The following is a 72,089-nucleotide window of genomic DNA, read 5'->3' as shown; positions in this document are numbered from 1 at the left end:
ACACGTGCAAACCAAAAACCTCATCCAAAATAACTTAAAATAAAACTACGTGTCATGTAGTGGACAGTGGTGACGTGGCTGTGCCATTACCAAAATCTCCAAAAACTTAACGCCGTCCAAAATTAGGAACTAACCGTACCTGTTTCCATACTACGAGGACTAAATGCTATCAAAGTTTCATGCAAGGACTAAACCCAAAAATCAGTGAAACTTCAGGGACTAAAAGCATATTTAACCCAAAATTTAATGTAAAAATCTTATATTATATTCTATTTTTTAAATCTTTATTTTATTCCAATAACTACAACCGTTTCTACTTCTCTATTTCATTTTCATCATTTAACCTTTTATTATTTTAACTATTTATTTAACTTTCTATTATTGTTATCATTTATTTAACCTTTTTCCCAATAAATATCAAGTCAATTTTTTAACTAATAAATGGTCCAATTAGTAATTATTTTTATAACCATTTTTTTAATGTTGACTCGTGTTCTCACCTTGAACTTTATTAGTAATTTGGTATTTTATCCTCTATTTTTTTTTTATTGTAAACGATCACCCTCTAATGTTTATCATGTATCTTAAAATACACTAACGAGAAAGTAATTTGAATAGTTTCTAATTTGAAGTATTATTAAATTGTTTTTTAATATTTGATTTGTGTTAAATTCGTGGTTCATGAAAGATAAAAAAATTATGAATTATATGTTTTTTAATATCTTGTGTTTTTTTTTTCTCTCATAAATATCTTTATACATTATAACTAACTCCAAATGAATTTAGATTTATATGTGACTGTTAAACTTATTGCAAGGGCTAAGAAAAATATACATTTAATCAAAGTTACTATTATAAGAAGTCAAAATAATTGAATTTAGGTTTCACACCATGGAAAACAAAATTTGATATTTAAATTTAATAGTGCCAGATTAATTAACTCACCAGCTAAAAATTTAAAGAGTGTTATTGAAAAGAATTAATTTATCTAATGCTTAAATAGTACGATGAATGACTTTCGATTTTTATTTCAATAACATTTTTTATATCTAAAATTAAAAATAAATAATTTAATTAATTATTTATATAATAAATTATAAGTCAAAGCAACGCATAATGATTATATCAATATCACATCTCAAAAAAATCTCAACATTTGTAATAGAAATGTTATTTATTTATCTTAGATAATTAATAAACATCATAATTTTGAATATATATTATGCACTGATGTTAAAATTCACACATTTTAAAGGTAAAAAAAAATTATATTATAGAAGGTAAAACTTCCTAATTTCTTACGAGAGCTAAAAAAATATTTAAATTTATAAAATCTTGTATGATTCTTTACCATTTGTTCTAACATATATAATTTTTTTAAACAAAATATTAATTTTTCTTAAAGAAATTATCTACATAAGTGTTTCAATATTTATGATCATATATATTAAGATGCATTTGAATTCAAGTGAATCATAACATAAATAAGGAATGAAAAGAAAATCCTAGAAAGCAATGTCAGTACAAACAAAGTCTCACATCAGATAAAATAAGAAATGAACATGAGTTTATATACACATAAAATACTTTCATTGAAAAAAAATCTTTTGGAGTGATACCAAAAACAAATTTGTGAGGACTTAACCTAAAACGGACAATATCTTACCAATGTGTGTTGACCTGAGCTTGATTGAAGGAAAGTGTTGGTGATAGTTGTAAGAATTGAAAAAGGAAAAAAATGCGAGGATGATGGAAAGTGTTTGAGAAAAAAAGCAGTTCATGAACCTGCAATGATGTTTGATGTGTGTATGTATCCCCACCAACGTTAACATCCCTTTGAATTTGAACCACAATGTTTGATACCCAACTTGGGACGCAGCCAACTCCTTTTATGCGTTACCACGAGACAAACAGACAAACCCAACCCACCAACACAAACATCATTCATTTCAATCAAACTCATTTTCCAAATTATTCATCCAAGTTCATACCCTCTCTCTCTCTCTCTTCTTCCTTCAACTCTTTTCAAAACTATGTATCCCTATTTAGGTCAAAACAAGATTCATCTCACAATCATAACAATATTTAGTGCTTTCTCTTCACAACTTCAAACATCTATTGGACAATTTTTTTCTCATAACTATAACTTCTAAAACATATACAAATAAGGTGAAATAACTTTATACATAATTTCAAATCAATATTGTAGTCAAATTATAATTTTTACATTGTTTAGTTCCTTGATTCAACGTATCAAGAACAATTCATATCTGATTTCAGATTTGTAGATCTAATATGTCTCAAATCTTAATATCCCTTTTAACTCAAAACTTCAGTAAATTTATGGATCTTTATATATTATTCATTTTTCTCACATCTCTACTTAATTTAAAACTTCTAAGTCTACGTTTGAGTTCTCTAAAAACATATTAATAAAAGCTTACAATTTACTTTTTATAAACTAATTTTGATTTATGATTTTTTTTTTCCAATTTGAATATCTCTTAAATATCCGTATTTTCATTAAAGTTGTTGATTAATATGTAAATAAGAAAAAATGACATATAAAAGGTTAAAAATTAAGGTAATAGAAAAAAATGTTATCACTTCTGTAATATTAGAAATCTTCTTTGCCTATTTATTATTAAATCATTTAATCTTATTTTATTAGAATTAAAATATGTTGTTCGACAATAGAATTAAAATATAAGTAGCTTAAATAAAGAGGTTAGCGGCTTAATTTAATATTGATTATATATGTTTACTCTTTTTTTTTTTTTTATGTAACTCATCCTTAACTTAATCACCAAAAATAACTTAGTAAATATCTTCCAGGATGTTATATGCAAAGATGAAGACATGGAGCTAGTGTTCATTGTAAGTAGTGTGGTAATGATATTTTTATTGGTTCAATATTATAGTTCTAAACTTTCAAAATAAATTGCTTTCAGTCTCTTATCAAAATTTTAATCAATGATCGTCTCTGAATTATTTTTTCTTGAAAAGTTTAGTTCTTTTTATCCACATATTAACATTAAATGAGTTTTATTGATAAATTTTAAAAAAAATAATTATCATTTAATATATCTGTCATAATACATATTTCATTTATTAATAAAAAATTCATCGATAAAAAATCAACAAATTTCCTACCAACTCTTTCTCTCTTCTCACAAATTACACGTTACTTTTTTTTCTTTTTCTCTCTTTTAAGGAATATTTCTTATCTTGTTTTACATCCTCAAACATTACTTTTCTTCTATTTTCAAAACTCATTCATCTTTTTTTCTTTCCCTTGAGGACAGCCCCACATCTCTTCCAATTTTGCCATCTAAGCTTAGATTACTATAGCTTCAGGCCCCTTTGTGAAGGACCTTATGAGTATTGAACATTCTTCATTTTAAGAGTGATGGAAATATGATTACGTATATTGTAAACTGCAAGAGTCGGATGGAAAGAACTCTTGGTACCCGTCTGACAGTGAGAAAAAGAAAAGAAAAATAGATGACGGGGAACCAAAAAAAAGCATAATTGTCCTAAAAATCTGATTATGTAACAAATGATATATTTAGGAAATTAATTATAAACTAAATATATGCTTATTTAAAATACAATCATTAGTGCAGAAACGCTGTTTAACGTCGGTTAATTTGGGCTTTTAACGTCACTTACACAACAGACGTCTATAAGGATGACATCCATGGGACGTCGGAAATCTTCTTAACCGACGTCAATATAAACGTCGGTTAACGATATCCACCGACGTCCATATAGACGTCTACTTATACCCACACCGACGTCTAATTTCTCTATATAGACGTCAACCTATGCATAAAACCGACGTTTACATGAATACATAGAGGTTTAAAATGACACTAACCGACGTCTAACAAAGGCGTTGTGTTTTAGTGCAGTTTTGATCTAGACTTTCGATAGCATAGTGCAACACTCTCCTCTCGCTAGTTTTCCCACAAAAAAAGCTTGCGTCTTTTGAATCTTCTATGACATTTCACCCCAAAATTGAACTTGGGTCCATGACTACTTCCCATTATTCAACCGCAAAAGAAAAAAATTACGGTGACACGAGAACTAGACAAGGACCCAAGTTCCATTTTGGGTCAAAAAGCCATAAAAAAATCAAAAGATCGCCACTCTTCTTGTGAGGAAACCAACAAAGGGAGAATGTTGTACTATGTTACCCAAAGAGAGGATCAAAATTGCACTAAAACACAACACAAAGAAAGCAAATTTTAATCAGTTCAACCACAAGATAATAGATGAAAGACTAAATAAAGTTTAAACTGTAAGCATAAAAAAAAATCACACACCTGGGATGCAAGAGAGAAAAAGGAGAGGAGGAAGACGAGAAACAACAATAGAATGCCGAAAAGAGAGAAAAAGAAGAGGTGTGGCAAGAGAAAAAGGAGAAGAGGAAGACGATCAATATCAGAAACTGAATGTCGCGAAGAGTTGCGTTGTATTTAAAATGGAATTGGGCGTCAGTTATTCTCCAGAAACCGACGTCTATAGACGTCGGTTATCCTACTAATGTGACATCCAAGTGAACATTTAAAACTGACTTTTTGAATACCCATTAGACGTCGGTTTCTGTCAGGGGGAACCAACGTCTAGGAAGCTGAACCGATTGACGTTTGATATCCTGTCAGGGATGTTCACGACTGTTGGTATGGGCCACCGACGTCTATAATAACATACACGTCGGGGCCCTAAATAGCCGACGTCTCAAGCCCTCGAGTTTTGTAAACATAATTATTATAGGTATAATAGACGTCGCGTAGCCCGAAACGCCGACGTCAATATTAAAGACTTTTTTGGCTTTCCCGCCTTCCAGACATGCCCTAGACGTCGGATTTGGACTACATGACGTCTAAGCGCCTGAGAATTAGGTGAAAAGTATTAAATGCAGCCCAGTAGACATTGGGGTGCTACAATGCTGACGTCTTGAAATTAATAGACGTCTGATTTTGGATAAAATCGACGTCTAGTTTACCAAGCTATTTACGATAATGCCACCATCCGCTCCTATACGTCGGATTACACGCAAACCAACGTCTTATGGATGACGTTAAACAACGTCTTTACACTAGTGAATAACAAAATATATTTATATATATCATGTTAATATGATAATGTAATTAAACTCTTTGAAGTAATACCACAAATATTATAGAGTTTCTAAACTATATGAAATAGGTTATAAAATAAAAAATAATAAAAACCTATCATATTTATTTAATCAGATTAATAATATATTTTGTTGATATAAAATATAAAAAGATATTTGATATCATTATATCGTATAATAAAATTATTTAATTTTAATTTTATTATCTACTAATATATGGTATGATAATTGAGTTAATAAATATATCTGTTAATATTATTTAATCCATAATAATTCAGATCACGTTCTTTGATATATTATTACTTATAACAATTTATACTTTGAGAAAAATAAATTACTTTATCATCCTATTTTTAAATTAAAATTATACCAATATTGAAGTTTCCAAAAATTCTAATTAGACCCTTTATTTGTTTTTAAAATATTTACATTGTCATTTATTTTTACATTATAAATAAACTCCATTGAGTTAAAAACTATTTTTTGAGTTATTTAATATTTTCATAAATGGTAATTTCGATATAATTTATATATCATATTATAATTAATCCGTATTTGATATTTTGTAAAATTTATGTCGTATCACATACATCTAAACTATATCAATTATTCTTTTTTATATTCAAAATTCCTTGTCGGGAACGTAAAGTTGCACATAAACATGTGTGAGGTGGCACAAAGCTAAAGCCAGAGTGATTTAACTGGAGTACTGAACAGTATCCACTTGTTTTGTTTTTTTCATTTGGTTCAAGTTTCAATAATGAATCATGCATTAACACAAACTAATATAATTATTGTTGTTTTTAAATAATTTTAAGAAATTATAATAAGGAAAATAAAATTTTAACATCATTTTTTAACACTATTTTGACACTGTACACGTGTCAAAATGTGGTTGGACGATTTCAAATTAAAAAAACAAACTTTGATTTTTCTCTTCCAAATATACCCCTGCTTCAACTTTTTTAATTTGAAATCGTCCAATCACATCTTGACACGTATGCAGAGTCAAAACAGTATCAAAAAATGGTGTTAAAATATCATTGTCCTTATAATAAACTGAATACACAATGAGTAAAAGTAATATATTTATATAATGTGTTAATTTGAAAAGGGAAGTTATCTAGTACACAATATACAATTAAATTAAATTACACCTTCTTTATTCTTCTTACACTAAAATTATTAAATAATAACTAAATTTAGAAATAAAAAATAATTATTTATTATATTAACTAAATTAGATGTTAATTTGTGTTTCTATGAATTTCCCACAATTTTAAATCTATGATAACTAAAAATAGAGTCTAATTCATAATTAATAATAGTAATTAGCTAAAACTTTGATAAATAATGTAGAGACCAATTTAGACTCTATTAATTCACATACCGATCATAATTTTTTACTAATAATAGACAATATTTTAAATATCAATTAGTTTATGAAATTATGCGTAACTTAAGTTAATATAATGACTAATTACCTTGATATTTGAATTTAATTTTTATTTAATGATTTTATATGTTAAAATATATAATGTATTTCGTTTTATTGTCTTTAGAAATTTACAATTCACTTTTGCAAAACATACATTTCATAATACCTTTCTATATTAGAAACATACATTTCATATATAATGATAAAAAATATAATGGCAAATTTATATTCTGGTCGCATATACTAACTGCTTTAGAAAATTACAATGAATATTAATTCAAATTTAAATATGTGAATACCTATTTTATATGGTAAAAGTAATGTAAACAAATGTTTAAACTATAAATACAATTCATGTACCTAATCTTTTTTTATGTTCTCTTTTTTTGTAAGGAGCTTTCTTCTAATCCTCTTCTTCACAAACAAAGTATTTTTTTTTTCTATCATAATTATCCACTTGTTCTTCTTGTTGTCAAATTGGTTTTATTATTTGTTGTTCTTTGAATTATTATTGAAATCTCGGGTTTGAATTTGTCATCAACATTTGTTTCATTGTTGTCATATTACACACCAATATTAGTAAACTCTTATTTTGTTAGTTGGATTGGGTTTCCCTAAAAAATATGTTTATGTTTGCAAATGGTAAATACTATTTTGAAATAAAAAATATCATTCTCTCACTCAAAAACTCACAAGAATGCATTTTGCTATACTTACAATTTTGAGGAATGTTTTGTTCTGTTAGCTACATCAAATTCTAAAAGCATGAGATACATAATTTTATCACAACTTGAGTGATGGTATCAATACTTGAACATCAACACATAATTACATGGTCATGTTCCAAAAACTCATGCACCATCACTAAAATTTAATGTTTGAACAATCATATTGTCACTTAAGCATTATGTTATAAGAGAATATAGAGTTATCTCAAACCCTCTCCTGCTTAATGATAGAGAGCTATCTCCCAATATAATATAATCCATGAAGTTTGGAATTCAAAGGACATGAACATCATAGTTTGGAGCACCATTATAGAATAGTTTTATGTAATTAAAATTATTTATAATTTTATTTAAACTTTAACCATTTGTAATTGTCACTGGGTGATTGAATTCATTGGGCGACAAGTCTAAGTCTGTTTTTGAATTTTCAAGTTATTTTGGGATTGATGTTTTTGGACTTTCTTTTAGGGTTTCTTACGTTGCTTCAACATTTGTGTCTATGTATAGAGGTACTAAATACATTTGTAGACACCTTGGACGATCATTATATTAAAATTGGTTTTTCATTGAGAGAAGACTATCTTGATTCTTGGATTAGAACTCTTATTCTTATCAAAGATAACAATCTTTGTTGCAAATTTGTATTGACTTATCAATATGCCAGATTGTGGCATCTTAATATTTGTCTTATTTTATGTTTTTCTCTGATTTATTTTTTGTCTGTGTCTCTTGAGGATTCAAATTCAAAATGATCGTACTCTTTCTTGGATAAGATCATATCATCTGACACCAACGTGTATCATTTTACAATAGAGCTTATAATCTATATCCAAATTGTTTCATCAGGGATCTAGAGTAAGGTTTCTGGTTTGATTTCCTCTTTTATCTTATTTTTCTACCAGATAAAGAAAACCCAAAAATAAAAAATTAATGTCAGTGATTTATACCTTGTTTTGAAATTTTGTTTGGTTCATTATTCATAAAATTTTGTAAGGAGTAAAACCTTAGGGATTTTATCCAATTTCGTTGATTTTTTAATTGTTATGTTCTTCGTTCATAATTGTGTGCTTCTACATTTGGTCAGTAGAAATTATTTGTTTTTTTTTTATTACTTGCAGTTTCAATTAATGATTTACTTTGATTTTGCATGAGCTTTGGTGTTTGAAATGAGATCTGTTTAATTTTTTTTGTTTGTGTTAGACTGCAAAATTGAAAAGAAAAGAAAGCATAATGGATCCAAGTTAAAAGGAAACAAAAAGAAAATAAATAGAAAAAGTAAGGATCCAAAAGCAAAATTAAATAAACTAAAGAGTTCAATACAATTTTTTGTTGCAAATTTTTTTTCGTGGTTTAGTGATCTATTCAATTGCAATTAGTATTTTTCTTATAGCCTTTGTGTTGGTTCATTTAAATATTTTTTTATAGTCTTAACTTTATTGTTTTTGTGTCTTTTAAATTTTTTTGAAGTGTTGTCTAAAGTTTTGTTTTTACCTCTAACTTCTTGCGTTAAGATTTAGATATTGTGCTTTTCACATTGATTTGTCATTCTTTGCTTAAGTTACTTTAGTTCTTTGTCAAATGCTGAAGGGAAGTTTACTAGAAAAAAGGTAAGATAGTACTTAAAAAAATATGTATGAGTTGATGCATGAATGAATTTTTTTAGTGAAACACTTAGAAAAGTGGTAAGATTTTTAATATATTTTATTATTATTTTGTTTTACTAACCTTTCTTGTATGATCTAGAAATATTGGGAAACGAAACATGTTTCAACAAAAACATTCTTCTGGGAGTGGTTTTACACATGGCTTAACCTATTCCACTCCTCACAAGGATCATTTAGTAGAGGATTTGAATGTACCAAGAGATTGACACGAAAAGATTTACCAAGTGTTTGTATGGGCTTGGTGGAGGATGTCCATGAAATCGTGTCACAAAAAATAGAAAAATATGCGAGCTTAGAAGAGAGCACAAACATGGCAACAAATCATTGCCAAGGGCCAAAAGAAGTACTCTAAGATGCACTAAATGTGAAGTTATGGTCATGAAACTCATCAATATCCTAATTGAAATGCAACTTCTATGACCAATGAAGACCTCAAGAATTACATGTTATACTTGAATAAAGAGAAAGAAAAGACAATGCAAAAATTACATGTCTTGAAAAGAGAAAGACAAGAGTTGAAGCTAAAGAGAGCTTGAGAGAAGGAAGCAAAAGAAATAAAAGAAAGAGAAGCGAGAGAAAGAATAGAAATAAAAGAAAGAGAAGAAAGAAAAAGAATAGAAATAATATAAAGAGAAGAGAAAGAAAAGAAAGAGACTGAAAAGAAAGAAAATGAAGAAAAATAAGAGGAAAAAAAGAGAGTAAACCAAGTAACATTAAAAGAAGGAAAACAAAAAGAAAGAAAAAAAAAAGAAAAAAAAAAGAACATCTTGATTTGTCACTAAAAAGACGCACTAACTTGCCTCTTTTTGTTTTTTTCCTAGCGAAGATCTATTTATCAAGGAATAATGTCATCAACAATTGAAGGAAAAAATGATAACAGAAAAGGAAGACACAAGCTTGAAACTTAATGAAGTTGTCTTTAATACTTTGATAGCTTGTTTTTCAATTATGTTGGATAGTCAAAGCCATTCTTTTAGTTTAGACACAAGCTTGAAAATATATGCACATGCATTAGCTTGTTCTTCCCTCTTTAAGCAACCTATGGGCAGTAAAAGTCATACATGTGTTTTGATTGTTTGTTTGGACACTATTCTTTATTTTTCTTTGATCATAATATCATTACTTTAGAACTATTTGATGTTTTTTACATGTGGGTATTTGACCCTAGAGGCATACCTCTAACCCTTTAATAATAAGATATTTGTTTCTTTCCATATCCAAATCTCATTTAAGTATAATTTCTATTTTAGATTATTTTAGACTTATCTATTTGATTTATGTTTGTGTTTGTGTGTAAGATCTTCTAGAATTTGTAGTTGAATTCTCTCCAAAAAGGAGATGATAATGATAAACTGATTAGGTATAGAGAAACAACTCAAGAGAAGGAGATCCTACAAGAAATCATCCACCTTATGAAAGGATAAGGATAAATTTAAGAAGGAATTAGTTACTTTTACCAGTACCAAACTTAAGGAAAAGAAATTTTCAAGTGGTATGAATTTGACGACTAATTCTCTTCAAGAAAAAGTGTACAATAGAAAACTATCTCAAAAATCTCTGAGTGGTACGAATTTAAGGACAAATTATCTTAAAAAAAGAGAGTATGATAAAGGACTATCTCTTAATCTGATACAATCATTGATGCTTGGAATTCAAAGGACATGAAGATCTTGGCTTGAAGCACAATTATAGAATATTTTAAGCAATTAACAATATTTGTATTTTTCGTTTAATTTTAACTATTTTTAATTGTCTCTGGGTGAGTGAATTCGCTGGGTGACAAGTCGAAGTCTATTTTTGAATTTTCAAGTTATTTTGTACCCAATGTCTTTAGGCATTCTTTTAAGATTTTTTAGGTTTCTTACACATTTGTACCTATATATAGGTGTACTAATTACATTTTGTAGACACCTTGGTCATTATATGAAAATTAGTTTTTCATTAAGAGAGGATTCTTTTGGTTCTTGGATTAGAACTCTAATTTTTATCAAGAATTAATTTCTTTATGGCAAATATTAATTGAATTATCTATCTATTAGATTGTGGTGTATCTAACTTTGATTTTTTTTTTAATCAAAAATGACAATTTTTGTGGCGAATCTTCATTGACTTATCAATATGTTAGATTGTGGTGTCTCCATCTATGTCTTATTTTGTATTCTTCTTTCATTTATTTTTAGTTATGTCTCTTGAAGATTTAAATTCTAAGCAATTTAACTTTTTCATAGATAAGATTGTATCATCTGACATAAGAGCGTATCATTTGGTATCCAGATTATATCACTTAGGCTACAAGCTTTGGCTTGAACATTCATACCACAACTTAAGCCATAATAAACTGTGCATGTAAGGAGGACATTGCTTAAACATTACATTCTACCATTTTAGTGATATCTCATCAAAGAGCATAATTCGTTAACAAATTACAAAAAAAAAAAATATAGTCTCATGTTTTCATCCCTTATGCTATATATAAATAATTGTACGCCAACAGACTAAGTAGGTAGGCAAGCAATTAACAACTCGGTAACCGATTGGTTAAGATAATAATAACGGTCACTTATTCGCAGTTAATGAAATAATGAAAGTCGTTTATTGGTAATGGACTAGGGTAAGTTCGCTTTAATATTTATAAATATATGTTTGTCAGGTAACCAATTATGAGTACACATTTTCTATTAAACATTATTAAGCAAAGTCATTGACTTGAATGTCAGAGTGCTTTGACAGGTATCCTTCCACATGATTTGGACAAGGAGAAGAGGAAGCGGACAACTTGGAGTGCTTTGAGTAAGAGATCTCAACTCTTACCCAATAGTAATGAAATCAAACAACATACACTTTATCGTTATTACATTAATCCCATAACCTACATATGGATAACACATATTTATAGTTTTATTATACATTGATTGTACTTTTCATTTGTTTTATTTTTAAATTTTAGTTTATATTCTTTTATTAATAATAAATAGGATTCGTTTGTAATAAATATTTTAATTTCAATGTTTTTAGCTCATCTCACCTTTACCCATTATTTGAATCATATATGTAAATATAAATTGACGAAATCAACATCAAACAATACTAATTAAGCTTTGAACCAAACATTCATTAATGTGAGTTTGTTCTTTCTTTTTCCTAATTTCGGTTATGATCTTTATGTGATATTAATTTTCATTTGTGAAATTAAAATTCAAATTAGAAAATGATTGAATTTTAACTTGATAATTGAATATGAATTAGATGAAATAATATTGAAATTTAATTCCTATAAATTAGCTTATTCGATAGATTACTCAAACATGAATAAAATATTTAGAGAACTATAATTTTCAAATTGTTTGGTTGTTTGAGTTTATAGATTAGTCTATTATGGTTATTATTGATTTTAATTTTAATAAATAATTTATACATCTATATAAAGATTTTAACATTTCTATATTAGTAATATTGCCTATCTACAAAGAAGAAAAAAATATATATAATCCTTAGTAAGAGATAAAATATATCACGATCAAGAATTTGATCAGCTATAATTTCCATCTTGTTACCTTATTAGTTATCTATTTGGACATTACAAAACCTTGATTACTTCATAATCTTAAAAGACAGTTCAAATTAACTAAATTTTCAATGAAAATAAAGAATGAACATATAAAATAACCTATTCAAAGGTTTTTTATTTTTTATTCATTTAGTTTATTTATAAAAAAAAAAAAAAAAAAACCTTTTAGGCCTTACAAATTATATATAAGTGTGTCATACAGTCTAACGCGTAAAAGAAAATGTAAAGTTTAACCTCAAGATATATTGAAATACATGAATCTTTCCAATAACAAGAGTGTAATTTGACTCTTAGCATAATCATAAAAAAATATCCGTTTCTAAATTTGATAAGAAAAAAAAAGTACTAGAGAATATGTAAATAGGATTGGCAATAACTAAAAATGCCAACTTACAACAATCTTCACGTCAGATTGATAAAATATGCAAGCTTTATATATATATATATATATATATATATATATATATATATATNTATATATATATATATATATATATATTCAATGAATTTTGGGTGTATTTATATTAATTAAATGTATAGTTGTGTATGAAGAACATGGGATGAATTGTGGTATCCTAGAAAAAGAAGGTGATGTAATAATATTGCAAGTGTTAATTGTTTTTTCTTTTTTGCAATATGATATTCGTTGCTAAAGATTGTGACCATGTTGAATAGAAAGGCTATATATGAATGGAACTACTTTTGACCATGACCAAGGCTTTCTATAATTATCAATAAACATGCATTGTATTTGGATTGATGATGATGATGATTAACGTATGGAGAAAAAGAGATTCCCTTTTCCTAGAAGCATGCATGTCATCCACTTGTGTTATCTTATAATATATACATTCATAATTCTTGGTTCAATTCATGGTTTTTAGGTTGTTTTTTGCAGCCTTACAACTAGGAACAAGGATTCAATCTTAATATACTTTTTCTTATGTTTCATATGTTGTATGCCAACTCAGCTAAATTTTGGAAGTTTGTGGATTCTTGTGTTTTGACTATGTTGTATATCTATCACGAATCATCATCATGCCAATGTTTAATGTATTCGAATCAATTTTTTTATTCATTATTCTCTGCTTTATGGAGACATGCAACTTTAATTAAGTATATAATATTTGTTCTCGCACGATAATTGCTTCAAGAACACGATTAATTAAGTGTGGTAAAGGCTTTGGTGAGTTATTGTACACATAGTACACATGTGATTTCTCCTAAGTTGACCAGATATGGTAGTAGGTTTATTAATTTCTTCCAACTTTTGAGGATATTAAACTTTTTTTAATAATAAATTAAAAATTCTTTATTTCTTTTAGACTTAATTTTATCGTGTGTAAATTTATTTTATCTAGTGTTTCAATACACTTAATAATTCTATATTACTTAATATTTTGAGATGTCTTTTAAGATGTCTTACATTATTTTTCGGTTTAATATTTTGAGATGTCTTTTAAGAATAAGGGTCGTAATGAAGTTAGGAGTTTCAAAACATACGATATTTCATGTTCTTATAAATTCGAATATATTTTGCAAAGACATCTATGAACAAATCTTCAAATGAACTTCGACTTCACACCTTCAAGTTAAGATGTCTTTGAGAATGACAAGAGGTTTGTCTACAAAAGATACTTTAATGTTTAAGTCAGTATAGTGTGTTAGATGGTTCAATGCTTAATAATAAACGTAATTAATTTACCTTGTATAATGTGTTATTTATATGTTTTCATCAGACTTTTAACTAGACAAGTCTAGTTTATGTGAATAATTATCTTAATTAATTTGCCTAATGCATTGCTAATATACGTTTTAGCCATTACCTTAATTTAGTCATAATTATCATTGTTGTTATGTCCTAGTCGACATGATATTGTGCTATCCAAACAGATGTACATCAACATCGTCTTGGATTGGGTGATCGAGATGATGTTGCATTTGTACAGTATACTTCACATGCAGTAATTAATTCTTACTATATTATTTTAAAGAATCTGTGGTCAAAACATCTTACAACTATGGATATCATCCTAATTTAGCATTTATGTGAGTGTTTATATATTTCAATAAATCTAATATCTACAAAGAACAAAACCTAACTACACATTACTTCCTAATAATTACCATATAACTTTCATTTGACCTTTACCATTGATAGCCTTGATATTTGATCTTCACCATAGATAGTCTTAATAACATTTTCATCTTAAATGAAAAACTTGTATCTGAGTATTGTTTAATATAAAGGATCATCATTCTATCGGTTATAAAAATAAAAAAAAAAATTACTAACATATGTTATTTCAAAACCTTAAAGACATTGGTGACTTTAAAAAGTTTAGAGGTAGCTTAAAATGTTTCATATGAAGCTTGTCTCACATGAGAAGCTTCCCGAAGTGAATACAAATTATTACAACGATTTAATTATATTTTTTTAATAATGCTTTCTTATGAACTTTGTAATTATTTCACAATTGTTTTAACCCATTCTTTTAAGTTACCTTAGAAAAAAAAAAAATCCGTGGTAGATGAATTGCAGATAAATTCTTTTTGAGCTTGGCGTAACTTATGAATTACAGATCAGCTCTCACCAAATTTATATCATCCACCACCTACTCCACCAATGCAAAATCAATGAACAAAGAAAAGGTTATTTAAAAATCTAAAAATACATTATCAAAATATCTTTCAAATAATAAAGCAGGTTTCCTAAAAATATTATAGGACATTTGAAATATTTAGAATTTTCCCATAACTATGGTTACAAAAGTACCCTAATAAAGCCTAATATGCACTTTAAAACCTTATTGTTCTTCAAATATTACATATACCTCACACATGTTCAAACAAGTACTACTTACATAGTATAATTAAAACTCATGATAATGTTTTATGAATGCAAAAAAATCATTATATAGGTTATAATTACAATAAAGCTGAAAATATATTATGAACTATTCAGTCAATTTTAGGTAATCAATCATTAATCAAATTGTTTAACTCCAAGATCGATCATATTATTGACTAATTATTCATGATCGACCATCCATCTCCGATCACTCTTGGTTGATTACATTTGTCCAATTACTCTTGGCAGACCACATTTGGCTAATCATATTTGGTTGACTACTCTCGAGGTGATCATCTCGAGAATCAATCATCCTTAACCGATCACTCGCACTGAAGGGTAAGACCAACCTATTACAAAATGAATGTCAGATTAACACGATTGATAATTATAAATCAACCTGCTAATGTTGATTAAGGTATGTGGGTTATGATTAAGCCAACAAAAAGGTAAAAACCTATAATAACTACTATAAATACAATTCTAAGGTATGATGTTGAGAACATGCATTGCTCCATTAATACTATATTGATAGATCATTTACTCACTTTAGCATCAAAGTACCTGTAGGTAACATCTGAGCGATCTTGGATGAACGAGAGTCTTTAGAGACCTAAAGGACAATAGAGATTATCCAAACAGAACAAACAATCTAAGAATTGGCACAACTCATTTGGTCAACACCCGAAACATATATGAACTAAGATTAATAATTATTTTTGAAAATCTCACATTGATTAGAGATAAAGTCAATTTATAATATATAAACAGATATAAATCTCATATTACAAATCAATTTTATAAAATTAAGTTAGACTTAAAATCCACTTCTTATCAAATATTTTTACATCTTATTATATAATATGCATAAAATTCACTATGATGTATGCATGGTGCATAGTTATAAGAACCCTATCTATGGTAATATATATTCGAAAATTGCAAGTATCATGGTTTGTATTATATAGTCCAATTTGGAGGCCATACATTTCTTCAATGTTCATTCATTCACACCTTATTTGAGATAAGTGATATGCCACTTGCCACAGTTTATTTTGTCTTACTTTTCTCTAAACGCGTTTGACTCTTGCTGCCTTAGAAGGGAACCAACATTACCCATTCTTATCCCAACATTAAAGTCATTTGTATCATTTTCCACATGACCCAAACTCCACTTGTTATATTAATAATAATTATAATTATTTTACCTAACACAAGTCACAATGGATGCATATATAATAACACTGCAGTAATACTATATTTTTATAAATTGTAAAATCACTATAATAAAATCTTAAGTTGTTTATAGAATTTTATTAACAAAAAAATATATCAATAAAACATATTTTATTCACAAATTTTAAAATTTTAATTACTAATAAATATTTTCTTGGTAATTGATTGATTACTAACATTCTTTTAATAAAATTCATCAATAATTTTTTATTTTTATTATTAATAAATATTTACGTTAATATATTCTGTTAATAAAATGGACCATAAAATTTTGTTTTACAGTAATAAAATTTGTTAATAAATTTATTGATTATTAATTTTTTTAAAAATCTATTTGATGATTTATTAATAATAGACATTTTTTAAATTCGTTGAAATTTGTTAGTAATTGATTTCTTTTTTAAATTTGTTATAAATCCGTTAGTGATTTTTTTTTTTTAAATATGTTCATAAATCCGTTACTTTTTTTTTTAAATCCCGTTGATAAATTTTTGATAATTTTTTTTTAAAATTTGTTGGTACGTTCTATAACAATTTTACCTTTTAAAATTAGTTGATAATTCTATTAATAAATTCATGAGTGTTAATTTATTTTAATAAAAATACAATAAAATATATTATAAATTAATTCGAGATAGGTGAAAAAAGAAGATAAAAATAAAGAAGATGGAGAAAAGGAAAAAGAAAAAAAGAAAGCGACAATAACAACAATGGTAAAGATGACAATAATAATGACTGATCAAGGAATAGGAAGACAAGAAGGAGGAAGAAAACTAAGAAGAAAGAAAAAAGAAGATAGAAGAAAAAGAAGAAAAAGATTAAATCATGATATTTATCAACAAATAATTATGAACGACTAAAATTCATTAATAATTAGAGTTAAATATGTTTTTAGTTCCTGTATTTTGGGGCGATTTTGGTTTTAGTTCCTCACTAAAGTACAATTTAGTCCTTCAACTTTAGAAAACTCTGGTTTTAGTCCTTTTTACCAAATTTTTTTAACTTTATTTGTTGTTTCAAACGCGTTTCATTATAGTATTTGGATTGTTTACACTGTTTGACACGCGTTTGAAATAAAACAAATAAAGTTAACAAAATTTGGTAAAAAGGACTAAAATCAGATTTTTTCAGGGTTGAAGGACTAAATTGTACCTTAATTTGAAAGAGAAACTAAAACCAAAATCATCCCAAAATACAGAGACTAAAAACATATTTAACCCTAATAATTATAATAAATATTTATCAACAAGTAATTACCATCAAATTTTAGTTATCAATAATTATTGATAACTTTCCTGTTATCAAGAAACATTTTACTGGTCAATTTTTAAACTTTAGTAATAATTTTTATTTACCAATTTGACGATTGCCCACAAATTTTATCCATTGAAAAGTTTATTTGTTTTCTAGTAATGAATAAAACAAATAAGGACATGAACTCATTCATCATAAATATTTAAAAATAAAAGGAAAAAGAAAATAAAAGTTTGCATTAATTTATGTATACGTTAAAAAAAAGAAACTTATTCATAAGCACTATCAGAAAAATATATAAGTGTTTTGGTTGGATTGGTCCGAGAGTCGATCATCATTTCTTCTCTGCTCTCTTTCGATCGTTTAATCCTTTTTTAGAACACAATCTTCCGGTAGGTAGTTGACCTGTTAAAGACACTCCGACACTTAAAAATGTTTTATAACAAAGTCTATATTTTATTAGGATAGATCAAGATCCTTTTACCTGAACGTGTTATAAAGCTTGTGGTAATTCAGCACATTAATTAGTCATTAACGTAATATATATTTTTAGGCAATCAAATCAAGTCCAATAATACTTGGTAATATACATGTTAACTATGCATTAATAATACCCTATTCTTGTGCAACATCAATTATAAATAATATATATTCGCATTTAATATGATCATTAAACGTATTAATTGGTCATTAATGATATTTACCTTTTCTCATTAGTGTTTGTCTAACAACTGGCCGGCCGTCTGTTTTGGCTCCGAATTCTCCTTAGTTGATTGGTCACTTGGGTATAATACAATAAGTTTTTCTTTTTCAAATTTAAATCAACCTATGAAAACCAAATTATTGAGAAGTTATTAGAAAACAAATTCTACAAGTACGTTAATTTTTTCTCTCCCTTAAAATAAACAAAATTCTTTCCGAATATACTTGGATTTCTTTTCTAATTAATCAAATGATTGCTATGTTGTAACTTGTTCATTATTTTTAACATATAAGTTGTCTTATTAACCTTACTAAAGATACATGAAAGGGCAATATTAGGGTATATATTTTCAACTTTTCCAAGTTACAAAAATGGAATAATTTTGTTCCTCATATTCAAACAAATCCAAATCACTACTGAGCTTCTAGAAAATAGAAGACATACACATCTATTTTTCTTTAATTCTTACTAATTCTTGCTGACATTTTCAACGGTTCTTGCTTTCAATGATATGGTCTTCCAACAACCTTTTTCTTAGCAACCTTGGAACATTAATAAATTATAAATAGTAATTTTCTTTAGTTCTTGTAGTTTGACCATGAGCACAATAGCAGAAGATTTTTTGTTGTATATATTTTTTTTAAAGGTGTGTAGGAAGAATGAATGCTTCGCAAAAGGAATAGGTTGTTCAGTAAATTTGAAAAAGTCTTGATGATTTATTAGTTTTGTCAAATAGGTTGGTGTCAACTAGTCAAAATTATTAATTGAATATAGATTTTTAATAGGTTTTACTTCCTGCATCCCTCAATTTCTTTGCACACCCCTTAGTTTCTTTACACATCCCTCAATTTTTTATTCAATTTTCAGAAAGGGAATATGAACAAGATAATAATAAGAGCTGTGAAAATGAGTTACAACTCGCAGGTCAACCTGGTCCACCACGGGTTTAGGCTGGGTTGGATTAGAAAAAAAATGTACTTGTTTTATGCAGGTCAATTTTCAACTCGCCTCATTTAAATCCGACTCATCTGAGTTGAACTTGTGGTGAGATTAGTTGGTCCACCAACACATCTAATTTTATTTTTATTAATTTATTATTTTATAAAATCCTAAAAAATACCATTGAACTCATTATACATGTATTGTATTGTACTTTTTTTATTATTTTGAATTGTCTTGAGTTTAACATCATTTTAGAAGTGAAATTTATTTATAGGTTTAAACCCTTTTTTGGTCCCTAAGTTAAGTTCTGATGTTCAGTTTAGTCCCTACTTTTAAAAATGTCAACCTTTAGTTCCTATGATATGAAAAATGTATCAAATCAGTCCTATCCGTTAACAAATCACAAGTTTTTCATTAAGTGATTTCTCAAATAACTTAATGAAAAACTAGTGATTTGTTAACAGATATGACTGATTTGATACATTTTTCATATCATAGGGACTAAAGGTTGACATTTTTAAAAGCGAAGACTAACTTAAGGAACAAAAAAGGATTTAAACCTTATTTATATTAGAATTAAAAAAACTTTGTAATTTTTTTATTTAAAAAAATTATAATTAAATGAGTCCTAACCCATTTAATCCACCAACCCATGGTCGATCGAGTCAAGTTCAAATTTTTCTGACTCGCTAATAAATGAAACGTGTTGGGTTGGTTTATTAAGAGACCAATTCGTGGTGGACCGAGCCGAACCAGACCTTATGACCCATTTTAACAGCACTAAATAAGACAAGCTAAACTATTGGGATACGCGTGAAATAAAACTCTCATTCTAATATTTCATTTCATGTTACAATTTGCTTCTTGATATGTCATTTTTAATGTACGTTTTTATTTTTAACTTTTTCTCTTATCTTCAGTGAATCATGCACATAATGAATATTTGTTTAACACATATGGAAGTAGAAGAAGAAACTGCCGATAATTTATTTTAACGTACTGTTTCTTAGAAAATAAATACATTTAAAGACATTTCTGAACTATGTATGTATTCTTAAAAGGAAAAATATAATATGCATCCTAAATTTATTTTAATCGATTATGTGAATCTCAGTTCAAAATGAATTTGAATCCTAATATTTTTCATTTGAATATTCTTTAAATCTTATTTGTATGCTTGATACATATCATGTTATTATGTTTTTATCATCTCTAAAATTAAAATAATAGACACAAAACATGAAATTTACAGAAGTTCTTTCATTGAAATATTATAAATAAATTAGTATATTAAATGTTTAATTAAAATTTGCGAGAGTGTGGCAAAACAAAATAGTGTATCATCAGAAGTTGAACCAAACTAAAAAAAGAAGGAAAATGATATTTTAACACCATTTTTTGACACCATTTTGACACTGCACACGTGTCAAAACGTGATTGGACGATTTCAAATTAAAAAAACAAACTTTGGTTTTTCTCTTTCAAATATACTCCTGCTTCAACTTTTTTAATTTAAAATCGTCCAATCACATTTTGACACGTGTGCAGTATCAATATGGTATCAAAAAATTGTGTTAAAATATCATTTTCCTTATGGAGCAAATTTTGTGAGATTATAGATCAGTGGATGCTACAGTGATTGTGATCCTTTTATCTTGAAACTTGAAATTGTAAGGATAGAGAAGGTAAACATGAGAAAAGTGAGTGCTAAGGCTAAGGTTTTGGGGTGGAGCTTTGATGTCATTTACAAAGGAATGCCCTTAATCAAGCAAGAACAAGAGCACATTGCAGACAAAGGCACAGCAACAGCATACAAAGAGCAATGTTGCAGGATCAGTGTTGGTTATTTCTGGCACTTATATTTTACTTTGGGGTAAAAGTAAAGAGGAAGAACAAAATGCCATGAAGGATAGTCAAGAAGATGAAGAATCCAAATGTAGCCTCTAAGCTAAGGCTTAAAGGGGAACAAGGATTATCTGAATTACAAGTAAAGCAGTTGGCCATTGAAGTAACTAGAAGCTGATAAAATTCTCAAGACTTTCATGCAGGAGAGAATGTTAAGAAATTTAGCTTCAGTACCAATTTTTCAATTACTCTTGTGTGCATTATGGCAAAGCTTTCATATGCATTCATGTAATGTACTGGTTGATTTGCACATGTAAAACCTAACTTGTAATTTCACATTTTATGAATATCCATTGAGTCTTATTTCCATTGTAATTTTCATTTTTATGGAGCCATCACATCCTTAAATGTTCTTTCATCTTTAGTAATGTAATTATCATTACATTTTCTTGGTGTTAATTTTTGTTGGAACAATTTTCTTTTCACATGACCAAATTTCTTCTAATTTTTAACATAATAGTTTTTCACAATTCTAATTGTCTTTCTTCCAGTAATTTGTTTCCTTGCATATATCACATAGATAATGTCTAAGAAAAAATTGTATAGTTCTTTTCTCTACGTTCTTTATTTGTAGTTCGCAATTTCAACTTAAAAGAAATTTTCGATGGAATCTTGATCGTGTATCTTTACTCACGATTCAAGTAAATCCACTCATTTTGACACCAATAAAGTAGAATCATTTTTTTTTTCCTTTATATCTCGTTATAGGACTCGTAATTGAAGAGACTCCCTGTATATTAGAGATAAATAATCCCTTTATTCTACAAATTTTTAACATCCATACACTAAGCTTTTTTACTCAGTTGTAGAATATTCAACAAATTTGATGAAGCGGCGGGGATCGGGAAAGCTCATGATCCCAATCTCCCTCTGGAAAGTGTTGCCTTTCTTATTTGCAACTTATGGCATTGGTCGCATCCCAATTTATAGGGATGACCAAGTTATGCACACCATATTGCCACTTGGGTTAAGAGAAACTCGGAAATAACCTAACATGGCCAGATTCTAGTCATGCTTAACAAAGGAAGAACAATATCTGGTGAAGGATACAAGAAAACAAAAATGAATAATGTATGAATAATTCTGAGAACACTCCGAATTTTCCCTTTAAACTGAGCTCTAATGGGGAACAAGGATTCTCTGAAATGCTATGGTAACTACAGTAGACAAATTTTTCAATAATTAGGTGCATAACAAATGATCAACAAATTTAGGTTGAGAAGTAATTCATCAATTACTCAGGCAAGCGGAGCATGCCGATTCTTTAATCAGAGTTTTTTTATCTACATGTATATGTAATGTACTTGCTAATTTGCACATGTAAAGCACAACAATTCCAATTTCATAGGGAGAGATGATACAGCATACACTAATAAATATCTACACTACCAGAATAAAAGAAGTATTTGATTCCATCCTTTTCAAATCAAGTAAGAAAAGAAAGGAAAGAATATTGCTTGAGCCAACGCACCTTACTAGGATTCGACCACAGGTTCGCAGGTATAGGAAGTTAAATCAATCTGGACAAGAAAAACACTTGTATAAACAAAAGATAGCACATTGCTCGTTTGGATAAGAAAGCATATAGAAAATAATAATAATAATAATAATAATAATAAATAAATAAATAAAAAAACAAGTAGAGAGTGAAACAGAGGATAGTACTTGGATTGCTATGAAATTTACAAGGCTCTGATCCGAGCAGTCAGTTCCCTGACTTGGCTTCTTAATCGCTCAGGATTGCAGAAGAAATCAACAAAGACTCGTCTTTGAAGTCCAATTTCTTGTGAATGATGTTTTACAATCTGGATGCCAGTACAAAGTTTCAGTCATCACAATAATTTCAGAATCTTTGAAATGCATGTGGAATATATACACATTCATATAAAACTTGACTTAGAGGTGTGGTTCAATATGATGGTGACGAGGAAATGAAAGAGTGAAAGTTATCAAGAAAAAACATCAGTATATGTCAAGAGTGACTACATCCATTTGAACATAAAAACTATTTTAGTATTAGATATATTATTTTTATCTTATTTTTATCTTTTATCTTTAGTAAATTTATTATTATTTCTTATTTGTATTTTGAACTTAGTTTATATTTCTTCTATTATAAATATAGTATCTTATGTATATATTTAACACAAATAAAAATTAATCTCATACATAATTTTTATTATATTCAACATTCAGTAAGGCCAAGGCCAAGGCCAAGGCCAAGGCTCAATTTTCAGGATTAATGAACTATTGTCCTCACATTTTAAGTTTTCAGATTCAATAGTATGAAAAAAACTATACCAAAGAAGTATTTTCATGAAAGTTATTAGTGAAGGAAATACTAAGAGAAGCGTGTTAGGTAAGAAGAGTAGAAAACTCTGGTCAAGAGTATCAAAACGATTATTAGGTCTTTTTCTTGAGGGTAGAAGCTGGTTGAAGTTAAAGAATTCCAGCATTTTTATCATGCTTATGCTGTCGTTTGTGTTTCACTGCACTGAGTAAATACTTCAGAAAACATTAACTCTCCTCAACGACAAGCAGGGAATGGAACGACTTAAGTAATCAAATAGCAGTAGACTTAATAATAGGGAGAAAAAACAATCTAGTTAATTGGATCATGTTAATATGAAAAAAATTAGCATAAACATGCATATTGAAACTCTTAACAATTGAATTTACTTTAATGCAATATAGTTGGCCTAGATAAAATTCAACAAACTATTCCCCAGATTCCAACCAACCAATTAGAAGATGCCCAATGACAGGGTTTCTTCAAAGAAATCAATGACATGGGGGAATTACTAACCAGATGACATGATAAAAGGTTCAGATCCATGTACCTCATTCTTCTTGACATGCTCGTGTGTCACCTCTTCAACTGCAGCAGACAGCTTTACGTTAATCTTTTCCATTTCATCAAGCTCTTTCATTAATGGCTAAATAATATTGGATGGAACAAGGCAAAATGTCAAAACAAAATATAAACAAAAAAGTAAAAAACTGAAATGCCCATTTCGATAAAACTTAGATTCAGACATGTAATCAAAATGTAGTTAATTTTTTTTCACAACTACACCATCAGAAACTAATCCATTCCCTTAAAACCCTGACAATGGAAAACCAGTTTTGATTTTATTCTTTACAGAGGACATGACAAATACTCTACCTTTTAGGAAAAAGCTTTGGTTGTAATTAATGCACATGAAAAGTATAGTCAATATATTGTTAATAAAAAAATACAAAAAACACTGCTACAATTATGTCTTAGAAATTAAAACCAAGCCATAGTATAGATCTGGAAGTCATACCCGAGGGGTAGTGTTGGTTGTGCTGTAGTTGAAGATGCAAAGAGCAGTTGCTGCAGGCTTTGAATAAGGTTGCACCTATAGATTCAAAAATTGACATGAACAATTGCAGTAAATGAGGAACAAAACAACACTCCAAACTAGAGAATAAGTAATAGAAAACCCATTGCTATCCGATGCGTTAAGAAACCCAGAAACTATCATTTCTCTGTATGCAAGGTGTTGTTTGGCCCCAGATAAAATGAACATATAAAAGGAGAAATCAGGACCAAGTAACGGAGGGGTTTTCGGCGGGAAAGAAAGTCGGGGTATCAGTGGGGAGAATCAATTTGTTGGGGATTAGTGGCGACAATCAGTTTGTTGGGGATGGATTAACTGTGAGAGGAGAAGATAGGAGAGTGGGTTTTGGAGAAGCATCAAAATCTAAAGTCTAGACTTATTTTCATTTTCTTTGCATACAAATCACAATATTCTCGAGCTTATTTCCAATCAGAATTACTGTCTTTCATAGAAAATACTTCTGACTCCACCTTAAAAAACCCCACTTGAGAGTTGAAATTTACAGCTACTTGTAGAATAGCCTGACTCACTTCATATTGGAAATATCAATTGCATATCAATTGCACCACGCATGTTTTCCTTCTCTTCATTATTTGATGAACTGAATGAAGGTCATTGAATTTTTGAAATACATACAACTGAAAGTCACTTACAGTCCATCTACAGGAGTAATAGGCATAAGCAATGCCCCCTTTCTTGAAAGTGTAATTACTTTGGATCAAATTGAAGAGTGGGCAGCAGAATATGATTTCATAATGGACTAGGCTACAAAACATACCAACTTACCAAAATATCACACAAAAGAACGAGTGAACTATGAAAATATTGAAGAATGTAAATTACAATGCCTTAAAGATTCACATAGCATAAAAATCAAATCCATAAATGCTACGTTGGTAATTAGATGATCCTTTAGACAGGGAAGTCCAGGCATTTTCAATGGAAAAATCAATGGTATAATAGCATTAGCTAGAAGATACAACAATTCTAGAATAAAAACTATCTAGTAACAAACCTCTGATAGCAGCTTCTCTTCATGACGAAAAGGTGGAGATGAAAAGAATGAAAGTGGTCAATTTGTGCCTTCAAAGGCTTAGGAATTGATTGTCAGATGAGTGAAATAGCTGCATGGTAAATGAATATAACACCACAGCCAGTATATCGCTACCGATCTGAAGTCAAATTCCATTTTCCAGAACATAAGAAAAGCCAAATCATACATACATTGAAATGGAAGATTATATTTTACTCAAAATATAAAATCATCATGAATTTGATTGTATTCTATGTAACAAAACTTTGGTGAAGCTACAAATAAATAAACTCACAATGAAAATTTGTTCCTATCGGTACAGTACATGAAGTATGAGTTACACATATTCCACAACTATATGTTCTCGTAACAGCTAAGGAGACAACTGTGATGAGATGCCTCAGACTTTACGAGCCAGTGTCCTCTGCTTGGTTCCATGCTGCACAACCTTTTCCTCCACAGGAAGGCCCTTGCGACGTCTGACGGCATCAATTAACTTTCTTGCGGTGTTTGGAAGAACACTAGAACCATCTCCAAACTCTTCAATTTCCTCTTCTGTTTTAGGTACAAAGAAAGGATCCTCAGAAAGTGCTTCCCAGTGGCTAAGGACAAGAAGTGCACTTGCAGCACCAGAAGTCCACCTTCTAAGCTCATCCGCAAAACCAAAGCTCTCAGAAACAGGAACATATGCATGGACAGTGAAGAAAGGGGAACCTTCTTGCATCTCTTCCTTCAAAATTCGGGCCCTTCTCCGGGAAAGTACAGCATACATAGGACCCAAATATTCAGTAGGTGTATTCAATTCACAGAAGTACATTGCTTCTACAAGTCGTGGCTTATTCTGAAGCACAGCTGCTCTACATGCATCTTTGACAGTTGCTATTACCTGCCCTGCAAAGATGCCATACTGCTCAGATTGCTGGGGCGTTTCAGATTCATCACCATGCCCTGAAAATGGAGATATGCGAGCCTCAACAACAAATGCCAAACCCCACATAGGTTCCTCGCACAAGGGTCCGGCTGAAGTGGCCAGCTGGAACCCAGATATTACACTACTCTCAAGATGTTCAGCGTCCATGTACAGAGCTTGGTTTGCAGTTGAAGGCCTCTCGGCAACAGAGTCACTGGTACTAGAATCGGCCACAAAACCCAACCTCTCTGATACATGAGAACAACCACGTATTAAGACAGAGTTATTGGTACTCTCTGCTTTGCTATCAGGAGTGAATAGTAGGTTAGGACCAATCTGCCTTGGTCCAAGTGCCCATATCCTCCTCAAAACCTTTAGCCACTTCAATTTACATTTCTCTGCATGGTCCTTGTCATCTTCATTCCTGCTCAAAATATCACCCTCCACTGCATCCAATATGCGTTTCTTGAGCACTTCAACTGGGTTTTCATTTTCAAGAATACTTGGTCTCTGGGTTTCCAAACTTTTTAATGTATGCCCCGAGTTTACTCCAATGATATCTGCAAGTAAATCTGAGCTTTCATCGAGCACCTTTGTCAGAGAAGGTAGAAGTTTCATCACCTGCACCCGAACAACACATCTTCCATTGGGTGTTGTTTTTTCAACATAATCTGATCTCCTGCTAAGAACTTTCAAATTTTCCATCACGTTCAATACCTCTCCCTCGATGGTTTCTTTGTAGGACACAAGAGGCGGAGAAACCTCCAAGCTTACCTTGGCAAACCTATCCTTCAAATCCTTTACGCACCTCTCAAGATGAACTTCTCCAGCAGCAGCAAGAACATGCTCTCCCCTAGAAGACACTGTGACCTCAACAAACGGATCTGCTCGATTGAGAAGCCTCAAGCCCCTGAGCAACGCACCCACATCAGCAGGGTCGGACGGCTCAATCGCTACTCTCAAAGTCGGGGCAACTTGGAATGCCATACTCGAAAAAGGCCAACAATTCCTAGTGGAAGAAAGAGTAGCACTCTTCAATATATGCTGCCCAAGACCTCCAATGGCAACAATATTTCCTGCCTTGGCAGATGTCACAACTTTCAACCCTTGGCCCATCATCAAATACAACGATTTCAACTCAGCCTCCTGTATATGCTTCTGCATCGATTCTCCTTTCAACGGATCATACAACGAAGAAAGCACAAAAACTCTCTGCCCCGCATATAAAACCCCACTAAAAATCCTAGCAAAAGCCAGAAAACACTCATCGGAATCACCCTCCCCTTCGTCACCATAGCCATTGCCAACCTCCCCCCTCTGTCCGGGCACCATCTTAACCGGCAAAGCAAACATCTTCGACACGAAAGCCACACAAGGAACCTCATCCCCACAGTCACACCCTTCCACTGCCTTCCTCATCATCTCCGCCTCCTCCACCACGCGCTCCTCCACTACATCCCCAACGACCTCCCTTTTCGGAATCAACCTCGATATCCGAAACGCCTGTGCCGCAACCGGGTCCGGCAGACACCTAACCACCATCGACAAAACCGCGTCCGACAGCGGAAGCCACCGGCTCATAACAGCCTGCAGCACGACCTTCACATCCTTATTCTGCAGCTCGCGCGGTGGCACCGACAAACTAAACGATCTAATAACCTTCTCCACCAGCCCCTTGTCCCCTTCCAACGCCCCCTGATAAACCTGCCACAAGGGTTCCAACACAAACTGAACAAACATAGGTTTTTTATTAGCACCAGCACCTTTCTTCCCCACAATCATCTTCGTTTTAGGGTTAAAATACCTAGGTCCCCACAATGCTCTCAACAACGCATTCACACTTGCACCAAGCTTGGACGCGTATATCTCCGCAAACTCACGAATCCCAAATCCCCAACCGTCTAAGGCGCAAGCGAATATAACATTCCCCTTCTGCGGCTGAAAAACGTCCTCGTTATCGTCGTAATCCTCCAGAGTCTCACCAGTGCTGCCGGTGGTTCCGGTGCCGGCGAGTAGAGAATCGACGTCGGAGAGGTATTTTTCTGATTTGTAAGCGCTGACTATTCCGTTGACCTCGTGCACGATTCGCAATAGGCGCGTGTAAGCTTCGGAGGGAGTGAGTTTGAGTTCGGTGATCAAGCGATCGAGCTTGTTGAGAACGAGGCAAGGGGTGAGGCGCTCGATCCAGCACTGGCGGAGGACGGCGTGTGTCTGGATGTGGACGCCCTCCACGGCGTCGACCAGGAGGAGCGCACCGTCGCTGAGGCGGGCCGCCGTGGAGACCTCGCTGCAGAAGTCGATGTGACCAGGGGAGTCGATGAGGTTCACCGCGTGGCCGTGGTAGCGTAGGAGGATGGAGGAGCTCTTCATGGTGATGGCGCGCCGCTGCTCCTCGTCGAGGTAGTCCATGAAGCGGACGCGCCCGGCGAGCTTCGGGTGAACGACGCCGCCGCCCGCCGCCGCAATTAGGTGGTCGGCGAGGGTGGTCTTGCCATGGTCGACGTGGGCGAGGATGCAGATGTTGCGGATTCGATCGCGGTCGCAATTGCCATCGGAACTTCCCTCCTCCATTTTCTAATCTGAAGAAGCACTTCAAGAAAATAACTGGTAAAAGGACGCAGAAGTTAGAGACAGCGGCTTGGTCTTGCCGGTATCAACAACAAGAAAAAAACAACCGACCAAACCAAATGGAAACAGCAATTAACAATGGCTCTTGGCCCAGACAAGGAACGCCTAGACGACGTTTTTATTCCTGGGCTGCAGTAAGCAGATCGAGAGGTCGTTCCGCCCCTTGTCCCCGAATATGGGTAATATGTTATCAAAAATTCTTGCTCCGATCTGACCTAGCTGGCGAGCGTACCTTTGTTCGCTTCTTCTCCACCAAGCACGCCAATATCTGATAAACCCTAAAACTCCATTCAAGACAAAGAAGAAGGATTACAGTCTTTATGTCAATAAAATATATTTTATTAATGAATTTTAGAATTTTAATTATTAATAAATATTTTATTGGTAATGGATTCATTAGAAACATTCTTTTAGTAAAATTCATCAGTAATTTTTTATTTTTATTATTGATAGATATTTACATTAATAAATTCTGAGAATAAAATAGACAATAAAAATTTTGCTTTGAACTTTGATCATATCGTTTTAAAATTTGTTAACCAATCCATTGATTATTAATTTTTCTAAAAATCTATTGATAAATTATTAATAATGAATACTTTTTAAATTCTTTTAAATTTGTTAGCAATTATTTTTTTTAATTTGTTGATAAATCTGTTAGTGATTTTTTAAAAATAGAATATGTTGGTAAATTAATATTTTGTAAATACCATTGATAAATCTTTGACGTTTTTTCTAAAATTCGTGAATAAATTCTATAACAGTTTTACCTTTTAAAATTAGTTGATAATTCTTTCAATAAATTTGTCATTGAGTGTTAATTTTTCTATAAATACAACAAAATATATTATAAATTAATTCGAGATAGGAGGAAGAAGATAAGAATAAAAAGAAGGGATGAAAAAAAAAAGAAAAAGAAGGTGATAACAACAACGACAATTGTGAAGACCACCGTAATAATGATAAATTAAGGAATAGAAAGACAAAAAAATGAGAAAGAAAACTAAGAAGAAAAGAAAAAGAACATAAAGAAAAAGAAAAAGATCAAATAAGAATAACGACTAAAATATGTTTGTAATTATAATGAATATTTATCAAAGAGTAATTACTGTCAAATTTTGGTTATCAATGATAAACTTTCCTATTCATTAGTAAATTTTGTGGAGAAACATTTTATTGATCAATTTTAAACATTAATAATAATTTTTATTTATCAACAAATTTTTACTATTGTCCACAAATTTTCTCCATTGAAAAATATATTTATTTTCTAGTAATGGTGGATAATACAAACAAGGGCATGAACTCATTCATCATAAATATTTAAAAAAAAAAAGAAAAAAAAATTAAAGTTTGCATTAATTTATGTATACGTTAAAAGAAAAGCTTATTCATAAGCATTATCAAAAGAAGATATAAGTTTTTTTTTTTCAAATTTAAATCAATGTAAAGATTGAAAACCAAATTATTGAGAAGTTATTAGAAAACAAATTCTACAAGTTAATTCATACGTACGTTTATTTTTTCTCTACCTTAAAATAAAGAAAATTCTTTCCGAATATACTTGGATTTCTTTTCTAATTAATCAAATGATTGCTATGTTGTAACTTGTTCATTATTATTTTTAACATAAGTTGTCTTATTAACCTTACTAAAGATACATGAAAGGGCAATATTAGGGTATATATTTTCTACTTTTCCAAGTTACAAAAATGGAATAATTTTGTTCCTCATATTCAAACAAATCCAAATCACTACTGAGCTTCTACAAAATACATATCTATTTTTCTTTAATTCTTACTAATTCTTGCTGACATTTTCAACAACCTTTTTCTTAGCAACCTTGGAACATTGATAAATTATACATAGTAATTTGCTTTAGTTCCTGTAGTTTGACCATGAGCACAATAGCATAAGAATTTTTTGTTGTACATATTTTTTTTAAAGGTGTGTAGGAAGAATGAATGCTTCGCAAAAGGAATAGATTGTTCAGTAAATTTGAAAAAGTCTTGATGATTTTTAACCATAAAAGTATAATGGGCAGTGAGAACAAATATCAATAAAGAAGAGAAACTTGGAACAGCTTAAGCTTGAAATGATCCCTTTGCAGCTGATAATTTGTCTATGAATCAGTCCACCAAAAAATCAATAAAGAAGAGTTACACAAATGAACTAATGAAATGGATTTGGAATAAGAAAAGAAGCCAAACGCAGAAAGAGATTTTGAAGTTATTCCATTCACAGCTTGGAAAAACAAAAACTTACATTTTTGTTTGGTCAGTCATACAAACCCTCTTGATCCCAAATATCAACAAGAAAGTCAACCATTTCCTATCACAAGATATAGTATAAACAATCAGTGATATGTTCAAGAAAAGGGTTGTATTTTTTTTACTAAAATATCAGTAGATGAAGAACAAGGTTCAGAAAATCATACTCTCAAAGGAATGCGTTGGGGAAAGGGCTTGTTGCTCCCAAGTAAGGTATCATAGGTTGCATTGGAACTGTGGAACATAAGCCCAGAATAAGAAGGTTTACAAACACCTCATAAAGACATTGATGTTCAACTCAAATATTTTCATAATAAAAGTTAGGTTTAAATCCTTTTTTGGTCCCTAAGTTATAAGCTGGTGTTCAGTTTAGTCCCCGCTTTTAAAAATGTCAACCTTTGGTCCCTAAGTTATAAAAAATGTATCAAATCCGTCCCAGCTATTAACGAAATCAATGAAATATGTACCTAGTTGCCATTCAGATATGGAGATTTTGCAACCTTCAAAGAGCCCACAAGTATGAAAGAATACAGACGAGACTGATTTGATACATATTTCATTGATTTCACTAACTGTTGGGACTGATTTGATACATTTTTTATAACTTATGGACCAAAGGTTGACATTTTTAAAAGTGAGAACTAAACTGAACACCCGCTTATAACTTAGGGACAAAAAAAAGATTTAAACCTAAAAGTTATGACAAAGGTGAGCAGCATAAGTTATCAAAGTAAAATTATAATTTGTATCAAAAGCACTTAAGAAACTGCATGTAAGTTTTGGCTATAAAGAATAACTTATAAATGAATGCTACACAGTAATCATTAGTACTAAGAGAATTACACATTAAAGTAATTAGCAGCAGCACTGTTGTAACTCAGAAAATTATCTATTGCCTCTCTTCAGTGCAGAAATTTACATGCATTTATGAAACAAAAAAGGAGTACATATTTTAACTCAGCACTTGAGATTTCACCCTAGAATGCATATATTTGTTTACCTTATTCTTGGTTCTTGAATTTCTGTGATACTCTCAGACCCTTTCTTTCCTATCCATTGTTGCCTTATCTGGTTCCAGAGAAGAAGCCCTGCATGGATCAAACTTTTCTGTCAGAGATGAATGAAAACAAAGAATTACGCATACAGATAAACCAAAATCCTGAACACTAGATTTAATTTTATGTTCCAGAAACAGTAGTCTTACATAACTAAATTTACTACAAGGATACATCAAGATTAAAGAACTAAGTAACTAACTCTATTAACGATTAAGCAAGAGTGTTTCCATAGCAGAGAACCAACAGATGATGAACATATATAACAGCAAACTTGCCATGGTTGACAAATTCAGGAAGACCACTTTGATTGCCTCCACTACTTCGAGGATCAGAAGGATTATTCGATATTCCTATTGATGAGATGCTTCTCTGCGAGTGACCTTCACTGTGGTCTAATTCAAAAGTACTGCTGCTCCAGAAGCCATCTGATCCTTCCATTTTAGTCACTGTTTGTTCTTGAGCTCGTAGTCCTTTAGAAGCTTCATCCATTGAGGTAATCCCTGGAGTTTTTTTGCAGCATCCAAAACAACCTATGTTCTGTTATAGAACAGGTTAAACCATAAGCATGATCAACACCAACTATTAGTAACATTCAACCAACCAGCTTTAACTAAAAGATGGTTTGATTATAAGGAAAAATTGCTGGTACCAATTATAACACAAGTTAATCAACACAACCTAGCATGAATGTGCCACTCGGTTTATAGCACTTATCACCATACCTGAACAATAAATTAAAAGGCAAATCAAGAAAGACATAATAGTCTATACTCTTTGTAGTCCGAGATCTTACATCTACAAGAGATAAGACAAATTTATAATATATAAGTAGATACAAACCTCACTTTAACAATCAGTTTTGTAAGGTTGAATTAGACTTAAAAGTTCACTTCTTAACGTGATATCAAAGCCATGGATTAAAGTCTATTCAGGCGAAATTTAATATTTGTTAGGTCTATTATTCCACCATTATCGGACAGTTATTAGACAATTCATTAATGTCTAGTTCCAAACTCGAGATGTATATGCCAAATTTGGCGTAAGAGAGATGTATTAGAGATTCCACATCGATTAAAGATAAAGCCTAGTTTACATTATATAAGTGGGTATAAATCTTACCTTACTAGCTGGTTTTATAGATTTGAATTAGGATTAAAATTCATTTCTTAACCTTATTTTTTTCACTTACTAATTATCTTTATTTCATTTGGTATTTGTATTAGAGAATTTCTCATAACATAGGCACATGACAGATATGAACTTCCTCATATGACTAGCTTTTATGTTGTTTACAATCAATGTCTTACACAACACAAGTACATGATTATATGTAAAATGAGAGATTATGGGGAAATGCTCTCAGAACTTAATTGTAGCTATGAAGTTCAAACCAATACTATATATAATATTTCCTTTTTCCTGTCAATTGAATTTTCAAATACCTGAATTTACAAATGAACAAGAAAAAATTGAAACAAACCTGTGCCTAGAACAGCTACAAGGCTTACTGCTACAGATATATGCTATCACTAGGGAAGTGCAAATCTATGTGTAGTAACTGGTTTGACAAGATACCAATGGAAGCAAATATGAAAAACCCCAATTCATACAATAGAAATAAGCATAAAATAAGTCTCTCTTACACAGAAAATCCCCTTGCATTTGAGCTTTAACTTATCCATGAAAGAGAGCACAAGAACACGAAACCAAGCACCACAAAACACTGAACATGAGGGTTTCTTCACATAGCATCTAACCAACGGTGCTTGAAAGCAACCCCTAGAACACATTTCTGTGATGAAACTCTATAATAGAAGCAAATTGTATGTATCTTATACAAACTTCCAAAGAATCCAAAGAAAGAATGACAAACAACAAAAAGCCCCATCAGGCTACCTTGTTGACATATCTTATGCTTGCTTAAAAACTAAGCAAAAGTGCAAGCAAAGATTCCAAAACGTGATTAAAAAAGTATTACAAGCTACAGAGAAGAACCTTAACATACCCAGAAAGATTAAAAGATGCAAAGCAATAAAAATTTCAATTTTCTAGAAATTAGCCACACAAAAAACATCCATATCACCTTGATCAAGGCAACCAGTGACTTTGGATCTTTCACACCCATTTTCACTCATTGTTAGACAAAACCTCAAAAACTCACTTGGTGAAACAAAAGCATACAGTTATGAATAACACATCGAAAAAGTTATTTTCTTGCAGATTAAGCAATAAGTGGGGCAGTAGAAGTGATATTAAAAGATAAAAATTCAGTACCTTTTTTTTTTCTCTCAGCTGCCAAACCAAGACAAACAACAAAGACAGTAAAGAACTCACCCCATGGACGCCAAACCAAATTGCATTTGCACAAGTCAATGAAGAGAAGATTTTGTACATAAAAAAAGGTGAATTCTTGAAGGGGAGAATTCAGTGCTGCATGCAGATTAATAGCATTAAATAAATAAAAAGTAGAGTATTTCTTAGACTTTAATAAAAGAAAAGAAAGGAGGGGAGACATAAAAGCTAGCAAATATTCGAGATGTTTTGCTCTTGAAAATAATGAAAGAGGGGCATGTTTGGTTGCTGAGAAATTGTAAGTGAACCTAAAACATGATATTCTCACCCTTTTGGTCGGAAACACAATCAAATGAATCTTGCTGTCACATTTTGATTGGTCTAATTTTGGATAAAGAAGGTTGCTTAAGAATTAGAGTGCAAGTGGGTTAGAGTTACTAGATTTATTTAGTTTGAAGCTTAATTTTAATATAGGGTTAGTTTTAAGTTAGAGTTTTGTTTTTTTAAGTTTAATACAACTTATGAAAAAGGTTTTAAGTACTACATTTTTGTATAGGTTAATAATTAATAAACCGATTATTTACATAGTTTTTTTTAAAAAAATTAGTAATTTCTAAATAATTTAATAAAAATTGATATAATAATTATAAAATTTTGAAAGATAATATTATTATCTGTATATTGTTTAGCTTTTTAAAATAAGAAGGGTTAATAAAGTGAAATTTTTTTACTGGTAATTTAAAGTAGTATAAGGTTATAAGATGTTTTAATTTAAATTAGGTGAACATGTTTCAATTACCTTTTTCATTTGACTCTGTTGTCTCAAAGCTTAATTCTTCCCTTCGATCATCATTTTTCGATTCACTCTTCCTTCTCTAATTCTAATCCTCCTTCTTCATTAGAGGTATGAGATGATGAAGAACCTTTTTCCAGAAAAAAAAAATAGATTAAAATTAATGAGAAAGTTTTCAGAAATTAATTTTCATTATGAAAAAACTCATTTTTTTTTTCAATTTTATCTTCCAAAAATCTTTATGGAGATGATTTTCACTTTCTTTTTATCACCTATCTCTATCCATTTTAGTCATCTTAAAGTTGTAATCACTTACAATACTCTCATCCCAAAATTTCAATCATCTTTTTTTTTTTCATTCTTATATCCAAATAGTTCAACCTTAGGCGCCTTCTTTACTTGAATAGATTTAGGGAAGAGTAATTGAGAAGATTCGAAGATAATTTTTTTTTGTTATTTGAATAAATTTGGAGATAAGTGAGATTCTCACAAATTTTACTTTCAATTCTACTCTCACTTACCTCCAAATCTATTCAAATAAACAACAACAAAAATTTATTATCAAATCCTCTCAATTACTCTATCTCAAATCCATTCAAGTCAGCAAGGTCTTAATAGTAAAAGTATTAGTAAACAAGTATTTATGAATAAAATTTGTGACAAATAATTGATATTTATGAATATTATTATCTTTAATCTTTACTCTTCTTTAAACTTTCCTTCTTCAATATGCACAGAAAAATAAATATGAATTATTGATTTTTTTTAATGAGATAGATTAAAGAAATTCATCATTAATAAAAGGAGTTGCTTATGAAAAGCAATATCACACAACTTTCAATCTAAAATTTCACACAACTTTCAATCTAAAATATTAAAATTAAGAACTTTTTAGTGTTTTTTTCTTTTATAATTTACTTAATTTTTATTTTTTTTCTATAAACCTTTTTATCTATATTTGAATTTCTAACCCTCCCTTTCAAATACGAATTCTCTTATAATTTTAGATGTTTTAAATTGAATTACTAGTGGTTAAAATTTTATTTTATTTTTTCATTGTGTAACTCTCCTCTGCACAATTAAATTTGTATTTATTTAAATAGTGGTATATGGTAAGTTAAAAGACTTTTTCTTAATAGCATATTTTTTTAACTAGATGAACTTTTATAAAGCTTTAACATAACATTTTTAATAAACAATTTTAACTTTGTCAAAAGGCCGTGATTAATGAATCCAATAAAAGAATAACAGTACATATCAATTTTCATTTTTGTATTTTTATAAATTCTTATTAAATGTTGGAATACAAGTAAATTTCACATCGACTGAAAAAAGAACTACACATATATTTATATACATATAGATAGTTCTAATGTAAGATAATCTTAACCACGAAAAGAAATGAGCCAAGTCCATTTCTCTCAAGTCTCATGACAAAAGAAAAGAGAAGATGAATCAAAATTTCAACCATTGTTATTCATTGATTTGAATTTAGCCATTTGAGAAGCAAAACTTTCACTCCATTTATATCACCAATCTCAGGGTCATTTAATGAAAAAACAAAAATAAAGAAATAGATTATTTGAATTTTTTTGGTTTAAACTCTTTTTTATCCTTTTAGTCGCCGCTTTTAAAAATGTCAACCTTTAATTCTTATGATATTGTATCAAATCAGTCCTCATGACAGCACTTAATGAACAATAAATCACAAATTTTCATACCTAGGTATCCAATAAATCACAAAATATATCAAATATTTTGTGATTTGTTAACGGAAGGTGTTATGAACAACAAATCAGTTAATGAAAAACTTGTGATTTGTTAACGAAGAGGACTGATTTGATACATTTTTCATATCATAAGGACTAAAGATTGACATTTTTAAAAATGGAGACTAAATTGAACATCAGAACTTAACTTAAGGACCAAAAAAGGGTTTAAACCAATTTTTTTTCTTCACTTTTGACAAGTCTAAGTTAATTTTTTTCTCTCATTTCTCACTTCACTATAACGTTGTACTGTTCAAGCGAATTTGCGAGCGAAGAATCATTTTGAAATCGTGTTCTCATATGCTGATTTGAGACGATGGAAATGCGATGATTTGCGTAGATTACACTGTTTACACCATCTCGCCAAAACGGAAGGATTTGCACTGATTTATAATAAAAGACTTATATGCCCATCCTTCAAAACTCCAACTTCATCTGCAACCCTGTATAATATTAAATATTAACGTTCAAAACTCCGACTCCAGTGCTGGTTACACAGATTTAAGTAGTTGTTGGAGGTTGAAGCTGTGTGTTTGTGGTGAAGGGGATGAGGAAGATGAAGGTTGATGATGAAGAGGCAAGCGGGATAAAGAAGACGAAACAGCAAAAACAGAAGACATGTTGTATCCGGTTCCAATAAACAGCGTATCCGGATACACGTTTTTCATTTTTTTCGAAGGAACCGTATCCGGATACAAGCTTCTTGTATCTGGATCCACCACACGTATTTTCTTTCTGGTGTGTCTTTTTTCCGGTTGCAGGGACGCCATACCTTGATTCATTGCTCCGTCACAGCAAAAATGGGTTACCAAAACTTTCTTAACCTTGGTGCATGGGTGATGCGGTCATCATCTTCCTCGACTCACTGTCAAATGTAGATGCCCCATGGAAGCAATGGTGGGTTCGGGTTGAGGAGAATGGTAGCATAGACACGTGCAGTGGAGGAAAGGAGGAGGAATAGCAGGGAGATGTCTGCCATGGAGAAGTTAGTGGCGGAGTGGGACGTGAGTGGCAGAGGCGGATGTAACTGGTCTCGTAGCCTCTTTGGGCGAAATGGAGGGGGTGGAACTTAACCTAGGGTTTTTTTAATTGGAAGCAAAGCAAAGGGTTTGGGCCTGGGTCAGAGACATTTTTGTTTTCTTATTTGTTTTTCTTTTCTTCTTTTCTTTTATTTTTTTTCTCTTTTTGATTATCTCTTTACAGCTTCTGTTTCATTTTCACACTCCTTGTTTAAAAATAAATTCATTTTATTACATTATAATTTTTATAATATTTAAAAATTAATTTTAATAATTATTAATAGTTTTGATCTCTTTATAAACTTTTTTTACATTTAAATATAATATTAAAAAATAACATTTTATATTAATATATAGCTAGGGACATTTTTGTAATTTTTCATTTCTATTAATTAAACTAATTTTTTCAATCAAATCCTACACTAATTCTCACAAACTTTACCCTCAAATCCACTTTCAATTACCCACAAATCCACTCAAAAGAATAATAAAAAATTACCCTCAAATCCATTCAAATCATCTTCCCCAAATCATCTCCCTCAAATCCATCCAAAAGAACATACCCTAAGAGAAAAAGAGAGAAAGAGAGAGAGTATTTCATCTTCTCCATCTTAAATCTTTTAACTTTTTTACTTTTTCTCGTTATTTGGTATGGGAATGGACTCAAATGGAGTTTCTCACTCTATCTTTATTTCACTTGTTTTCATCAGGAAAAAAGTTCAAGTTACCAAATTTTCTTCTTTTCACATCTTCCTTTCATACAAGTTAAAGTAAAGAAGGTGATATTTTTCTTACACTTTTGAAATCACAATATGAAAATTCAGGCATTCTTAATAAAATGGAAATAAAGCTTTGCAATGAAAATCATGGTAATTGGAGAGAGCTTGATAAAAAAAATCTATAACAAAAAACGAATTAGGATGGTGGAGGGATTTAAAGAAAGTAACAAAACCTATACAATACTTAAATTTGGTTTGATAATAATATAATATGGAGATTAGGAAAAAGGACAAAAATAAAATTTTGGCACGAAATGGAGAATTATGTTGGCACAAAAATACCCAATTCAATGGTTAAGCAATTTTTGGTCTCAAAGATGATCAATTGGAATGATAGGATAGGATGTGAGAATAAAATTTTATATGGAGAATTAAATCAAGTTAATTGATTCATGAAAGAAATTTCAGAATATAAGCTATCAACTCAAGAACAAAATACATGAGAATGGAAGGGAGAAAAGAACAAATTTTTTATTGTTAAGACAGCTTATATTATCATACAAAATAATTGCAATGGCAAACAAATTGATTTTTCTTTCATAACAATTTGAGAATTAAAAGTAATACCTTGTGCTTTACAGTTTGTTTGACAAGTGGGTTTCATTTGCGTAATCACAAAAAATAATTTAGGCAAGAGATGGGTGTGACTATCTTGTAATTTATGCGTGTGGTGTAACTAAATAATCAATTCAACATCTATTCCTTGAATGTATGATATCTAATCTTGCTTTCAATCTTTGCTTTAAATGATAAGAGTAAAAAGACCACAACATAACCGAACTTTACAACATTTTCAGAATTTTGTATGTTTGGTATGAATATAAAAACAATAAGATTTGGAAGATAATGTGACTGCCTATGATTTCAAGTATATGGGATAATAGAAATTTGATTGTATTCACTACAAGAAAACAATAAAAATTCGTAGGTAACTTAAAATCCATAACTAATAGAGTTTTACCTACGAATTACTTAAAAAAAATTATAAATCAATGGATAATGACTCTATAGGTAATTATATACGATTGATTCGTAGATAATTACATATAAAAATTCGTATGTAATTATTTACAAATCAATCCGTATATAATATAATTATCAACTTTAATGAAACAACATATTTCTTAAAATAATTTAGTGCTATTGTTTGTTAGTGCTATTGTTTGTTATGTTGTTAAGATTTTTAGATGATCTTGTAAAAAAGGTATAGCTATAGTTTTGTTTGTTAAGAGACGGAAAAAATAAAAGGCATACAAATATTGAGAAAGTGAGAATTTTATCGCTAAAAACACAAACACCAATGCAATTTTTGTTTTAAAAACTTTCACAGCAAACTTGCAAAGATTTGCGAAGAAAGTGCCAATATTTCATCCTATCCAATGATATAATAATATTAATCAAATAAAACAATTAAGTAATTAATACAAAAATATTATAAAATAAGAGTATTTTATTTAAATTTTCATAATTTATTTTAATGTATTTTAACTTGAGTTTACATTTTTATAAATTCATTTTTTATATTTAATGTAATTTTAAAAATTATTCCATATTTAGTTTATTTTTTTAAAAAAAAAATTATTATTCACACCAATCAAATCATTTCCAAACTTTTTTTTCCTCATTATCTTTCTCTTTATCCAAACAACTTTATCTTTATTTATGAAATTTTTTACCTATTTTCATTTTCTCAAATTTATCCATCCTTCAATCCAAGCACAAGCTATATCTTGAAGACTTTAATGAGAAATGATGCTCTATGGAAGTTTCTTTTTACCTCAGATTTTTCGGTGCAAATCTAATGTTGCATGTAGCATGTAGAATATTATATCTATCTTGGTTGGAATTGACACAATTTTTGTAATGTTTTAGGTCAACAAACTCATAATGCATCACAATTGTAGTTTTATCTTATGGAAGTTTTAGTGTTATTTATGTAATCTGTATTTTAAAAAAAGAAATAAACATTTCTAATACTTCATTCTTTATTTATATATGAGCTATTCCTGATAAAAAGAAACACTTGTAATTATTTACATAAATATGTTTAATTAAATAATTAGTATAAATTAATTTTCATTTGTGTTTCTTTGTAATGGTAGCATTTTAACACGAAAGGAAAAAGTCTTTGTATGATTTTGTCTCACACTAAATATTATAGTTAGAGTGTGTGAAAACCCCGTTTTGTAAAAAACGACAAAAGTTATGTGTAGATTTTGTAAGCTAGAAGTCAACGACGACTCATATGAAGTTTTGGTCGAACAATTAACTGATGAAAACTCTTTCTTAACGATTTTTTCATAACAAAATATGTTTCATTATTTTATTAATTTATTTAAATTTATTTTAAAATATATTTGAAACGGACCAATCACAAATTATCACATATACATTATAAAAAAATTATTAAAAATATTTTTTTTTTCCTTAATAAACACACATAATTTATATATCAGATTTATTTTCTGAAAAATTGTGAATGTCGGCTCTTCACAAACCTATTTCTTCAACTTAATCATCACCATTGGTTATTCCTGTTGCAGATTTTAAAAATGAATTCATTCACAACTCGATGTTAACGCTCTGATATGCAAATAAAAATCCCACCTGCAACTTGTGAATTAGCTGCTAAGTATTTGTTTAGAAAATATTTATAGATATTTTAAAAATTGTTATCTTTTAAGCATTCGAAAAAATAAAAATAAAAATACTTTATATATTTTTAAAATAAAATTATTAAATATATATATATAATATAAATTAAAATTTAATTTTAATCTAATAAAGTATAATTTTATCTTAATTTTTAATTAAATTTAATTAAAATATATAAATTAATTTTTATTATTTTTTACCAGTTACGAATATCCATATTTCGTATAATATATTACCATCCATTTAGAAGTTGATACTAAAATATCAGCTATCCATTACTCGTTCGCCGATTTTTTTCCCAATCATACTAATAAATTTTGAATTAATTTATATTTATAATACAATATTATTTCTTTCAAAATGTAAAGATATAAATTATTCTTCGAAATTCAATTACAATTAATAATTAATAATTGAAGAAAATGTTAAACTAAAATTATAATTTTTAAATTTTTGTAGTGTTAATAATTTAACGACTAATTTAATGTTAATTTATATTTATATGTAAAGAGGATTATTTTTTTCGTTTTTCAATTTTACCTTTTAAATAATTCTTTTATCAATATTATATTTTAAGTGGTTGTTTGTTTTAAATTTAACTGTTTTTCCATTCACAGTTTTTTGAACTTAACAATCTTTTTAACTAAAAAATTACTTACAAAATAAATAAAAAATTATAATAATTATTTATATTTAATTTTATAATAATAATTTTATTATTTTTAATTACTATAAAATGTGTTTTCACTCTATATTTTTATATCTATATATAAAGAGATACATCTATTTGGTGTACACTTTTATTTTTTTTCTATTTCACTCTTAATAATATAATTCTTAACTTATTTGTAATGTAGGACCAATTGTATAAAATTGTTACCAATTTTACTTTATTTTTTTATTCATTTATTCAACGAAATTTTATTTTTTTAAATTTGAATTAAAGTTTTTGTTAAAATCTATATTTCTACAACTATATATAAAGGAATACTCTCTTTTGTTTAAACATTTATTATTTTTATTTTTCCTTTCTAATATAATTATTTATTATTTTTTAAATATTAATACTTATAGGTAGTTTCATAAATTGGAAAACAATGTTTTTCTACAACCTATTGGTTTAACAATTTTATTTTTCGTTAAATACTATTTAATAAGTCAAAAAATTTAATAATTTTATTTTTCATTATTAGTATTAGTAATATTATTTATGATAATATTAATATTGACAATACTATTTAATAATAAAGTAATTTAAATAATGAACGTCACATTTATTAATTCTATTTTACCCTTTCTAATATAAATGTTTATTGATTTTTTTTAAAAGATTACCTGGACAGTTTCATAGATTAGAAAACAGTTTCTCTCTATCACCTACGCTTAATAATTGGTTTAACAATTTTATATTTTTATTAAATATTATTTAATAAGTCACAAATTTTAATAATTTTATTTCATCAATATTACCTTTTAAGTGAATGTTTCTTTTAACTTTAAATGTTTCTCCATTCGTCGATTTTTTGAAGTTTAGTATTTTTTAATTTAAAAACTGCCTACAAAATAAATAAAAAACTTATAATATATAAAGAGGATTTATTATTGTGTCCATATTTGATTTTCAATTTTACTTTTTTAAGTAATTGTTTTAAATTAAAATAATTATTTTATCAATATTACGTGATTGTTTCTTTTAAAAATTTAGTTGTTTTTCCATTGATAGCTTTTTTTGAACTTAACATTTTTTAATTAAAAAATTACTTACAAAATGAATAAAGAAGATTCTTATTTTTTTTATTCACATTTGTTCTTCAATTTTACTTTTTAAATAATTCTTTTTTATGTTAAAATAATTATTATATTAATATTATTTTTTAAGTAACTCTTTCTTTTAAATTTAACTGTTTTTCCATTCATCGTTCTTTTTAAGTTAACAACTTTTAATTAAAAAATCACCTACAAAATAAATAAAAAATTATAAAAATTATTTATATTTAATTTTATAATAATAATAATAATAATAATAATAATCTTATTAGTTTTTGTTATAAAATGTGTTTTTTCTTTAATCTCTACCTATATATAAAGAGCACACCTTTTTAATGTACAGTTTTATTTTATCCTTATTAATATAATTTTTAACTTATTTGGTAAGAACATTATACAAAATTGTCATCAATTTCAATTTTATTTTCTATTTTATCCATTTATTCAAATGATTTTTAATTTTTTAAATTTGAAATAAATGTTTTACTAAAAATTAGTTATAATTTATCTGGTAATATTTTGTTGTTTATTTAGATTAAAATTTGTATTACAAACTATCTATATTTTTTAGGTTTAATCACATTGTCCTTATTCTTTTTTGGTTTAATCATTTAGAATGTCTCTATTTATGTAGAGTTTTCTAAAATAGGTATTTGTTTTTTAAAATGTCTCAATTAAGTCCTTGAATATGAAAAATTGAATCAATTAAGGGTTTGTCGTTAAATTAGATGGATGACGTTAAAATTAAGTGTGCGCGGTGACTGACGTGACAGTGGATAACAGTATATGTTGAACTAAGTTGGTTTTGTCTCATTTTAGATTTAAATTTTATTGAAATTGAAAGGCAACGTTTAAAAAAAAACCCAACATTTTAAATAAAAATGAAATTAAAAACGCAACTTTGAGAATAAATTGGGGAAAATTGAGAAATCAGAAGAGATTTAAAACCCACAAGCTCCACTACCTAATGAATGATCCATATATCCCTTATCCGATTCAGTTGCCATATAATTTTCTTTGAGAATGTCCAGCATATTTCCTGCCACCATCTCTGTTATTGGAGGAAGATCAGGGATCACCACACCTACTTGAGAAACGGGGATAGAAGGCGCACCATGTCCTCTCCATCCTTTGTAACATTTTCAGAAGCTACTGCTTGTGGTACAGACGAAATTTCAGGTTTAACAGTCGGGCGAACATGCCCTTGGGTCCCAGTAGCAGCTGGAACGTGTGAAGACTGCCCGAAGCTGGAGATACCTCCTTAAGAGTAACTCCGGAAGTCCAGCCTGAAGACCCTTAATTTTAACGCAAACTCAATTTTAACGTCGTTGACCAAATTTAACGGCAAATTTTTAATTAATTCAATTTTTCATAATCAGAAAGTTAATTGAGACATTTTAAAAAAAAAGGATTTAATTGAGAAAACCCAAATAGAAACATTCTAAATGATTAAACCTTTTTTTTACTTTTCTCAAATAGGTTTCTCAATTTTTTTTCTCAATTAAGTTTTTATTTTTTAAAAAATTGAAACAATTAAGTCTTTTTGTTACTTTTATACTAACACGTTAAAAAGGCTATCATGGGTCAACTCGTAATATTTTTGAATTTTTTATTCTTAATTTTTATTTTTTTTAAATAAAAAATTTTATATGTCAAACTAATATTGTATCACATAACAATAACAAAATTACATAGCACTACAGTGTCAAGTGTCACTATCAAATCATGTGTCATTATAATAATTTTATATATTTTTATTCTGTTTCTAGTCTTAATTTTTTTAATACTTTGCTTTGTATTGTAATTTCAAATTTAAATAATTTTTTATTAAAATTATTTATATTTTTTTGATAATATTTATGTGTGTTGCATTTTTCTTTTCACTTACTTTATTATTTTAAATCTTTTAACCTAAATTTTATAGCATTTTATGTGTTCGTAATTTTGTAACTCTAAAATCTAGTATTTCTTTTAAATAATTTTATCAACCATTTATTATTTTTTTACATTTTGTACATATAATTGTATCGTTTATAAATAAATTAATTGAATTTAAAAAATTACAATAATAAAATATTTAAAAATACGTACTCACAATCACGACAATTTCTGTGTTTACGCTAATTATTAATAAAGAGGACTTCCATTTGTAATTTTATTATCATCACCATTTTAGTGTATATAATTTATTATTAATTTTATCCTTTTCAATTTATCTCATTTAGTAGTTAATTTCTTTAGATTTTATAACTTCCTTTTAAACTCAATTAGCTACCTATAATAAGTAAAACTATCTATTATAAAATTAATTTAGTTTATAATTATTTTATGAATATTTTAAAAAAAATTAACAGTATTTTTTATTTTAATAATTATAGTAATTTTTTTTTCTTTTATAGAAGAATAGTAAATACAAAATATCATAATCACTTATAAATTAATTATTAAATATTAATTATAATTTAATTGATATTTAAAAGTAATAGTTATTTATAAGTGAGAGGTCAGTCAGTCAAAAGACATGAGAAAATCTGTCACAGACAGAAGAAAACATGAGTAGTTGTTACCTAAATTTGCATAGATTGCCACCTTTTGACCTTTTCAATCTAAACAAATCGTGTTTGGTATCCATCTTTATTACTTCTATTTTTTTTTTTTCTTTCTTATCTTGAAATTTTTATTGTTAGTTCTAATTGTCTGATTATTATGTCGTGACGTACAAGGTACACATGTTTGATTCTAGATTCGCCAATAACGTGCAGAAACTCTTAAATTTTTATTCGATATTTATGAAAAACCAAATCACTTTTAATCATTCCTAAAAGTTGTTATATATTATGAATTATATTTTTGGACAAAAAAATATTCAATTCTTTAGAGATCTTTAGTAATTCTGAAATTTTCATAAATATTTGGAGAAGTTTTGTTATATCATAGGAGACTTAAGTAATAAATCGAGAATAAATCTTTAAAGATAATGATTTTACATATTTTAAGAAATTTTTTTATATATGTAATCAAATTAAATTTAATATAATGAAATAATGAATTGGCAGTTAAATATGTGATGTCCCAATTATATAAAAAATAAATATATAAATAAGACGTCATCATGCATAATATTTGAAAACAGTTAGAGAATAATAGAGGTGTTTACAATCATCCTTAAACAGTACAAGAATTTAGAATTGGAGTATCATAGACCTCTTGTAAAAACACTAGGAATTTAAAACTTTAAAAACATGATAAAGTTCTTCAGAATAACTTGAGATCAATATAACAAGGCCTAAAGAACTAAGCTGCAACATCTCTGTTTCCTTCCAGGGCTGTCTCCAAAGTAACCTCCTCGTCATCTGCTCTCATCCAAGTAGATGATCATGAAAACACATACAACATGACACAAACACAAACAAATGCAAGGGTGAGCTAATTATATAAAAAACATACAATTAAGAGCATTTACCTACAATAGATTAATTTAAAGCAAACAAAATAAAGCATCCATCCTATCATGTTAAATATTAGACTTGACTCGTCCGGACTTCAGAATGATAGTCGAGCTATGGCGGGCCATGCACCCGTGGTGGCTTGTGATACTTAGGCTCCCCCGTCCTGGGCTCCCCCGTCCTGCCATTTACGAGGTTAGTCTGTTCCGCGCCTTAGAGCATGATGGAAGCCTCTAAGACTAAGACCTCCTGCTACTCCTCACCACATGGTTCAATCCTACATGAGAAGAAAGACCATTGGAGCGTCAGGAAGACCCCCAAGACTGAGCTCCTACTTTCATTCTAAAACACTAAGAATCTCACCAAGAGATTCCACACAGATGGAACTTGGTTTACCACATGGATCGTACGTTCATCACTTAATCATATACTTTTTGCCATAATCAACATATATATAATCTCAATGCATTCCACCTTTAATCTCAATAATAAACGTTAACTCATCAATAACATGCATTATTCACCAATCACAAGACTCAGCACAATTCTCATTATTTTCCAAACATAGTCTCAATTATATATATCAACTCATTCATCACTAATTTAATCTAAGCTAATCAATATAAAAAATCAAGCAACCCAACTAATCCACATCAACTCATAAAACACATCAATCTATACATACCTTTAAATAATATAAAAAGTATGTTATTTATATAAATATATACATATATACGTAAAACCTAACATAATATAAACGTATAGAAAGTGTAACAAACTGAAAAGTGTTACCAAATAAATAAATAACTTTTAGTAAAAAATTTAATCTAAATTTTAAAAAATAAAAATCAGTGAATAATTTGATAAGAAAAGGAATAAAATTGAAATTGGTGACACCTTTATAAAACTGTCCTTAACTTAAGTTAACAATTATATTATTAAAGATAAAATAGAGAAAGGTAAAAATATATATCATAGAGGTGTATCTCTTTATAATAGTGAAAATACATTTGTTAAGTGCGCATGTGTATCCACTTTTTTCATGATAATAAAAATAATAAAATTATTATTATAAAATTAAATATAAATATTTTTATAATTTTTATTTACTTTTGTTGGTAACTTTTTATTTAAAAAATTATAAGTTCAAAAAAACAGTGAATGGAAAAAGGGTTAAGTTTAAAAGAAACAAATCACTTTAATTATTTTAATATAAAATAATTATTTTAATTAAAAAATCATATATAAGTATAGATATATTTAGAATTTATATTTATTAAAATATTTATAATTACATTGATAGAGGTCAAAATTAACCAAAGAAATAGTTTATATTACAAAACTTTCATAAAAAGAAAAATTATGAGTAAAACATATGTGATATACATTCAACAATTTTTAAACTTGTAATTATATATATGTTTCTTGTCATTAGGACATATAACAAATTACATATAAGATAAAATTAGACACAAAAAGTATATCCTATTATGAAAATCATTTCCCACCTCTAATATTTTTCCATAAATAAATGAGTAATATACAAACCCAATTAAAATAATGGAATATTTTAGGGATTGAATTGATTGTAATGAATATGAGTGAATGTAGGTTGTTGAGGATGAAGAAAGAATTTGTCAACACATTAATTATGTATCTTTTGGATTGTTCTTTACCATAAAAACAAATACTAAAAATAGAAGCCACTCGTTGAAAATTTAAAAGTCCACTTTTTCGTCTCTTCCAACAATAAATTGAAAAGCACCACAAGCTCTATCCATGGACACCTGTGTTCTTGTGCCTTTGCAGATAAAGTAATAAAATAGTCTAAGGATGATGAATCACCTCTTGCTTAACAAAAAGTCCAAGAATCAAATCTTGTTCACAAGATTAAGAAAAAAGTAATCACACTTTTTTTTTTATCATATGTTAACGACTTTCTGATAATAAATTATGTGTCGGTATTTTATTGGTTTGTATATTTAAAATGGACTAATTATGAGTTACACATAAATAATTGTAAAAAAAATTCAAAAAAAATTGTTGAATAAACATTTATTTTTCTATATTTTGTTGAGTCAAATTGCAATTTTGAACAATTTATGATTCTTGTAATTTGGTTTTTTTTATATTTTTTTATGTTATTCTAGTTCCTAGATTTATAAAATTTGTAATTTGAATCCAATCCTTAATTTGTATATTTTATTATGTTGTTGTGTTTTAGTCTAATTAAATTGTAAATTTATCATATCTATTTAAGATATCATTTAAAGTACTTTAATAAATTAAAATGTAATGTGCATGGTCCAAATACTCCAAGAATTTATGATGAACTCAAACTTTTGGTTGATTATATGTCTCAAATCATCGAATAATCTATAGTAAGGTATTACTTAATTATCATGTTTAAGAAAAATTATATATGGTAATCATTAAAATAAGTTCAGATTATTTATTAATTTTTTATATTTGTTCTGTGAACCCTCAAATGATATGGATATATTAAAATAAATTAATATATTTTAAAACAATAAAATCAATATCATTGATATATTTTTATAAAACAACAATATTAAAAATTTATCAAAGAATTGAAATTCTCACTAACACGTTTAAACCTAGTAAAATACGTATTAAAATGTTAGATTATATAAACACATTATTCACGTATTTATTATTCTCATCTCATTAAATTTACTATAAAAATTTAAAATCTGATGTAAAATTTTAAATTTATTGTGCATAAAAGAATATAACTAGAAAAAAAAATGACCTAATAAAGTGTATTATTATATTCACAAAAAAGAAGTTAAAATTGGAAAATTTTAAATAGGAATAATAATGATTTAATAAATAAAGAATAATATTAAATTATGTAATGAATTTGTTATAGGGTCACAGTTGAAGTTGAACAGATAAAGTCAACGTACTTGCCAACATCATTAAATCTACCCACAAAATAAGCGTTGCATGCGGAACTTAAATTGAAAATATATATAGACATTTCAATAATTTAATTTAACTATTTTAAAGATTTAATACATTGATAATTAATATTTTATATATAATATAATTATTTTTTTAATGAATCAAAATATTTTGGATTTACGACAATTTTTTAATATAGTTAATATATAAATCTGTCCCAAATTTATATTTTTCTAAAAATTAATAATAAAATATATCCAACTTTTTGTGATTTTTGTCAACATTTTTGAAAGAAAAGCAATTATATTTTATTATATATATGGACATGCAATAAATACTCTTACTGTCTTAAAAAAACAAAAAAGAAAAACATTTCATTATGATTATGTTACTTTTTATATTGGTAGATTGAAAATGAAGAAAAAAATTTTACTATTATTTTCTTTTTTCTTTGGAGCACAGCTAGAGCCGTTAGAAAAGAAGGAAATTTTTTTTTTAACGATACTTTTTTAACAATTTTTTTACAATGCATACGTGTCAGCTTGTAATTGGTCTGTTTTAAATATTTTTTAAACATAGATTTAAATAGACCAATAAAATAATAACACGTATTCTGTTGTCAAAAAGTGTTGTCAAAATATCATTAAAAAAATCTTACCATGATCGCTCATTTATTTAAGTTGTTATGAAGTTAGGGACTTATCCTAACTATTTCGTAATTATTTGGGCAGACTTTCCCACCAAATCAACCGACAATCTATAAGTGTGTATTATCAGAAAGTGATTATTATCTGTGCAAGTCTTCCACATTTGTCATTATTGTATCTCCACCCTTATATTAATTTCATGCAGCATCTTAATTACCTCGTACTTAGGTTCTCTTCCTTATTTCCCACCACACAGAGCCATGGTCCAAGCAAAGAAGAAGTTCAGAGGAGTGAGGCAACGCCAATGGGGCTCATGGGTCTCAGAAATTCGTCACCCTTTGCTGTAATCACCATACTCCCTTACTTTCAACTTTAACCTCATGCAATATTATGTACTAAACCTTCTCTTTCAATATCAGGTTAATGAAAGTTTATATATGAATTAACAGAGATGGTTTTGGATGAACAGGAAGAGAAGGGTGTGGCTAGGGACATTTGAGACAGCAGAGGCTGCAGCAAGGGCATATGATCAAGCAGCAATTTTGATGAATGGTCGAAATGCCAAGACAAATTTCCCTACACCAGGAGAATTCAATGAGGCTGAAGGTGGCAGCAGTTTTTCATCTCCGAATGTTCTAGCTGAGGTTCTGAGTACAAAGCTCAAGAGGTGCTGCAGAGACCCTTCTCCATCCCTCACATGTCTCAGACTCGATGCTGACAATTCCCACATTGGAGTCTGGCAAAAGGGTGCAGGACCACACTCACATTCGAATTGGATTGTCAGGGTAGAGCTTGGAAACAAACGTCCAGAGACTCAGTCAATTCTGTCAGAAGCATCTACACAAAATGATGGTCAAGAAGACGAAGAACATAGAATTGCGATGCAGATGATTGATGAGCTTCTTAATTGGAACTATCCATGTGCTGCTTCAACTAATTAATTCACCTTAGGGTTTGAAAAAATCAAAACAAAATGGTGCTCGTATATATATAGATTATGATAATTATACAATATTTTAACACTACTACGTGTTATTATATGATTGATCCATCTTAGTCTTTATGATTATTATATTATTGATTGTAGAATAATTTTGGACCAATTAAATAATGATACGTAAATGATGTTAAAATGTTATAAAAGTATATATATATATATAGTATGTCCATTTTCTTCTATCTTTATCATATGCTTTTTCTTTGGATTGTGTAAGATGGTTATTGACAATGTCATTATAGGGCTAATATGATGTTAATGTATTGGGATACAGTAATACAATACATGTGGATAAATTATGCAGAGAATTTAATCGATCTCTGTCTATTTGATGGATACCTTTTAATATGTAAACAATTTGAGAAAAACAGGGTTAGTGAAATTTAATTTGAGGTATTACTAAATTTGGACGAGTTCAAAGAATTAATAGTAATATAAGAAAATGTTAAATAATTTTATCCATTAAAAAAAGAACTTATTTGTAAAACAGAATTCATTTATTGATATCAGAGATGGATTTTAAAATTTTAGTTAATGATAAATATTTTTGGTGGTAAGTGATAATTTTTATTATTGATAAAAGTAATTAATATTTTATAATGTTTATTATCGATTGATAAATATTTTTGTTGATAAATTTTGTTGGTAATATCTTATATATGATGATAAATAGAAAATAAATAATTATATGGAGATTGTATTTAATAAGAGCAATAATAGAAGTTATAAAAGCATAGTGTACATTGATAAGTAAAGGTGGAGAAAATTTTGTGGTGTATATTTAGCAAATGCAATAAGTGTTGAAAATGATAAATAAGAAAATGACATGATTGAAGTAGTTGGCAATCAATAAATGTCTCCTACAAAGCAGGGCAAATATTACACTCTTTCATGTCACCTCGATCACCTTACACTAGTCTCTCTCACTTCTATGCAAGTCAACTCTAACACTTTCCAAAGGATAAACTTTTTAATAAAAGAGGACAAGTTCTCTCTCCACCTCCAATTTTTTAAATAATTCATCTGGTAGTAACAAATGATTCATCTCGTAGAGGTACCTTTCTTCATTTCTCTTTTTGATTGTAATTGTTAATTGAAATGCATAATGAATTGATGGTATTGAATGATGCATAAAGAGATCGAGAAGAGGGATGATGAACTGTATTCAAATGTATTTCAAATATCTGTAAAACGTTATCCCACATTTTCTTTTTTGAGATATATTGAGTTGAACATGAGATTCATACTTCTTATACTTCTTGCTCTTTTCACAATCTAATCTAATAAAATGAAAGTCTTTTTTCAACTTTATCAGTTGTAATATCAAATTTTATAATAAATACAAAAAAAATTCAAGATTAACACTCATTTAATTAAATTATCACATGAGGGCAATATTTAATTAGGGATAAAATTATTTATATAATAACACTCAGCTACTTCGTTTATAAAATAAGAAAATTCAAACATGAAATTCAAATTTATAAATACATTAATTGAAATTGATACTTTTCCATCTTATAATATCAATGACAAGTTACAATAAACATATTTATCACTAAATATTTCTTTATTTACTAATAATAACAACATAAATTTAAAATTAAATAATAAATAAAAAAAACATCACATATTAAAAATTAGATAATACATAAAAAACATCACATTTTAAATAATTTAAATTTTAAAATTAAATAATAAATTTAAAACATAAATACATATTAAAAATTAACTAAGAAATAAAAATCAATAAAACATATTAAAAATTATATAATAAATAAAAAAATAAACATATTAAAAATTATATAATAAATTAAAAACAAAAACACATTAAAAATTAACTAATAAATAAAAAATAATAAAACATATTAAAAATTATATAATAAATAATAATAATTATTACATAAATTTAATTTTAAAAAAAATTAAAATTTTAGGAAGAAATTTATTTCGAAATACATTCCTTCCTTAACCAGTTTTCGAAAGTTAATTAAAAAAAAATACTTTAAAATACGTTTGATATTTAACTGACTTTCGAAATTCGACAAGCTTTTAATCAGCTTTTAAAAGCTGGTTTTAAGTCAAACATTTTTCAAATCTAAAAACTTTACTTACTTCGAATGTCACGACTTTAAACTTCGAACAATTAACTCTCACTAACGAGCAACACTCAATGACTACCACCACCACAACCACCACGATCAGGACCACCACCAAGACCAATGGAATGCACAATGGAAGAAATGGAGAGGGTAAGAGAAGAGAAATGAACCAATGAACATAGAGGGAAGTCAAGTGAAACGAGAGGGATGCAAAGTAATATACATATTCATTTCATATAGGCTGATAAATATTGATAATTGCTATATTCATTATCACCTACGCAAATTGTTTTATTTAATTTTAAATGATGATAATACATCTTTGTTCACCGATCGGTCTCATTAGTTTTGGCCCGTTCTGTGTTATTTCTTTTCACCGATCGGTCCCATTATTTTGACCTGTTCGGTTTTATTTCCTTGTAGCTCTATACTTCGCTCGGTCCCTTTTATCCTGGACCGCTCAGTTTTGGTTTATGGTTTTGTTGTGTTTTTCGTGTACTGTCTTTTCCTTTATATTTTTCTTCCCTTGCTTGTATCTTGAATCAATCAATGGAAAGTTTTTCCCTCTCTTTTAGCTTCCTTCTTTTTACTAAGTTGTAACTCTATGATGGTATTAGAAGAATTTTCTGTTGTTCTCTGATTTCTTTCTTCTTCATGGCTACAACCAATTCTTCTACCTCCATTCAAGATAATACACCTTCGTATCTTTACCTTCACCTCAATGAGAACCCTGCCATATCCCTTGTCTCACCCGTTTTAAATACCACAAATTATCATTCATGGAGCAGATCCTTCATCGCGGCTCTTTCTGCAAAAGACAAGGTAGAATTCGTTCTTGGATCAACTATTCAACCCTCCAAGATTGATGCTTCCTTTCCTGCTTGGTTCCGTTGCAATAGTATGGTTGTTTCATGGCTTCTCCATTCGGTCTCTCCTTCAATTCGAGAGAGCATTATATGGATGGATATTGCTATCGACATTTGGATTTATCTGAAAAACCACTTTGCCCAAGGTGATCTTGCAAGAATTTCCACTCTACAGATGGAAGCCACCACTCTATCGCAAGGTGAGCTCTCTGTTACTGATTTTTTCACAAAGCTCTGGGTTCTTTGGGATGAGCTCGACTGCTTCCGTCCTGACCCTGTTTGTACTTGCAAACCAAAATGCTTTTTGCACCGTCTCTGCTATTCTTTCCCAACGTAAACATGAAGATCGTGCCATGCAACTTCTACGAGGTTTGAACGATCATTATACCAATATCCAATCTCATACTCTTCTTCTTGATCCTATACCTCCCATTTCCAAAAATTTTTCCCTTGTTATTCAACAAGAATGTCAACTGATGACTCACCATATCACTGCTTCTGTTACATCTACCTCTCTTTCTAGTCCCCCTCCTGCAACTGCTCCTACCTCTGTTACTTGCACTTATTGCAATAGAGTTGGCCACCAAGAAAATTCTTGTTTCAAAAAACATGGTTTCCCCAACCAAGAATACAGGACTGTAAAATCCACTAATAACAATTCTCGCAAGATCTGCACTTATTGCCACAAAAACGGTCACACCATAGATGTTTGTTTCAAGAAACACGGTTATCCCCTAGGACACAAGTTTTCCAACAAACCTAGTCAAATTCATAATGCCATTACGCCAACTGATACTGATACTCAGATGAAAAGCTTGGATCAAGAACGTTCTTCTCTTGAAACCATTCAACTTACTCCTCAACAATATCAAATTCTTGTTGCGTTGTTTAAACAACCTACGTCCAACACTTCCAATGTGCACATCAACCAAGTTGGAATCGTTTCTACCAACACTTCTCCAGGTAATATTGTTTCAATTTTTCAAATGCATTCTAGCAATATCTGACTTCTTGACTCCGGTGCCACTAATCACGTTTATATCTCTTTAAAATTCTTTACTTCTTATCAAAAGATTAACCTCATTCCTATAAGTTTACCTAGTGGTAAAATCATACATGCTCATTACAAGGGAACAGTTCAATTCAATACTAAACTTTCTCTTTCTAATGTGCTATATGTCCCTGATTTTTCATTCAACCTTATCTCTGTTTCTCAACTTATAGCTAACCACAATTGTCAACTAATTATTTCTCCCTCTGGCTGCATTGTGTAGGAAATACACAATCAAGAGAAGATTGGTTTAATTAGACACCATAATGGTTTATATCTCTTTGATCCTTCTACTTGTAAAATTGACACTAACTATAGTCCTGGTACTGTTTTGTTCAGCATCTAAATTTATGGCATGCTCGTCTTGGACATCTATCACATGCTCGGTTACAGCTTTTGCAAAACAAACATGTTTACATAAAAACTGATGAAACTCATAGTTCTTGTGATGCGTGCCATCGGGCCAAACAAAAGAAACTACCTTACACTGCTAGGACTTCTACATCACTATCTTCTTTTGAACTATTGCATATTGATATATGAGGTCCTACTACTGTTTCCATGAATGGTTTTAAATACTTGCTAACCATTGTTAACGATTACTCTCATTATACTTGGATTATACCTATGCTGGATAAATCTTCTATAAAAACTCAGATACTCAATTTCCTATGTTATATAGAAAATCAATTCAATAAAAAAGTTAAAACTATCTGCACTGACAATGATGTTGAATTCATTATGCATGACATCTTTTCAAGTAAAGGCATTATTCATCAAACAACTTGTGTGGAAACTCCTGAACAGAACAGAGTGGTTGAACGTAAACATCAACACATCTTAAATATCACTCGTGCTTTGCTTTTCCACTCACATCTACCTCTTGCTTTCTGGTGTTATGCAGCGCAACATGCTGTTTTCTTGATAAATCAAATGCCTACACTTGTTCTACAAAACGATACACCTCACGAACGACTACATGGATCTCCTTGTGACCTCTCGGTGTTACGCATTTTTGGCTGTCTTTGCTATGCTAACACCATTATTTCCCACCGAAAGAAGTTTGATGACCGTGTTATTCCTGGTATTTTCTTAGGCTTTAAAAAGCACACAAAAGGTTACCTCTTCTTAAACCTCAAAAATCACAAGGTTGAAATATCTCGTAATGTTGTTTTTCATGAAAATATTTCCCATATCATAATACTACTAAAACTGACGACTCTTTATCTCTACCTCTGCCAAATCACTACACAAATGATTATGATGATCTATAACTGCTTGGTTTTCCACATATTGCCATTTTACCACCTAGTGCTTGCACTAAAGACACTTTTGTTCGATATCCCATTAGCAATTACCTTCACTACAATCGTCTTTCTCCTACTTTCAAGCATACAATATTATCTATTTCATCTAATGTTGAACCAACCTGTTACTCTGCTGCTTCAAAACAACCTCAATGGGTCAAAGCCATGCATGCCGAGCTTGATGCACTGCAGGCTAATAACACTTGGGAAATTACCACTCTGCCTCCGAACAAAACCGCCATTGGCTGTCGTTGGATTTACAAAATCAAATATAATTCTGATGGATCTATCAAACGATATAAAGCGCGACTTGTTGCCAAAGGATATAACCAGATTGAAGGACTGGAATTTTTAGATACCTTTGCACCTGTCGCTAAACTCACTACTGTACGACTTCTTCTTGCCATAGCTGCTTCTCAGTGTTGGCCACTCAAACAATTGGATGTTAATAATACTTTCTTACATGGTGATCTTCATGAAGATGTTTATATGAAACTTCCTCCTGGTCTTACCACCGCTAATAAAAATCAGGTTTGTAAACTCCAACGTTCTTTATATGGTCTTAAACAGGCTGGCCGTCAATGGTATGCTAAATTACATCATTTTTTAATCTTAAATAATTATAACTGTTCACTCTCTGACAACTCTCTTTTTCTGAAACATGACGGCAACCACACTACGACATTACTTATCTATGTTGATGATATCCTCATAATTGGCAACGATAATGGAGAAATTCAACACATTACTGACCTCCTCCATTCTACTTTCCGCATAAAGAACCTTGGTAGTCTGACTTACTTCCTCGATCTGGAGGTTACCCGCAACTCTAAAGGCATACATGTTAGCTAAGAAAGTATGTCTTGGATCTCCTTGCTGAAACCGGTCTGCTCGATAGCTCGCCCGTTCCTACTCCCATGGTTCCAAAACAATCTTCTACTAATACCGCTCGGTCTCTTGATGATGATGATGTTGCCTCCTATCGTCGTCTCATTGGAAAACTCATATATTTAACCACAACTCGTCCTGACATCACATTTGCCGTCAACCACCTCAGTCAGTTCATGTCTACACCTACGACTGCTCATCAACAAGCTACTAATCGTATCCTCCGATACCTCAAAGGTACCCCTGGTGCTGGTATCCATTTTCCTAGTAACTCTACTATTCAACTCAAAGCCTTTTGTGACTCTGATTGGGCCACCTGTCCTGATACTCGTCGATTGGTCACTGGGTTCACTGTATACCTCGGCAACTCTCTCATCTCATGGCGCTCCAAGAAACAACCGATTGTCTCCCGTAGTTCTTCTAAGGCTGAATATCATTCGCTAGCCAGCATAGTGTGTGAACTACAATGGCTTACATATCTGCTTCATGATTTCCACGTTGCCCACACGTCTCCTGCTCTCATCTACTGTGATAACCAATCTTCCATACAAATTGCCTCTAATCAAGTTTTCCATGAACGTACTAAGCACATTGACATTGACTGCCACATTATCCGAGAAAAAGTTCACGCTGGTCTGATGAAGCTTCTTCCCATCTCCACCACTATGCAAATAGCCGACATTTTAACAAAACTGTTACCTCCTCCTACCTTTCAACTTCTTCGTTCCACGCTCGGTCTCCAAAATATTTACACCCAACTTGAGGGGGGCTGATAACACATCTTTGTTCATTGATCGATCTCATTAGTTTTGGCCCGTTCGGGGTTATTTCTTTTCACCAATCCGTCCCATTATTTTGACCCGTTCGGTTTTATTTCCTTGTAGCTCTGTACTTCGCTCGGTTCCTTTTATCCTGGACCGCTCAGTTTTGGTTTATGGTTTTGCTGTGTTTTTCGTGTACTGTCTTTTCCTTTATATATTTCTTCCCTTGCTTGTATCTCGAATCAATCAATGGAAAGTTTTTCCCTCTCTTTTAGCTTCCTTCTTTTTACTGAGTTATAACTCTATGAAATGAAAGGACACATTTGTTAGTTTGGAGGTGCATGAAGAACTTTAGAAAATATAAGAAGTAGCACTAAAAAATAGCAGAGAATAGGGATGGAAAACAAAAATCTCTACAAGTATGTATTTACACTAAAATCTTTAATGTATATTAAATGATATTTTTATTGAGTATCTTTGTAATGCATAAGTATTTAATTATTTATTTATCGATGATGAAAAAGAAAGAAAAACAATGAAAATGATAAATAAATTTGTTTTTATTAATATTATTTGAATTATTTTTTTAAGGAGAAATTTTTTTATTGATTAGTATGAATAACATTTAATTTTTAAATTATTTAATTGAGTATGAAAATAATAATTATCTACATATTTATCTTTTTCTTGTTTTTATATTAGTTTAAACTCACGTATGATTCTCATATTTGGGGTCAATCTCAAGTGGATTCTCTTTTTTTCGGTCTCAATTGGATCCATAAACTTATAAAATTGAGTCAATTAAGTCCTCTTCGTTAAGTTTTCACTAACGTTGTCTAACTGTGATGACGTGTTTATCTTGATGTGTATGGTTTGATTATGTGAAATTTTTATTTAAATTTTAATAAAAATATTTTAAATTTGTACCTCAAAGAAAGCAGCAGACACAACACGACCACGATTCGTCATCCTTTATGCCATGAATAACAAAATCTCCAATCTTCTAAACCGGAAAATCCTCTTCTTGTACTTCTCCTTCGCCATTTCTCAGAGAAAATTCATTAGAGATAGGGGAGGAAAATTCCATAAACCTTAGCAATCAACAAAAATTGAAACAATCTCAATCTCAATTTGGTCAAGCGAAATGGATAACTACAAGGTTCTAGGCTTGCACCGAACCACGACCAAGGAGGAAATTAAAACCACTTTCAAAAAACTAGCGTTTCAGTTCTATCCGGACAAGCTTCCCAATCGCCGAGGGCCATTGAGGAAATAGAAAACTCCAAAACCAAAGTCAATATGGAATCCAAAACCCGAGCAAATTTGCATTCTAGAAGCCATCTTCAATTTTGGGATGGTGAATCCCCCAAGGGATGAGATAAGGAAGATTCGGGTGCATTTGTAGGAATATGGCCAAATTGGTGATGCCAATATGTTCTATTGGTTCCTGAATCGCAAATCCAGGAGTAAGAAAGCTCCGCCACATCCAAAACTCAAAGAACCACAACACAAAAACACAACCAAACTCATTTTCTCTCTCTCAAATCATACCACCTTCAACCTCATCCTCTTCCGCTGACAAATCCTCCTCATAAGAATTAGTGCACCCGAATGCCATCTCCTTTGGCTTCTCAAATGTCAATGATGCATTGCCTAATTCTTCCACTACTTTTGTGAATTAGACTTTACAGTCTCACAACTATGATAACACCGCTTTGCTGCCACCAACGATCAAGTCCTTCTCCTTTCCTTTGCACAATAATGGTCAAGGTGTAATAGTTAATGATACAATCACAACGCATGGGTTTTCTATCCCTAGTTCTCCAACAATATCATGTAATCTTAACCACAATATGAACCAAAGGTTGGACACTACAGTAGTCTTTTTCTCAACGAGATCATTAACCACGAAACCTTCTCAAAGAAAGACCAAGATCAGGAAAAGGCATTAAAATCAATGCACCTTCACACACTACAGAAGCACCCAATTTCAATTGGGTTCTCTACTAAACAAGAACAACACTTTTCTTTTTAGGTTGAAGACATTCACCTCTATTGGGGATAGCCGCAAAGGTGACACCATTACCGTGCTTTACCTCATCAAATCGATTAGGTTGTCCTTGGAATTGTCCAGGGAAGTCTCCAAGAGTGTGAATTTGAAAACCCCAGGCGGTTGAAGTGGCAAAGGAGCTGCGCCAGATGAAGTAGCAATGACAGGAGGACTCGAAGGTGAACACTCGAGTGGTGGAGATCTTCACGTCACACCAAAACGCGTGGCAGACAGAGGAGAAATGCCTGTTGCAACAGATCAGGCGGCGACAGAGGAGATCGTCTGCCTGGGGGGCGCATGACATAGTTGGAGGACGGGAGGAGCAGCGACCCCTAACGGTGCTCTGGTGATAGTGCTTGGTTGTACGACAACCACAACATTGTCTTGGTGGCGACTCCAGATTGCACGACGTAGTGAGCGGTGGGCGAGGAGGAGGCCACAATGAGGGTAGTGCGCTGACGAGGATGGTTGGTTCAACAAGAAGGTGCGGCAGAACGAAAGCAATTTAGGGGCAATCACGTGGCAGCTCTGTCCCATGCTTAATTGTACAAATAAGCCATTCAAAAAAATATAATACACCTTAGCATGTCACGTGATCTAAAAAAAATTACACCTCAGCATGTGCAGACGACGTTAGTTAAAACTTAACGAATAGGGCTTAATTGACTCAATTTTACAAGTTTATAAACCCAATTGAGACCGAAAAAAATACCGAAGCCCCACTTGAGATTGAAGAACAAATATGAGGGCCAAATGAAGGTTTAAACCTTTTTATATTCGTTTTACTATTTATCTTGACACTGTTTAAAATGTTAAAATACTTATATATATATATATATATATATATATATATATATATATATAAATTCCAATATTTAGTTTTATAACCTTTTTTTCTTATACCTACATACATTTTTATTTATTTTTTCTATTTATTTGGTTTATTATGAAATCAATTCACATTGATAAGAAATAGATCTTAAGTTTAATTTAACCTTACAAAATTGACTTGTAAGGTGAAGTTTGCATCCACTTATACATTATAAACTCGTTTTATCTCTAGTTAATATGAGATCTCTAAGACACTTCCTTATACAAAAATATGTATATTTCGAGTGTGAGACTAAACATTAATTAGTGATTCGATAACGATCAGATAGCGAACATATAACAGGTGAGAGGATATGTCCTACAAACAAAAAATATCACTAGGATATACTTTAACTCATGATTCTTATACCATATTAAGAAATGAATTTTATGTCTAACTCAATCTTACAAAATCGGCTTATAAAACAAGACTTGTACACACTAATATATTATAAACTTACCTTATCTCTTTCCAACATCAATTAAAAATCACATTAATAAAGAGTGTTATCCAATAAAGCATATTAGGTCATCAACATTAGCTCATGTGTTTTTAGTCTACTTGTTTTTTACTATCCTAGATTTTTTAGCCAATCTTAATGTTCCTTAAACATTATGTATTTGTTTTATTTTTACATTATAATTTTATAATTGTCAAATCAATGATGGTGACTCTATCTATGGAAATTTGGAAAACCTCTACAAATTGATTGAAAATAGAAAAAGAAAACACAAAAAAGTAAATGTCAATTTTCTTTTTATTAGAATCAACAAAGCATATGCATGAGTAACCTATGTAACAAAAAGAAAATACAACCATGTGATGTAAATGACCAAACAAACTAAATATACCATGCATTGGCTACCTACAATGCAAACACAAGAAATGCATGCAATAAGAAACAAATATACATACACTATCTGAGTTCTCATAGCTTTGTATAAAATCTCCCACTTGAGAGACAGAAGTTTCATCTCAGATAAAATGTCTATAATAGCAGAAGCACCTAAATTTCTTCAAGTTTACTCAAATGGTTCTGTGAAACGCTTCGACCCTGAAACTGCCTTAGCCTCCTTAGAATCAACCGATAGGTACAAATCAAAGGATGTGATCATAGACTCATCAAAAGGTATCACAGGAAGAATCTTCCTTCCAAGTTTTCCAATTTCCTCAAAGAAACTTCCTCTCGTGGTTTATTTCCATGGTGGTGGCTTCTGCATTGGATCTACCACATGGCTTGGCTACCACACTTTTCTTGGTGACTTCTGTGTCACATCTCAGTCCATTATCCTTTCTGTTGACTATCGTTTGGCTCCAGAACACCGTCTCCCTATTGCCTATGAAGATTGCTACACCTCACTTGAATGGCTAAGTGAACAAGTTGCTTCTGAATCTTTGCTTCAACAAGCTGACACAAGTAGGGTTTTTCTCTCAGGAGATAGTGCAGGAGGTAACATTGCACATCATGTTGCAGTGAAGGCAATTCAAAGCAATGCATGCCCTTTGAGAATCACAGGGTTGATGCCAATACATCCCTATTTTGGAAGTGAGAAAAGGACCGTGAAAGAGATGGTTGATGAAAGCAAAGAAGATGTAACCATGAATGATATGTTTTGGAGGCTGAGTATACCAGAAGGCTCAAACCGTGACTACTATGGTTGTAACTTTGAAAAACATGACCTAGGTAACACTGTTTGGCTTAAATTTCCACCAACTGAGGTTTATGTTGCTGGTGAAGATTTTCTGAAGGAAAGAGGAGTGATGTATGTCGAGTTTCTAAAGAACAAAGGAGTGAAAAAGGTGACACTTGTGGAAGCAAAGGAAGAGTCTCATGTATTTCATGTATATCATCCTCTATCTCCTGCAACTCGTTCACTGCAAACTCAAATGACTACATTCATAGAAAAATATTAGCTTCAACTATTTTTAATGTCAATAATAAATTCATCAAATAATAAAATATATTTTCTCATTAATTATTTTGTTCCTACTTTTATAACTATTGGATTTTTCACCCATGTAATCTTTGTATATATATAAATTATATAACTTTTTTTTTTTTTGCATTCATGTTGTGTATGTAGTTTAATAGTTAACCTAACTCATTTATTATGATAATATAAATGAAAATGATTTGATAATATTGTTTGTAACTCTTCTACTGATAAATAATAGTTTAACATATATTTTTTTTCTTCATTTGTTTCTGTCAATGAACATTAGAAAGTTTGTCCTTGACTTCTCCCAATAAAAGACAACTTGAAGTCTCAAACTAAAGATTAGTTTTTCTTCATGAATAACCAATTTATAAAATTACGTTCTTGACAAAAAGGCTACACAGGGTAACTATAGAAAACAAAATTATAAATTTTGAAACAAAAAGAAGGATAGTGAAAATTCCTAAACTTATAACGAATGAAAATAATATCTTAATAAAAATATATAATTGTAAGATATGTTGAACTGAGTTCACAATTTAGGGGAAAAAAGTGATTTAATTAGTGTATTACACTTTTTTATGAATGAATATAAAAATAAAAACTTTTGAACAAAGAACAACATCGAAAATAAGTAGATAAAGAAGTTTTTACGATGAAGGCTTAGAAGTAAGTCTCAAAGATGTTCAATAAGCTTGAAGACTTGTATTTATGTAAAAATTGTTATAATGGAATAAGATAACTTGAAGAATCAAGTTCAAGGAGGTTGAATATAAAAGTCAACTTGGAGAAGTAAGTTTTTCAAGTAAAATATGTTTTTTACTCAACAATCAATTGTACAATTGATTGTCTAAAGTTCTAGGCAAGTTCTAATCGATAGTAACATATTTGACTCTTTTGATATTTTTTCATGATTTTTCTCATAACTTTTTTTATAGATCTCCAAATAAGTTTATTCTTTTTGTGTTTGATTGTAGACTTAAAGGAGATTTAATTTGAGTACTAGAACATATTTTTGTTGGAGTTCTAAGCTAGATACAGTTTACAAAATCATTTTTTTCACATAACCCATTGATCCGGTCAATTGTATGAAAAACAATTGGTTAACCATAATTTATGGAAAACATATAATCAATTGACCCTAAGTTCCAATCGATTGTTTGGAAAATGGAGGACTCTCTAAATGAAATTGTCATTCAAAAATCCACCTCACAATCGATTATATGCACAATAATCGATTGCAAATGCTTTCTAGGAACCTATAATCGATTGTATAATCGATTATCTTATGTTGATAGCTTTGATCTTTACTTAGTATTTTAACCATATAACATTTTCCACAAAACTCTAAATCAATTGTTTCTTTTTTGTTTGAAACTAGACTCAAAGATCTTCAATTTGAGTACTATAACATATTTTTAAGAACTATACATAATAAAAAAAATGGTTTAAAAAATAGAAAGCATTACTATTTTCATGTTTTTGAAAAAAATAAAAACTATAATTATTGTCCAATCAATTGTGTAAAGTTACAATGGATTATTTCACCTTTAATTTGAAATTAACTAACCATTTTCAAACATTGTAAATGGGAAACTTTTTCTATAATGGTTATAACTTGGTTTGTCTATAAATGGGCGATTAAAGGCTATTGTATGGACAACACACAACAACATAGAAGAGAATATAACCATTGCAAACACTCTTACAACATTATAAACACTTTTGAACACATTCTTGAGCTTTGGGATCTATTTTCTAAAATATGGTTTTCTGAAAACTCTTTGAGTCAGATTTTTGTTATGAGGCGTTGTTGCCATTATGACTCAAAGCTTGGCTTCATCCCTTAAAGGATAGTTAAAGGAAGTGTTCTTTCATTTCTTGTAAGTTATTTAAGGGAGGTGTGTGTTTTCATTCCTTGTGTGTGTGTCAAGAGAAGTGGTTGTATTTGTTTGGTTGTTCTGCTTTCATCTCTATGGTTGTATTTAAGTTATTATTTAGTCATAGTCATTGTAATTTCATAATATATGAAGAATTTACATAATCTAATCTAGCATGTCACGTGTAATAAGAATCAACGATAAAAATAGAAGACTCATAATCATATTCATTGATAAATGATAAGTACAAAGAGACCTTGATAACAATATTCATTCCCTACAAGCACATAATTTTTTGTTGTGACAATCTTATAAAAACTTTTAATGATATTTTAACTCCAACTTTTCCCAAATGTGAGCTTTAGGAAAACTTTTCCTCTTTCAAGATAGGAGTTTTCCTAAGATCGCTAAGATAAAATAGTTCTTTCCAAGAAAACACACTTTTGTTTGCATAGATATGTCTGGTAGCCCTAGAGTCTATCACTCATTTATTCACATTGGTCACAAGATTTACTTGCTAAATGACAACAACAATTATATTTTTTCGTTCAGCTATATTTGTCTTAGGAGTGTTGTTGTTCCTGACTCTATGTCTACAGTAAGGTGCATGATGACTTGTCTTTCCATAAACAAAGCATGTTATTTTCCTCTTAATGGAGGTGTTACATCCATTGGGATAAGAATATTTAAATTTATCTTATTTTGTGATCAAGTTTTTCTTGTACTTTTTTTTGGAGCTAGTTTGTCTTTTATTATATTTGCCATAGCAAATAATGTCCTAACCCTTGTAGCAACACATTTCTATTTTATAGTATCTTTAGGATGATATGAGTGATAAGGTCTGATAATGACATGTGTTTATGTTTGTGTTTCAACTGTCGTTTGTAGTCATTATAGGATTTTGGAAGCTTTTCGATCAATTTTTTTTAAATGAATTCATCCGGTAGACTATGTACCGTGTTTTGATATCTTCAAGGATCTTTTGGTACCTTTTGATATGGATCTTGATGTCCTTATCATCATTAATCTCCCAACAATAATAGTTTCTGATAATGAAACTTTGTCCAACAATGTCTTCAACAATGTATTTGAGAATTAAAGAATTCCAAATATCTTTAGCTTCTTTGTAGGAGAATACACATTGAACAAATCATTAACTAATTAATGTGTTAAGCAAACTTTGATGACACACTTTATTTGCATGGAAGCAATATTCAATTTGTTTTGCTATTACACTATAGTCAAGTTTGGATGTACTAAGAGTGAAAACGACTCTATACATTACTTTGAACAAAGTAAACATGAATTATTGTCGACATAAGAAATTTTGTTTAGTAAAGATTTTGACTTTTGAAACACCCAAAAAAGATTTTGCGAAAATATATATATATATATATATATATATATATAAATTTTCCTTTTGTATCAACATTTGTTTTATAAATTTAAACTCTAATAATTTTTTTAATTAAAATAATTACTTATATTTATATAAAGAGATTTCTAATTTTAGTGTGTAATTTTTCAACTTTACCATTTAATAAAGTATTTTTTAAATTAAAATAATTACCTAAATATGTATATAAAGGATTATCTCTTTGGTGTCCACAATTGTTTTCCAATATTATCCTTTACTAATATTATTTTTAAATTACAATAATCATTTTGTTAATTTTATCTTGACTAACTGTTTATATTAATTTAGCACTTTCTTTTTTCTTTTCAGTTTGGTCGTTTTTAAAATTTAACCATTTTTAGTTATAAAAATATTTATAAAGTAAATAAAAACTATTTATAACTTGTGAAAACTATTTGGTCGTTTACTTTTTCTTTATGATAATAAAAAATAATAAAGTCACTATTATTATTATAATGAAATTAAATATAAATAATTTTTATAATTTTATTATAAGTATTTTTTATTTATTCTGTAGGTAATTTTTTAATTTAAAATAGTTAAGTTTAAAAAATGTTAAATAAAAAATAATTAAATAAAAATGATTAAATTTGAACAGTTACTTAAAAAAGTAATAGTGATAAAATAATTTTTTAATTTAAAAAAGTAAGAATAAAATTAGAAAAAAAATTAGACACAAAAAATATTCCCTTTATACATACATATAAATAAAATTATAAAATTATTTATATTTAATTTTAAAAGTCTAATAATAACAATAAGAATTATTTTTTATTATCATAAAGAAAAATTAAACATATGTTTTCACTTGTTATCATAAAAAAAATTAACACCTTTCCACTAGTTTTAACATGATAAAAATATGGATTTCTCTAGTAAAAAAAGTAATAGTTACGTAACATCCTTATTTTAGTGATGATATAATAATTGGATACATTAAGAAAAACAAATAAATATATTAATTATAAAATAGTGATGAAAAAAATATCTAATAAGTAATCACACAAATTAATCTCTTTACTAATAATTATAGAAAATTATTTATTCCTATCATATTGGATTTAGTTTATTTGGTATTTGGAAAATAGCTATCAAAATATAATTTTACTTTTATTTTTTCTTTTCACACTTGGCAGCGTTATTTATACAGTTATTTATTATCATAAGATGTTCAAGTTTTCATCACTCTCACTCCCTTTTTTACCCCCAAAATTTTGATTTTCTGCTAAGAAAATTCCCTTTTCAGAAACCCTTCCACTCCTTCTACTGCCTCCTCCGAACGCTTCTACGAACAGGTAAACTCTCCCAAACCCTAACACTCTCTATCTAACTCTATTTACGCTCTTAAACCCTAGCTTTAATATTTTATTCGTTCTTTCCTCGGTTTCTTTTTGAAGTATTTGTTTGTTTCTAACAGTGATTGCAATTGAATTAATAATGTTGTTGTAAATTGCAGTAATGGGGGATACGAAGAACGAGGCGTACGAGGAGGACCTTCTTGACTATGAAGACGAAGAAGAGAAGGAGCCTGAAGGTGCTAATAAAGTCAACGGTGAAGCGGGCAAGAAGTGAGTTAGTTATGCGGTTTTTTCCTGGAAGTGTTACCATGTCAAATTTTGACGTGTTTGTTATATACATATGATATAAGATGTATTTTTAACATTTAATTTTTGCATTTTTTGAGGTTTAAAATGGCTTTGCTCTTTATGGGATCAAACTGTGCGAGAGTAATTCTATATGAAGTTTGTGTATTTTGTTTTTACTTGAAATGGGTTGATGATTTGGCCCTGGGGATGTTGGGTAGAGTGAAAGTGGACTGTGTTGCTTTTTTATGATCTTCTGATGTTGAATGCTCTTTTTCTGTTTTTGGTTTTTGGCAGGGGTTATGTTGGAATTCACAGTTCAGGATTCAGAGACTTTTTACTGAAGCCAGAGCTTCTTCGGGCTATAGTGGACTCTGGATTTGAGCACCCTTCTGAAGGTAAATTACCTGCATAATTATTTATAAGAACTACAATGGGGGTTACTCTGATGATTTAGGAACACAGAATAGTTATGGGTTTCAGTATTGGTTGTAAAAGCTTTAAATTTTTTGTTAGGGGTAACCATGGGTTGGGTTGATCCCAACCAATTGGATCAGATATCAGTTTTGAAACATTATGCACCGATAGACTGGACTCTATCATAAAAGCTTTATATTTTAATTACGTTAATAAGTGATTGATTTATTTCTTTTAAGTATAAGTTTTGGGACTAAATGTATATTCTCATTCAATATTTAGTTTTTTTCCCATTTATTTTTCCCCAATTTGCCCCCATTACAAATATGTTAGTTTACAAGTAGTTAATAAAACTTGATCACATGTTATGTGATGACTCTGGATCAATTAATGATTTATTTTTGAAGCACAAGTGTTCCTAAAGTTAATCTGAAAATGTACCATGTATGTACGTGTTCAATACTTCGGGTGTACTCCACTAAAAGTTCTAGAAAAAAGTACTCTATATTGGTACATGTGGGTTTTAAGGGACAAAAATTTGGAGAGTTCATGATTCACACTTTCAGTTTCGTTTTCTTTCTTTTTTTTTTTTCAAATTGACTTTTGGCAAGACAATGAATTAACGATGATTTGAAATACCTCAGACATTCTTGAAAAAGTACTCCATTTCGGTACATGTGGGTATTAAGGGACACATATTTGGAGAGTTCATGATTCACATATTCAGTACAATTGTCAGACCTAATTCTTTTGATTTTATATTTTTTTCAAACTGACTTTGGGCAGAACATTGAATTAACAAAGACTTGAAATACCTAAGACTTACTTTTCATAGTATATGTCCATGTGACAGGTAATAAAAGTGACAAACCATTTTACTCCTGATAGATTCTAAAGTAGGCCCAAAAAATCAAAGTGAGTTAAATCAAAAGGGGAAATTACTGTTTTATTTCATTTCTACTTGGATAAGATGCAAAGCCGTGTTTTGACAATTGACAAATATCACAATTGAAAGATTTACCAAACGCTTTGATAAACAAACAAGAGAACAATGATTTCCTAAGGCTAAATGAGCAGTGTCAAGTCATATTCATGGTGAAGACCATGTAAGAATTCAAAGATTTTTTCTCTTTCAACGAATTTAGCATGTATGACAACATATGTTTTGCACGTCTCAAAGTGTTGGTACTACTCTAGTTTGATTCACAACCTATTCAATATTCTACGATATCCTGATCTCTCTCTCTCTCTCTGTATACATATTAGAGAGAGATAGATAGATAGATAGATATAGTCTTAAGTCATCCCAAATTTCTTTAGCAAAGGAATGAAACATATATTTTTGATTTATCTTTAGAACCATAATGTGTCATTTGGTTTATGATTAGGAAATCTTCATTATCCCAAATCTCAAAACTAGGGTTATTTGACCTCGGTCCTCCACCATCGACATGGTTGGATCTTGATAGTCCTTTTAGAATTCTTTGAATGTACTGGCTCTATTGCAAATAATCGTGGCTATCAAACTAGTAGGGACCTTCCCAATTTGGAAGTTGATTAGTGTTGGGAGTCCCACATTGACTAGAGATAAGGTCAATTTAGAGTATATATGTGAGTGTAGACCTCACCATACAATTCAGGCATAAAGTCCACTTCTTAGCATGATATCATAGTCATGCCTTAAGGTCTATCCTAACGAGTCGCTATCAGATCACCCATTAATGTCTAGTTCCACACATGAGATGTATATATCTTGGCATGACGGGTGTGTGTTGGAAGTCTATGTCGGTCAATTTAGAGTATATATATGGGTACAAACTTCATCTTACAAGTTGGTTTTTTGGAGTTAAGTTAGGCTTAAAATCTACTTCTTAACCATTAGGAACTGTAGGAGTAAATTTCGCCTCAGCCATTGAGCTAAAAACATAAACTTTCTTGACAAATATCTTGGACATTTGAGGTATTTACTTGGTATAAAAGTCATACAATCCAATGATGGTTTGGTCATATATAAGAGAAAATATGCTCTTGAAATTATAGAAGAAACAAGGATGATGAATGTTAAGCTTGTGGGCACACCAATGGATCTGATGTCAAACTGGTACTTGATCAAGGAGAATCGTATTCCTTAGTGTGACTTGTCCTGACACTGCCTTTGCTCTAAGCATAGAAAGTTAATTTTTAAACTCTTTGTCAAGACCTCAATTATAAAGATAAGGAAAATATTCAAATTGTTGGATATTTTGATACTGACTTGGCAAGGTCACAAAGTGATAGACACTCTACTTCAGGGTATTATGTTTTCATTGGAGATAGTTCAATATTGTGGATAAATAAGAAAAAAATGTCGTGGCAAGTTCAAGTGGAGAAATAGAATATAGGAAAACAACATTAGTCATTTGTGAGCTCATATGATTAAAACAACTCTTCAAAAGGCTTAAATCTGAAGAAATTTCCCAGATTCACCTTGTATGTAACAACCAGGCAGCAGTACACATTATTTCTAATCTCGTCTTTCGTTATAGGACCAAACATATTAAGATGGTTTGTCATTTCATAAGAGAAAAACTGGAGTCTGGATACATCATCATTAGATTTGTTAACTCTAGTGAGCACTTGACTCGAATATTCACCAAGTCTCTAAGAGGACATATAATTGATTATAGAAACAAGGATTTGATCCTATATAATAAAAAATATCTAGATTGTATATGTATTATTGTTTATGCTTTTATTTATTCTTGTATCATATCTTTGTTATTAGAGGATATCAGATTTCATCTATTTATTGATTGATTATTTTTTTCTTAATATAAATAAAGCACCTGTGATGTCTGATAAACACGATTCAGTTCAATGTTTCTCTCAGAAACACCCATGCTTAACTTCTACAGTTATCGTTCATAAAGATCTTATGTTTTATGCTGATTCTATTTATAGAATCACAATTATACTAAACTTGTTTATTTTTTCATTTTTTTATTTATTTTACAGGTAATATTTTTATCGTAATCTTCTTTTGGAGAACTATTATACGTTGGTAAATCTCTCAAAGGTTTGTTTTACTTACCACTGGTTCGTTGGACCTCTATTTTCTTTGGTTCGCCACCAGTGCAACATGAGTGCATACCTCAAGCTATACTTGGAATGGATGTGATTTGTCAAGCT

The 72,089-nt window shown here is 29.8% G+C and overlaps 6 protein-coding genes across 16 annotated transcripts in view; 4 read left to right on the top strand and 2 right to left on the bottom strand.

Annotated features, from left to right (window-relative positions):
* Positions 1-22,132: 22,132 nt before the first annotated feature.
* LOC106764671 (elongation factor-like GTPase 1) lies at positions 22,133-29,680 on the bottom strand. Of its 4 annotated transcripts, none has more exons than XM_022782446.1 (7): positions 29,604-29,669; positions 26,129-29,347; positions 25,816-25,972; positions 24,744-24,818; positions 24,276-24,371; positions 23,101-23,240; positions 22,133-22,955 (listed from the first exon to the last, which is right to left on the bottom strand). In XM_022782446.1, the coding sequence occupies exon 2, from the start codon at positions 29,312-29,314 to the stop codon at positions 26,234-26,236; it is 3,081 nt and encodes a 1,026-aa protein (XP_022638167.1). In that variant the 5' UTR covers positions 29,315-29,347; positions 29,604-29,669; the 3' UTR covers positions 22,133-22,955; positions 23,101-23,240; positions 24,276-24,371; positions 24,744-24,818; positions 25,816-25,972; positions 26,129-26,233. The 4 variants fall into 4 exon arrangements, with proteins under 4 accessions (XP_022638167.1, XP_022638166.1, XP_022638164.1 ...); XM_022782445.1 differs by having other exon boundaries at positions 22,134-22,955; positions 29,423-29,680; XM_022782444.1 differs by having other exon boundaries at positions 22,146-22,592; positions 22,907-22,955; positions 26,129-29,680.
* Positions 29,681-31,368: 1,688 nt separating this feature from the next.
* On the bottom strand, positions 31,369-35,282 carry LOC106764670. 7 transcript variants are annotated; one of them, XM_022782448.1, is made up of 7 exons: positions 34,974-35,282; positions 34,343-34,504; positions 32,975-33,236; positions 32,642-32,729; positions 31,809-31,875; positions 31,637-31,702; positions 31,369-31,493 (listed from the first exon to the last, which is right to left on the bottom strand). In XM_022782448.1, the coding sequence occupies exons 1-6, from the start codon at positions 35,091-35,093 to the stop codon at positions 31,649-31,651; spliced, it is 753 nt and encodes a 250-aa protein (XP_022638169.1). In that variant the 5' UTR covers positions 35,094-35,282; the 3' UTR covers positions 31,369-31,493; positions 31,637-31,648. The 7 variants fall into 7 exon arrangements, with proteins under 7 accessions (XP_022638169.1, XP_022638168.1, XP_022638170.1 ...); XM_022782447.1 differs by having other exon boundaries at positions 31,456-31,702; XM_022782449.1 differs by having other exon boundaries at positions 31,456-31,702; positions 35,034-35,281.
* Positions 35,283-50,920: 15,638 nt separating this feature from the next.
* Positions 50,921-51,865, top strand: LOC106764547 (ethylene-responsive transcription factor SHINE 2). Its single transcript, XM_014648815.2, has 2 exons — positions 50,921-51,137; positions 51,264-51,865. The coding sequence occupies exons 1-2, from the start codon at positions 51,055-51,057 to the stop codon at positions 51,733-51,735; spliced, it is 555 nt and encodes a 184-aa protein (XP_014504301.1). The 5' UTR covers positions 50,921-51,054; the 3' UTR covers positions 51,736-51,865.
* Positions 51,866-54,547: 2,682 nt separating this feature from the next.
* LOC106763698 lies at positions 54,548-58,778 on the top strand. Its single transcript, XM_014647864.1, has 5 exons — positions 54,548-55,040; positions 55,105-55,722; positions 56,715-56,894; positions 57,137-57,648; positions 57,966-58,778. The coding sequence occupies exons 1-5, from the start codon at positions 54,548-54,550 to the stop codon at positions 58,776-58,778; spliced, it is 2,616 nt and encodes an 871-aa protein (XP_014503350.1).
* A 3,673-nt stretch (positions 58,779-62,451) lies between these two features.
* LOC106763697 (probable carboxylesterase 17) lies at positions 62,452-63,601 on the top strand. Its single transcript, XM_014647863.2, has one exon. It carries the CDS (start codon positions 62,672-62,674, stop codon positions 63,599-63,601), a length of 930 nt encoding a protein of 309 aa, XP_014503349.1. The 5' UTR covers positions 62,452-62,671.
* Positions 63,602-68,081: 4,480 nt separating this feature from the next.
* LOC106765306 (DEAD-box ATP-dependent RNA helicase 56) overlaps positions 68,082-72,089 on the top strand; it is a 7,097-nt gene continuing 3,089 nt past the window's right edge. Inside the window, exons 1-4 of one of the 2 annotated variants that reach the window (XM_014649882.2) lie at positions 68,082-68,216; positions 68,378-68,489; positions 68,802-68,902; positions 72,034-72,089. The exon at positions 72,034-72,089 is cut by the window's right edge and continues 117 nt beyond it. In XM_014649882.2, coding sequence (XP_014505368.1) covers positions 68,380-68,489; positions 68,802-68,902; positions 72,034-72,089 — 267 coding nt within the window. In that variant the 5' untranslated portion in view covers positions 68,082-68,216; positions 68,378-68,379. Of the gene's footprint in view, positions 68,217-68,377; positions 68,490-68,801; positions 68,903-71,915 lie in introns of those variants that run through there. The other variant, XM_022782442.1, reaches the window with a different exon arrangement.

Source organism: Vigna radiata, chromosome 6 (assembly GCF_000741045.1).
Source record: "Vigna radiata var. radiata cultivar VC1973A chromosome 6, Vradiata_ver6, whole genome shotgun sequence".
Lineage (NCBI taxonomy): Eukaryota > Viridiplantae > Streptophyta > Magnoliopsida > Fabales > Fabaceae > Vigna > Vigna radiata.
The sequence above is the reverse complement of the archived record's forward strand: the minus strand, read 5'-3'. Positions and strand labels throughout refer to the sequence as shown.

Excerpts from the sequence above, each read along its gene's own strand:
- LOC106763697 (XM_014647863.2), top strand. The coding sequence starts at position 62,672 with ATGTCTATAATAGCAGAAGCACCTAAATTTCTTCAAGTTTACTCAAAT.
- LOC106764547 (XM_014648815.2), top strand. The coding sequence starts at position 51,055 with ATGGTCCAAGCAAAGAAGAAGTTCAGAGGAGTGAGGCAACGCCAATGG. Across the intron at positions 51,138-51,263 it reads GAAATTCGTCACCCTTTGCT|GAAGAGAAGGGTGTGGCTAG; the intron begins GTAATCACCATA and ends TTGGATGAACAG.
- LOC106764670 (XM_022782448.1), bottom strand. The coding sequence starts at position 35,093 with ATGTACAAAATCTTCTCTTCATTGACTTGTGCAAATGCAATTTGGTTT. Across the intron at positions 33,237-34,342 it reads AATGCAAGGGGATTTTCTGT|AACATAGGTTGTTTTGGATG; the intron begins GTAAGAGAGACT and ends GTTCTATAACAG. Across the intron at positions 31,703-31,808 it reads CCCAACGCATTCCTTTGAGA|GAAATGGTTGACTTTCTTGT; the intron begins GTATGATTTTCT and ends ATCTTGTGATAG.
- LOC106764671 (XM_022782445.1), bottom strand. The coding sequence starts at position 29,314 with ATGGAGGAGGGAAGTTCCGATGGCAATTGCGACCGCGATCGAATCCGC.
- LOC106763698 (XM_014647864.1), top strand. The coding sequence starts at position 54,548 with ATGGCTACAACCAATTCTTCTACCTCCATTCAAGATAATACACCTTCG. Across the intron at positions 55,041-55,104 it reads CTTCCGTCCTGACCCTGTTT|ATCGTGCCATGCAACTTCTA; the intron begins GTACTTGCAAAC and ends GTAAACATGAAG. Across the intron at positions 57,649-57,965 it reads CCACCGCTAATAAAAATCAG|CTAAGAAAGTATGTCTTGGA; the intron begins GTTTGTAAACTC and ends CATACATGTTAG.